Source organism: Saimiri boliviensis, chromosome 4 (assembly GCF_048565385.1).
Source record: "Saimiri boliviensis isolate mSaiBol1 chromosome 4, mSaiBol1.pri, whole genome shotgun sequence".
Lineage (NCBI taxonomy): Eukaryota > Metazoa > Chordata > Mammalia > Primates > Cebidae > Saimiri > Saimiri boliviensis.
The window spans coordinates 46,731,809-46,803,897 of NC_133452.1; the positions used below are offsets into that span (position 1 = coordinate 46,731,809).

General features: G+C 39.7%; 3 protein-coding genes and 1 pseudogene across 3 annotated transcripts; 1 reads left to right on the forward strand and 3 right to left on the reverse strand.

Moving 5' to 3' along the window:
* Positions 1-19,240: 19,240 nt before the first annotated feature.
* SMPDL3A (sphingomyelin phosphodiesterase acid like 3A) lies at positions 19,241-43,646 on the reverse strand. The gene is made up of 8 exons (XM_039467388.2): positions 43,535-43,646; positions 34,936-35,149; positions 33,372-33,516; positions 28,864-28,960; positions 24,603-24,772; positions 22,750-22,930; positions 21,753-21,877; positions 19,241-20,162 (listed from the first exon to the last, which is right to left on the reverse strand). Exons 1-8 carry the CDS (start codon positions 43,644-43,646, stop codon positions 19,845-19,847), a joined length of 1,362 nt encoding a protein of 453 aa, XP_039323322.2. The 3' UTR covers positions 19,241-19,844.
* LOC141584268 (small ribosomal subunit protein uS8 pseudogene) lies at positions 33,575-34,927 on the reverse strand (annotated as a pseudogene).
* Positions 43,647-43,877: 231 nt separating the features above from the next.
* LOC101045699 (eukaryotic translation initiation factor 2 subunit 3) lies at positions 43,878-47,604 on the forward strand. Its single transcript, XM_039467386.2, has one exon. The coding sequence runs from the start codon at positions 44,051-44,053 to the stop codon at positions 45,467-45,469; it is 1,419 nt and encodes a 472-aa protein (XP_039323320.1). The 5' UTR covers positions 43,878-44,050; the 3' UTR covers positions 45,470-47,604.
* A 5,297-nt stretch (positions 47,605-52,901) lies between these two features.
* Positions 52,902-57,823, reverse strand: FABP7 (fatty acid binding protein 7). The gene is made up of 4 exons (XM_039467391.2): positions 57,529-57,823; positions 56,930-57,102; positions 56,192-56,293; positions 52,902-53,190 (listed from the first exon to the last, which is right to left on the reverse strand). Exons 1-4 carry the CDS (start codon positions 57,599-57,601, stop codon positions 53,140-53,142), a joined length of 399 nt encoding a protein of 132 aa, XP_039323325.1. The 5' UTR covers positions 57,602-57,823; the 3' UTR covers positions 52,902-53,139.
* Positions 57,824-72,089: the final 14,266 nt, after the last annotated feature.

Sequence of the window (72,089 nt, forward strand, 5' to 3'; positions counted from 1 at the left end):
TACAAGCGATGCTAAATATGCAGAGTGTGAATGTAAGCACCCGGGATAGGGCTGTATAAAATCCAATGGTTCCTTGTTTTACAGCAACAAAAGTTTGCTTAAATGGGTGAGTATAGCAAGAGAGAGGAAAAAGCATCAAGAAAACATAATTAAGTTGCATTCTATATGAAATTCTATAAGCTACCTAAAGCAATTAAGAAATAGTTTATGACACTAAAGCAAAAAAAAAAAAAAAAAGGCATTTTAGAGATCTTGCCATAGCAAAGGATTGTAAATGAAACAAGAAAACAAGTCTCACATATCTTTATAACTTAGTTAAATGATTCCATTATTTTTAAGACACAGACAGGAGGAATAACAAGCATTGTAGTTTCAATAATTTTTGCTCCATTTTGCTTTGTTTTGTTTTGTTTTATTTTGTTTTTTAGGTACAATGTTTTTCCTGAATTAACTTTTTCATATTTTACATTTCAACTTTTTTTATTTTAATGCATGTATATTTCTATTTATATATATAAATGCCTGTGCAGACATGTATTTGTATATTTGTACACTAGTTTTATCAAATTCAGGAGACAACATTAATGTAATATTATACTACACAGTTTATTTTCAATTTTCACCAATTATCCCAATAACATCCTTTATGAAATTTTTTGTGTCAATCCAAGATCATGCTTTGCATTTACTTGTCAGGTCTCTTTAGTCTCCTTTGACCTGAAATGATTCCTCCATCTTTCTTTCTTTCTCTTTCATGACATTGACCCTTATGAAGATTCAGGCCAGTTGTTTTGTAGAATGTCCCTCACAGTGAATTTGTCTGATGTTTCCTTAACTGTATGTTCATTTTACGCATTTTGGGCAGGAGTGGTATATCATTCGTGCGTTGCAACAGGAGGATCAGCTGCTTGTCCCACCATTAGCGATGTTAACTATGAATACTTGGTTAAGGTGGAATCTGTCAGGTTTCTCTACGGGAAAGTTACTGTTTCAATTTTTGTAATTGGTTTGTGAGCTGTAGAAAGAGACTTTGAGATAATACAATATACTGTTTCTTTTTTTTTTTTTTTTTTTTTTTGAGACGGAGTTTCACTCTTGTTACCCAGGCTGGAGTGCAATGGCGCCATCTCGGCTCACCGCAACCTCCGCCTCCTGGGTTCAGGCAATTCTCCTGCCTCAGCCTCCTGAGTAGCTGGGATTACAGGCACACGCCACCATGCCCAGCTGATTTTTTGTATTTTTAGTAGAGACGGCGTTTCACCATGTCGACCAGGATGGTCTCGAACTCTCGACCTCGTGATCCACCCGCCTCGGCCTCCCAAAGTGCTGGGATTACAGGGTTGAGCCACCGCGCCCGGCTACAATATACTGTTTCTAATCAGACTTTCACTCTACAGTTTTAGCAAATATTGATGATACTTGCTTGAAATAATTATTACTGGGTTCATTGTAAAATCATTTTAATATCTTTTGAAAAAATTTATTAGTAGAAACTAAGAAAAGAGTTTTGAGTTGTGTCATCTGTCACTTTTATGCCTTTAGATGTATTGAGAGATACTTGTGTAATTTGATCAAATGTGAGATTTAATTAACTTTTTGAGAAATACAGAAATTTCCTTCCCACTCACATATCGTTGAGTGAAAAGCCTTTCTTCTTGTAAGAATACCTTAATGTGTGTGAGTGTGTGTGTGTGGGTGCATGTGTGTGTGTGTGTGTGAGGGTGTGTGTGTGTGCGTGTGCATGCGTGTGAGGGTGTGTGTGTGTGTGTGTAGCAGTTATTTGTTTCTTCTCTTCAGAGAAAGTTCTGGGGCATGATATAAACCATATATGAGTGTGTTTTTCCTAATATAATTATTGTTCTTGACTTGCAATTGTAGGCTTTTTTTTTTTCTTTCCTTTGGGGGATAGGTGTCCAAGGGATGAATCTTCTTTTAATATCATATGCTCTGGGGACCTTGATAATTCAGTACCCCTGCAGAAACTTGAAAACGATACCATAAACTGGAATGATCGAGCTTCTAGGAACTAACTGTGTGCCTCCCTTAAAATGGATGCTTACTAGACCATGTTAAATGTGTAACTGACTGAGCCTTATTAAATATGTAATGGGCTGTTAGAAGATAAAAGAAAGCTTTCTAGCAACATACTTGAGTGTCATTATGCATTTAATATATGAAAATCAGGACTGAAAAAAAAATCCAAAACTTGAAAAGATACATTTTACCGACTCTGAGATAGTGGGAAAAGGATGGGCTCTTTCTTATATGGTTCCTAAATTATATCTGTCAGAAGAAAAAGGAAACCAAAATATAAAATGGGAGTTTTAATGCAATAAAAGCTGATCAAGAAACACCATGTGGCGTTAGTGTTGGTTGTGTTTTCAACTCACTGATAACAATGAAATGAGAATGTCCTCATAAGGAGGACTGTAGCATCAAAAGAGTGTTTGATACTGAGTGCTCAGAACAAACAGACTCTTAACAAGTCAAGGAAGCAAGAGGCATACTGAATGCACACAGCATTTGGAACAACTGACAGGCAATCTTGGAAAAAATCCATGGTCTAATTCAATTGTGAAAAAAAAAACTGAAATTGTTTTAGTAGAAGAGTTTATTATGTATTACCCTGTGAATTTAATGAATTATTCATCAACGTGGAAAGTGTCAGAAACTGCATATTTGACTAGTATAATGGAATTATCACTGAACTTGCAGTCAGAAGGCTTGGGTTTGAGTTTCGGCTTCTTTACTTAATTGGGCATATCCCTTAAGCAGTTTACGTAATCTTTCTGAGCCAATGCTGCCCATAATGTGGTGGATGGACTTAAATGCTTCTGAAACCTTAAAATACTAAACAAATTATTTTAAAAGTCTGTATACAAGATATATAAAATGCTGTGTAGCTTTATTTAACAGTTTACATTTCCTTAATGAGTAATTTATGGATATGAGAAAAGATCAAACTGATGGTTGTAATATTTGAAATTCACTAGATATGCCAAAGTGTTTTAGGTCCGACTTTAGTGTCAAATAACATCTATCTAGCAGCTCTTCTTATTGATACTTCTTGAATTCACAGAATAAGATGAAAAGGCACAGCAAGAATTTAAGGTTTATAAAGGCAGGCATATTTTATCTGTGTTCCCACTGCCTAAAATAGCATCTAGTATGTGGGGAAATTTCCATAAACATTTGATGAAAGACTAAGTTAATTAACCAGGACTAAGAGTCATATTGTCGCCAGAATCTGAAAAGAATTACAACTGACAGTTGGGTGGGAAGACAATTACTGACCCCTGCACAATATACAATCAAGCAATGAAAATCTGCTGCCTTGAAAGGAAAAGAAAATGCTTAGTTTTTACCCCTCTGTCTGCCACCAGCACAGAAGTACCAGGCATTTATAATACCATCCAGAAATCAAGGAATATACCTCTCACCAGACAGAGTGCAGAAACCTGTGTGTTGGTCTCCCTGCATCCTCAATAAGTCAATCTCTTTCTTTGTAAAATTAGTGACTAAAATCCCTAGAAAAGTACTGGGCAAGAATTATGGAGGAGAAATGTTTGTAGAACTCTGGGAGATGTAGTCTTCTTAAATAAAATTTATGTACGGAGTCAAGATGAGCCCAAATACTACTACATGTGGGAAATTATGGATTTTCCCATAATTCTGATGTTTTAATATCTCAGGCAACCAAACAGAAGAGACAAAAGAAGATACCAACTCAAATCCAGGGACAGTTTCACTGTAATTCGAGTTTCACATTCAGGGGTGGTCACGTAATTTACCATCAAGAATGCAGGGCCCACGGGCAGTCAGTGGGAGCTCTGATGAGGAACTGTTACTCTTTGCTAATTAGCATATTGCATCTCATGAATGGGTTTTTATTGGTGAAATGATAGCCTGTGGATTAGCATGTAGCATGATGAGACTCTCAGTGATGAAATTAAAATGCCTGAAATATGTAGTTTTGGGTTTTTTTGTTTTGTTTTGTTTTTTACAGAGACACCGACTCCTCCTAATATGCATGATAACGTAGAAGAACCTTGAAAGGCCAAAAGTCTTGCCTTTAAGGATGTTGTCTTTGACTAAATCTCTACCTCCAGAGGTGAACTCTTGAGGGATCTGAGCAGTGCCCCATCAAGCTATACTGGAACCTGAGTTCAGCAAAGAAAAGAAGTGTGTCCCGTATACATTTACAAAAATATTTTCCTATATTTTGAACTAAGTGAAAAAAGTTAATAACATCTTTACAATAAAAGAACAAAGCCGCCGGGCGCGGTGGCTCAAGCCTGTAATCCCAGCACTTTGGGAGGCTGAGGCGGGTGGATCACGAGGTAAAGAGATAGAGACCATCCTGGTCAAAATGGTGAAACCCCGTCTCTACTAAAGATACAAAAAATTAGCTGGGCATGGTGGCACGTGCCTGTAATCCCAGCTACTCAGGAGGCTGAGGCAGGAGAATTGCCTGAACCCAGGAGGCGGAGGTTGCGGTGAGCCGAGATCGCGCCATTGCACTCCAGCCTGGGTAACAAGAGCGAAACTCCGTCTCAAAAAAAAAAAAAAAAAAAAAAAAAAAAAGAACAAAGCCATATATAAAGGTCCATGTTATCCGCTCTGTTGTCCACAGGGACTGCATGCCATTGTCAACCCCTATAAAGCCATCTGGTTACTTGAATATAACTTTTCTTGTTGCACAGCAACCCATAAAACAAATAACAGCCTGCCTTTACTTAACATTTTGATATTTTCTTCATGACTTATTATTTTTGTTCTTTTTTTGTTTTATTTTGTTTTTTGAGACGGAGTTTCGCTCTTGTTACCCAGGCTGGAGTGCAATGGCGCGATCTCTGCTCACCGCAACCTCCGCCTCCTGGGTTCAGGCAATTCTCCTGCCTCAGCCTCCTGAGTAGCTGGGATTACAGGCACGCGCCACCATGCCCAGCTAATTTTTTTGTATTTTTAGTAGAGACGGGGTTTCACCATGTTGACCAGGATGGTCTCGATCTCTTGACCTCATGATCCACTCGCCTTGGCCTCCCAAAGGGCTGGGATTACAGGCGTGAGCCACTGCGCCTGGCCAACTTATTATTATTATATTATTATTTAATTTTGCCTTAAAATACTACTCCTGGCAGGGCGCAGTGGCTCATACTTGCAATCCCAAAACTTTGGAAGGCTGAGGCAGGTTGATCATTTGAGACCAGGAGTTTGAGACCAGTCTGTGAAACCCTGTCTCTACACAAAAATTAACCAGTCTCATAACCCAGTCTCTAAATAAATAGATTAAATTCTTTTTTAAAAAGAATTTTTTAAAAAAATATTACTATTCCTAATTACTGACTTTTTGACACCTTCTTAAATTTTGCACCTGTGATAAGTGCCTCACTACCCTGATTCTGAGCACAGAGAGTCTACAAAGCTCAAATATCTTGTCTTTAGAATTTTGGCATTTAGTTCTGGTGAATCTTTTATTCAAAGCAGTACTCAAAGCACTTCATGAATGGAGAACGGGGGCTATCTAGAAACTATAAAATGAGTCGTAAAAATATTTATTTTAATTTTTTGTTGTTTTGTATGTTCTCTTACTAATCAATATTTAGTTAATAAATGTCTGTACGTGTGGTAATTTGCTGAAGCTTGCTTTCACTTTTACTTGAAACCGAAGAACTTCGGAATGGCTACCATTTTTCGCAAACAGAAAGAGTAAGTTGATTCAGGTCAACCACAATAACCAACTAGACAATGACTGGAATGGAGTCATGGAAATAATGTATATTTTATTTTATTTAACTACATTTTTGCAGTTAAATAAAAATGTACTTACTACGTGCCAGACATTGTTATTAATTTTGTACTTAAATAAAAATGTACTTACTACGTGCCAGACATCATTATGCTTTTAAATAATTAACTCTAATCTTCACAACACCACTTTATATGAAATATTATTACTATTTCTACTTTACAAATGAAAAACACTGTTTTCTTTCTCTTGGTAAAATACAGAAATAGACGTATGTCATTTGAAGCTGGCTGACAGAAAAGATCCATCATGAATATTATAGAAAACTTGGCCGGGCGCGGTGGCTCACGCCTGTAATCCCAGCACTTTGGGAGGCCGAGGCGGGTGGATCACGAGGCCAAGAGATCGAGACCACCCTGGTCAACATGGTGAAACCCCGTCTCTACTAAAAATACAAAAAAATTAGCTGGGCATGGTGGCGCGTGCCTGTAATCCCAGCTACTCAGGAGGCTGAGGCAGAATTGCCTGAACCCAGGAGGTGGAGGTTGCGGTGAGCCGAGATCGTGCCATTGCACTCCAGCCTGGGTAACAAGAGCGAAACTCCTTCTCAAAAAAAAAAACAAAAAACAAAAAAAAAACTAACATAACAAAAGGAAAGAAAACACTACCCTAAAGACTCACAGGGTAGTGTTTTTTTTTCCTTTTATGTTAGTTTTCTATAATGTTTATGATGAATATTATAGATGAATTTGGCTCTCATGATGAATTATTTTATAAATATTACAATGTTACTATATTTCTAAAATAATTCATCATGAGAGTCAAAAATAAATTAAGGGAACTTATTAAAATCCTCAATTGAATGCAGAAGACTACAAATCAAAACTACAAAGAACGGGACAAAATGTGCCAGCTCCATCAACAAAATTTCTCTACTGTGTATCTTTTTATCTGTATACATAAGTATTACTCTTCCCTTTTGTTTCATATTTCAATTATCTTTGTACTACATAACCTAGATCAGGCCCTGTACATAACAGGCTCCAAGAAAATGCTCGATGAATAAATGCATGAACCCACTCACTCCTCCCTTTTACGAAAATAGTTGTTGAACATAGGAATATCTTAAATAAACACTTTTGCAGCCTCTTTGAACTCCCAGTTTAATAATGTGTGGCTTACAGACTTCCACTGAAGAAGATAAATAGAATTTCAATGTGCAATTCTTGAAGAATCTTGCTTTCAAAGCATAAAAATTCAAATGAAAGATTTCGGTTCTTTCTGGTGGAACAACACATTGATTAAAACATAAATAATTAGTAAATAGTATTTTGAATTTTTAGAGTAATTTTTATATTCAAAAGATTTTAATATTTATACATTCTAAAATAACTACCAACCCCTCCCAAACAAAAAATTTTAAGAAACTACATAAATTTCAGCTAAAGATTCTAGCTAGATTTGAAGGGAAAGTGTGATTAATGAATTTTCAGGTGAACAGAAAGTCCCTCCTGTTGTTGCTATGGTGCTTTGACACTACTTGGCAGCGATTTAAGGGCTTAACGGGAAAGAAGACAAATGAACACTATAGCAAAATGCTCCACATAACACTAGTCATTGTTCCAAGTGCAATTCCATTTGCAATCTGAGTGATCTGAGAATAAATGCTTTGAAGGCACATCCATAAAAAAGGGATTTTGTAAGTATTAGGCAGGTACCTCAGTACTGATCAGCAAAATAATAAAATCTACCAGTGAAAGTAATCAGAAAACAGATTTTTCTTCTATATTATGATATTTATTTCTATGTTTATATAATTACATGGTTTTAGACAAAGTAGTCATTTTAGTAACTTTTCATTGTTCTTCCCAAATATTTAAAACTCAAGTGGACAACTTTGTAATATAATTGTCAGGATTTCTAGCATTTTTGCTTTGTGCCTTGACAATCACAGCCCCCATTAATTAGTGCTCTGGGAATGAAGTCCATTACACTGAAGGTAACCTTGTAAAAAGACATTAATTATTAAATCAATTTTATTATGTGTGGTGTGGTTCAAAGACAATCAGTGTTACCTTGCAGCTGTACACACGCAGACACACAGACACACACACACGCACAGATGTTGCACTAGAGCAAGCTCTACCTGAGCAGGAATCTTTGTCTGCTATGCTCAGTGCTGTATCACTAACACCTCCTTTAAGCATCTAATAATATTAAAATTTATAACTTCTCCTAATGCTAACTATGTCAGGAAACTGGGATGTGCACTATACATTTTTATTTAAACACCAAGCAAAGTTGTAAATTAGGTGATATTATAACCCTCCCTTATTTGAGAGACAGGTGGGATTACAGATAGATAGCATGACTACAATTGAAAAAAAATTGGAGGAGCTGGAATCAGTCTTATATGCCTCTAACTGGAAGTCCTGACCATCATTGCCTTATTATATCACCTCCAAATGGCCTCCTAGTCACTAAGTCTTCATCACTACCAGAACATGACAGAATATTCTGTCTTTTCTTTTCTTATAACTCAATATCTCCAGCTTTCTCTGTACCAGTTCACTTTCCCCAACCCTCCAACGCCAGAATCCATCCTCTCTTTCTGAACTGAAACGAGGTGCACTCCCTCATGTAGGATGGTGACTAATCAACTCATTACTTTAGAGTAAATGATTTTCAATAACTTGCCTCACCCAAACATTTCTATCTTAAACCTTTCATCTCTGCTGCTCAAAGTTTCATCTATTTCTTTTTTTTGAGACGGAGTTTAGCTCTTGTTACCCATGCTGGTTACCCATGCTGGAGTGCAATGGCGCCATCTCGGCTCACCGCAACCTCTGCCTCCTGGGTTCAGGCAATTCTCCTGCCTCAGTCTCCTGAGTAGCTGGGATTACAGGCACACGCCACCACGCCCAGCTAATTTTTTGTATTTTTAGTAGAGACGGGGTTTCACCATGTTGACCAGGATGGTCTCGATCTCTTGACCTTGTGATCCGCCTGTCTCGGCCTCCCAAAGTGCTGGGATTACAGGCTTGAGCCACCGCGCCCAGCAGTTTCATCTATTTCTAAAGGAATTCAGACATCAGCAAGTAGTTGAGAAAAACATTTCTGAAAATAAGAATAATGTCATTCATTCAACACTTTTTATTATAAAGTTTACTGTTATGGAATAAATTTTGCCCCCTTGAAATTTCATATGCTGAGGCCCTAACCCACGATGTGACTCCTTTTACAGATAGGGTCTTTAAGGAGGTAATTAAGGGTTAATGAGGCTATAAGGGTGGAGCCCTACTTTGATAGGATTAATATCCTTATAAGAAGAGAAAAAGGGCTGGGCGTGGTGGTTCACGCCCGTAATCCAAGCACTTTGGAGGCCAAGGTGGTGGTATCAACTGAGATCGGGAGTTCAAGAGCAGCCTGACCAACATGGTGAAACCCCGTCTTTATTTAAAAAAAAAAGAGAGAGAAAAAGACCAGAGCTTACTCACTCCTGGGCTTACACTCTCTCTCTCTCTCTCTCTCTCTCTCTCTCTCTTTCTCTCTCTCTGAAAGCACACAAAGGAAAGGCTATGTGGGGACACCAAGAGAAGGCAGCTGCCTGTAAGCCAAGAGGAGAGGTCCCACCAGAAACTGACCCTACTGGCGCCTTGATCTTGGCATTTCCAGAACTGTGAGTAATTTGTCTTGTTTATTGTGGTGCCGGGCAGAGTAATACACTTCCTTACCTATTTGTCAAGCACTGTGTTAGGCAGTAGGGATACAAAGTTGAGTAAAACAGAGCTCTTGTTTGCTCAGAATTAATGGAGGCGAGGAAAATAGAGAAAAGGAGGTGTGATCAATGGCACTGCTGATTGTAAGTAAAGTGCTCTGATGGCCTCAAGAAGAAAAGATCAGTTTTATCTAAAAAGGTTAGATAAGTCTTAACAACAGAAGTAAATTTTATGTTGCATCTTTTAGCAAAAATAATAGCTTGGGAGAGGAAGAAATGAGGTAGTTTAAACTGGGGAAAGGAATAATATGAGAAAAGATAAAAATATGGGTATTGCATTTGTGTTTAGAAACTGACAATCTGTTTTAATTAATTAGAATATGGGTGGTGATGGGAGATGAAGGAGGCTGTATTGAGAAAGAAAATAGAGCTACAGAAACCAATAGAGTCATATCAGTCCCTGGTCTTCTATGAAAAGAAGTCCTCCAGGTCTGCAAGGCAATGGTCAGGGAATATTCACAGCCATCTTACTAAATCATTAGTTCTTAAAAGTTTGACGACACCAAACTTTCTTTTATTTATTTATTTTTTTTTTTTTGAGACGGAGTTTCGCTCTTATTACCCAGGCTGGAGTGCAATGGCACGATCTCGGCTCACCGCAACCTCCGCCTCCTGGGCTCAGGCAATTCTCCTGCCTCAGCCTCCTAAGTAGCTGGGATTACAGGCACGCACCACCATGCCCAGCTAACTTTTTGTATTTTTAGTAGAGACGGGGTTTCACCTTGTTGACCAGGATGGTCTCGATCTCTCGACCTCGTGATCCACCCGCCTCGGCCTCCCAAAGTGCTGGGATTACAGGCTTGAGCCACCGCGCCCGGCCATGACGACACCAAACTTTCAAAAGGAAATGTCATTGGCTGGGCATGGTGGCTCACGCTTGTAATCCCAGCACTTTGGGAGGCCAAGGAAGGCTTTTTTTTTTTTTTTTTTTTTTGAGACAGAGTCTCCCTCTGTTGCAGGGTGCCAGGCTGGAGTGCAGTGGCGCGATCTCAGCTTACTGCAACCTCCGCCTCCTGGGTTCAAGCAATTCTCTGCCTTCAGCCTCCCAAGTAGCTGGGACTACAGGCATGTGCCACCACGCCCAGTTAATTTTTGTATTTTTTAGTAGAGACGGGGTTTTACCATGTTGGCCAGGATGGTCTCCATCTCCTGATCTCGTGATCCCCCCACCTCGGCCTCCCAAAGTGCTGGGATTACAGGCGTGAGCCACCACGACCGGTCAGGACCTGAAGTTTTACAACAAAAGATAAAAAGCTGGGGCTGGGCGCGGTGGCTCAAGCCTGTAATCCCAGCACTTTGGGAGGCCGAGGCGGGTGGATCACGAGGTCAAGAGATCATCCCGGTCAACATGGTGAAACCCCGTCTCTACTAAAAATACAAAAAATGAGCTGGGCATGGTGGCACGTGCCTGTAACCCCAGCTACTCAGGAGGCGGAGGCAGGAGAATTGCCTGAACCCGGGAGGCAGAGGTTACCGTGAGCCAAGATCGCGCCATTGCACTCCAGCCTGGGTAACAAGAGCGGAAAAACTCCATCTCAAAAAAAAAAAAAAAAAAAAAAGATAAAAAGTTTATACTGATTAAAATTTTTTAAATTAAAGAACAAATACATATTATAGAAAGAAAGTCATTCTGAATCATGCTGACATTTAATAAGGATAATTTTGTATAACAGGAACTTCAGGTATATCTTAGAAAACTGAAGTCATAAAATAGCTATGATCCTTATCTTTTCATTATTTTGTCCAGTGTTCCATGGAGTGATTACCTATATTATGCTAATGCATATAATTGTTCCAAGGAGAACTAATCCAAGCAGGGGATTCTAAATGAGAAGGGAATCCATTCTCCACCAAAAGAATAGATAGCTCACCAGTAATTTAATTCAAACTATTTCTAGCCAGGTTGGGTGGTACACACCTCTAGTCCAAGCTACGCAGCAAGCTGAGGTAGGAGGATTACTTGAGTCCAGGAGTTCAAGAGAACCCCATCTCTCTCTCTTTCTCTCTCTCTCTCTATAATTTAATAACATATATAATTACATATTGTTAATATATTAAAATATATATAACTCCCTATCTATATATATTTTATATCTGTAAGAATCCTCCATATGTAAATATATTTTATATATAGAAAGATACATATATCTTTGTATATAGAGGGATATATAAATATATATTATAGAGAGAGATAGAGAGAGAGGTTCCATATATATATACTTAGAGAGAGAGAGGTTATATACATATATGGGGGGAGTTATAGTATAAAATACATGTTTATATATATAAAACCTCTCATTATACATATTTTTTATATATATAAACTTCTCTATATATGCACATAGAGAGAGAACGTCTATATAAAATATAAATATAGATAAATATTTATATATAACTATAATATATAAATATCTATAGAGAGGCTCTCCCTATATACATAGATAATAAATATATAATATATAATAAAATCTACAATAGATGAAATATATAATATGCATATTCTATATAACTATATAATATATAACATATAATATGTCTATTCCATATAAATATATAGTATATATTTTATGTATAACTTCAGGTCCTTTGCAAATATATGTATATATATAGAGAGAGAGAGGTTTTTATGAACATATATAAAACCCTTGTACACTGTTGATAGGAATGTGAATCGGTACAGTCACTATGGAGAACAGCATGGAGGTTTCCAAAAAAAAAAAAACTACAAATAGAACTACCATATGATCCAGCAATCCCACTGGGAACTTACTGTATATTTCAGAATACCTTAAAAAGTAGAATTTGGGCTGGGCTTGGTGGCTCACGCCTGTAATCCAAGCACTTTGGAGGCCAAGGTGGGTGAATCACCTGAGGCTGGGAGTCCAAGACCAGCCTCACCAACATGGTGAAACTCCATCTTTAAAAAAATAAAGAAAAAATTAAAAAAAAAAAAAAAAGAATTGGAATGGTTCTAACACATATATTATATATGAGGGAGTTTTATATATATATAATATAATATATAGTGAGAGGGGGGTTTATATGTATAAACTGCTAGGTATATATCGAAAAGAAAGGAAATTGATATATCAAAGAGATATCTGTACTCCCATGTTTATTATAGCACTATTCATGATAGCCAAGATATGAAATCAAATTAAATGTTTCTCAATAGATAAATGGATAAAGAAAACATGATACATATAAACAATGGAATATTATTTAACCATAAAAATATGAAAGCTTGTCATTTGCCACAACATAGATGGAAGCGGAGGACATTAAGTGAAAAAAGTCAGGCAGAGAAAGACAAATACAGCATGTTCCCACTCATATGTGGGAGCTAAAAAAATTTGAATTGATGGAGATGGACTGTAGAATGATAGTTACCAGAGGCTGGGAAGTGTAGCCCGTGGGATGGGACAGAATGAAGAGGGGATTGTTAATGGGTGCAAAAATACAGTTGGATAGAAGAAATTAGATCTAGTGTTAGGAAGAAAAATAGAGCAACTATAGTTGATAATAATTTATTGTATATTTCAGAATAACTAAAAGAGTAGAATTGGAATGTTCCTAACACAAAGAAATAATACTTGCTTAAGGATATCCCAATTACCCTGATTCGATCATTACACATTGTATGCTTGTATTACAATATCACATGTACTCTATAAATATGTTTAACTATTATGTATCCATAATAATTAAAACAAAAAATTTAAAAAACACAAAGCAAGCCGGGCGCGGTGGCTCAAGCCTGTAATCCCAGCACTTTGGGAGGCCGAGGCGGGTGGATCACGAGGTCAAGAGATCGAGACCATCCTGGTCAACAAGGTGAAATCCCATCTCTACTAAAAATACAAAAAATTAGCTGGGCATGGTGGCGCGTGCCTGTAATCCCAGCTACTCAGGAGGCTGAGGCAGGAGAATTACCTGAACCCAGGAGGCGGAGGTTGCAGTGAGCCGAGATGGCGCCATTGCACTCCAGCCTGGGTAACAAGATCGAAACTCCGTCTCAAAAAAAAAAAACAAAAACAAAGCATCTTATTTGTCTTTTCCTTATTCTCCTCAACATTTATCTAGCATGGTTTAGGCAGTACAAGCAGGGAGGGGGCAGATAATACCCTTCCTTTTTTTTTTTTTTTTTTTTTTTTTTTTTTTTTTTGATACAGAGTCTCTCTTGTCGCCCAGGCTAGAGTGCAGTGCAGGATCTCAGCTCACTACAACCTCCGCCTCCTGAATTTAAGCGACTCTCCTGCCTCAATCTCCTGAATAGCTAGAATTACAGGCGCCCACCACCACATCTGGCTAATTTTTGTATTTTTAGTAAAGACGGGATTTCACCATGTAGGCCAGGCTGGTCTCAAACTCCTGACTTCAGGTGATCCACCTGCCTTTGAATCCCAAAGCGCTAGGATTACAGGCATGAGCCACCGTGCTTGATACAAATTTTAAAGATTGTAGAAACAATTATAGTAGACTGAGGCTGGCTTGGTTAGGCTTCTTTTACAAGATATTTATTTGTTAAAAGAAACTTTTAAAAGAAAGCCTCCCACTTAGAGATAAGTAGAGTAGAAAAGCATTTAACGAACCGCAGAGATTCCTGGGTAGTCTGGATTAGCTGTAACACACAAGACCCTCAGTCTTTCACTCCACCTTTCACACTCTCCACAGGAGTCCTTTCAGTAATCTTAACTATCTTATGATACCACTATCTACCAGTTGCTCCAGCCAAAAATCCAAGAGTCAAACTTCATTTCTCTCAGTATTTCATTTTGTACATCTATGTCATCAACAAATCCCACTGCTTCTGCTTCCAAAATATATCATAAACCGAACTATCTCTCTACACTGCCACCTGCTCAGCCCAACCACAATCTGCTCTCAGTTAGATTTCGTTAAACTCTCCAATGTCTCGAAGCTTCCCCAACAAATCATTCTCCCTAGAAGAGCCAAAGCAATCGTTTTTAAAGGCTGGACCTCTGTCTCCCCTTAAAACAAGTGATTATATAATATTTAAGAAATATATTTAAGAAAAATAGGCCAGGCGAAGTGGCTCAAGCCTGTAATCCCAGCACTTTGGGAGGCCGAGGTGGGTAGATCACGAGGTCAAGAGATCAACACCATTCTGGTCAAAAAAAAGAAAAGAAAAGAAAAGAAAAATAGAGCAGACATCTATATAGCCACAACACATTAAAATCTCCTTACGTATCTCTTCCCAACTAACTATGCTATTCACCATCCCCCAACTATCCAAAATAAAATGATGATTATTTTACTAAGATATTTATTTTGGTGGTGTAAATATATCTCTATGCAATATGTATTGTTTTTGCACTTTTAAAGTTTGGTATAGGCTGGGTGCGCTGGCTCACGCCTGTAATCCTAGCACTTTGAGAGGCTGAGGGAGATGGATCACTTGAGGCCAGGAGTTCGAGACCAGCCTGACCAACATGGTGAACCCCTATCTTTTTAAAAAAAAATAATAATAATAATAATAATAATAAAAAGTTTGGGGCCGGGCGCGGTGGCTCAAGCCTGTAATCCCAGCACTTTGGGAGGCCGAGGCGGGTGGATCACAAGGTCAAGAGATCGAGACCATCTTGGTCAACATGGTGAAACCCCGTCTCTACTAAAAATACAAAAAAAAATAGCTGGGCATGGTGGTGCGTGCCTGTAATCCCAGCTACTCAGGAGGCTGAGGCAGGAGAATTGCCTGAACCCAGGAGGCGGAGGTTGCGGTGAGCCGAGATCGCGCCATTGCACTCCAGCCTGGGTAACAAGAGCGAAACTCCGTCTCAAAAAAAAAAAAATAAATAAATAAATAAAATAAAATAAAATAAAAAATAAAAAGTTTGGTATAAATGGTATTTTATTGTATTCATCCTTTGGCAGTTTGTTTTTATCTCATTATTATGCTTGTGACATTCTTGTTCATTTCTACTTCTCTATAATATTCCACGTTCTAAATAAACAATACTTCATTGATCCATTTTCCTGTTGATGTATATTTAAGTGGTTTGTGTTTTTTTGTTGTTGTTGTTATTGTTATTACAAACAATGCTAACCCGGATATTTTATACAGGATTATTACCACATATTTTTGGGAGTTTGCTTTTAAGTATATCCCTAGCATGAAACTGCTAAGCAACAGCAAATTTAATCTTCAATTTGACATTGTAGAACTGACCCAATGTAGTTATTTGCACTTACTTGGTTATGGGTAACTCCAATAGTAAGAGGAAGGTGAAGCCCATTTGCCTTCTTCCCTCATGATTTTGTTATGAGATTATCAGTGAAAGCAAGCGTCATAGACTTTATTCAGCAAGCAAGTCCAGAAATAATCATATTACCTATACTATTAGCCTAATGAAATTCCACCTTTCTCTTTTTGGAGTAAAACTCATTGCCTAAAAGTCATTCAAGGCAGATATGACAAGAATTCAGCTCATCTTCCAAGAATCTAGAGAAACAGAATCGTCTGTTAGGAGTCTGTACACAAGCTCAAGTGGTGTCCTAGGCTAGGGACCACCAGAAGAGCAGCTGAGTTTATTAAGTATCAGGCCTCCATGTGCAAGCCCGGACCCAGAAAGTCTAAAGTCCTGCCTGCCTCAGCTGATTACCCCCGACTCCCCTGTCTTCGCCGTTAACCTTGATCACCCAGTGGAGCATCCCCCGGATATTAAGTTTCTAAACCCACCCTGCCATCTTAACTCGTATTATGATAATGTGAATTCTCCTCACCCTACCCTGCCACCTTAACTACTCTTATTACCTGCCATTGTAACTGAACTTATGGTAATACATACTCCTTGCCCCTACCCCTACCACTGTAAGTGATCTTACTCCATAACTCTGCCCCCTCCCCAAAAGATTTGCCCCAACCTATAAAACCAACTCCTATCCCACTGCGCTTCACTAACGCCCTTTTCAGGCTTAGCCCACCTGCACCCAGGTGAATAAACAGCTATGTTGCTCACACAAAGCCTGTGAGTGGGTGGGTAGTTTTTTTTTTGGGGGGGAGGTCACTTCATTTAAAGCGTGTGTTTTAACGTTAAGCAGATTCTTCCACTGCATTAATGCAAGAAGGAGGGCGCCTGTTCAGTTTAGCCAATCCATTTATAATATGGGAGAGTATTGCCATCACGAATGGAAAAAATTTATTCAAAGATATTTCTCTCTCTCTCTCTGTGTGTGTGTGTGTGTGTGTGTGTGTGTGGTGTGTATACATAAGGTATAGTTTGCCCTTAAATCTTTCTACCCACCTAAATCAGTGGCTCTCATTTAAGGACTGTTTCCCATTCTCTTCACTTTTACTCCCCTTTTTTTCTACCAATATGTGGTTAACATTCATTCAAAACTGTTTTCAAAGTAGCAGTGTCAATATGTAAACAGGATATAGTTTATGAATTTGCCAAAGCACCAATAAACCGAGGCAAATTAAGATGAGTTTTACTGTGGACATAATAAAATTCATCATTTATTTGAACACAATCTAAAACCACAATAAATAATTGTAACATGCTCTGATTTTACAAAAATCAGTTTAACTGTTAATAATGTTCCTAAATGTCACTCAGATTTTAAGATCATTTATTTCTATTTCAAGAGTAAAGTAAACTGAATATAAATATTCACTGCCCTAAAGATGCAGGAATTTTCTCCACAATAATCCTACAAGTATTTCTAGTGCTGGGACTCATTTTCCAAGTCACCTAAAACCATATTTGCTTTTCACTGTTTTTAAATTTTCCTACATGGTACAAACTTGTTTTTTTAGAACCTCTGTCCATCAAGAATATATGAATATTGAATATTTCTAAAAACTAAAATAGTATAATTGGATTGTTTGGAATACAAAGGATAAATGCTTGAGGGGATGGATACCTCATTTTCCGTAATGGGATCATCACAGACCTGTATCAAAATATCTCACGTACCCCATAAATGTATACACTTACTATGTATTCATGAAAATTAAAAATTAAAAAAAATGAATATACAAATTAGTCATTTGAAAATATCACTTCAAATGTAATTGCAGGCATGATGATTTCTAAATGATATGACTATTTCATAACAAATTTTTGCTTTGTTCCAGCATTCTCACTTTTAAAACATAATAATTTATTTATTGAAACCTAAAAAGTAAAAATTTTAAAAGAAAGTTTACCTAATGAATCATGATTGTGCCTTAGATACCATAACTTTATTTTGTAATGTGTATTTTATTAGCTCTCTGGAAATCAGTATAATTTGGTTTCATTATGATGCAATGTTACATCTAAAAGTCATTTTAATACATGAAGTCAAGCCAGTCACAAGAGTGATGAGTTCCATTCTCCTCAATCTAAGGTTGCTCATTTTATGTCTTGACAAAGATTCTCTCCTTTGACCAAAACTTTAGTAAGGCTCCTCTGATTCCTCTGCTGGACTAGGCCAACACTGAGCTGACTTCTTTGCTCTTGCAGGATCCAGTTTGAGCAAGAATCCTGCTAAGTCGCCTAAGGGAGAATGCTCCACCTTTGCTGTCTTACTACCCTTGATATCCTATCACACTAGTCTGCCTTCAGCAATAATCCTATCAAGTTGTTATAGCCAGAAACCTCTTACCTTTGATGTTCTTCCTAGTAATTTTCCATGCACTGATCCCCACCCTGTTCCTTAGTTATAAATCTGCACTCAGCCTTGTCGAAGTTAGGACTGAATCCACTCTCTCTCCCTCACTGCGGGATTCCATTGTAGTGGTCCCTATACCTATCACGAGGTCCTACCTTGGATAACGTCTGCCTTAACATCTTTAACAAGTGTCATGATGAGTTTTTTTTTTTTTTTTCTTTAACAATCTTCTCTAGTATACCAAAGTATTGGGATATACAATCTTCTCTTCCCTTAAACCCCGCAGAACCTCCCACCCTCCCCTCCCATTTCTACTTTAATTCTCTTTCTTAGCCTGAAAGCAGAAAACAGCTTGAGCCGTTACAAAGTCCTAAAAACAATCCCATTAAATAAAAGGCTCATTTTTATCCTCTTGGAATTTCATGACAAAGAAAATGCCACCACTGTAATCTAGGATACTTCTTTGAAAAAATATTCATAGCTTTTAGTTCATTTCAACAATTATTTACTAGGTGCCAGGCACTGGACTAGGACCCAGGCCTTGTGCTAGTACAGCAGTTGCAGTAAGTATAACGTGTGAAATTCTCATCCTTCAAAGTTAGCACTGCCAAAGACTTACAGAATTAAGAAAGTGAGGCAATACAAGCCCTGTGATGTTTCAGCATGGTCCTAATGAGACCTTGGTATTTTCTGAAGAGTAGGCAGTGCATGTAAACAGTGGTAACCTCTCTTTACATGTGAGATGTAAATAACTGGACCTCAGTTAACACATAAGCTTTTAACTAAAAGTTATCATGTTAAGTTCTCACTCATAAGTGGGTATTGAACAATGAGAACACATGGACACAGGGAGGGGAACATCACACACTGGGGTGTGTTGGGGGTGGGGAGCTAGGGGAAGGATAGCAGGGGGTGGGGAGATTGGGGAGGGATAGAATTAGGAGAAATATCTAATGTAAGTGACAGGGAGATGGAGGGAGCAAACCACATGGCATGTGTATATCTATGTAACAATCCTGCAAGATCTGCACATCTACCCCAGAACTTGAAGTATTAGAAAAAAAATTTTATCATGTTAAGAAAATGTCATCATATTTAAAGATAAATCATTTGCTTTATTGTATAAATGACAATTTTAACAAGGGTACAAATTAGATATAATTATACAAATGGAATATTTATATCCCATTTACGTCCTTCATTCTATTAATGAGCAGTTTAAATATACAATAAAATTTAGAATGATAAAGATATCTATATTTGGGCATAAAAAAAAAGAGGGCTGGGCGCGGTGGCTCACGCCTGTAATACCAGCACTTTGGGAGGCCGAGGTGGGTGGATCACGAGGTCAAGAGATCCAGACCATCCTGGTCAACATGGTGAAACCCTGTCTCTCCTAAAAATACAAGAAATTAGCTGGGCATGGTGGCGCGTGCCTGTAATCCCCGCTACTCAGGAGGCTGAGGCAGGAGAATTGCCTGAACCCAGGACGCAGAGGCTGCGGTAAGCCGAGATCGCACCATTGCACTCCAGCCTGGGTAACAAGAGTGAAACTCCATCTTAAAAAAAAAAAACAAAGCAAAGAGAGGAAGTCTACTTATCCACTCAGTAATTAACAAAGATTTATGTAAAAGTTCCACAAATTGATCTCAGAATCAGAGCAGTGTTACATTTTCTATTAACAAAAACTATAAAATACTAGTAATTGTGCTTTATGAACAATTGTTTGAGGCAATCTACATAGGAAATATTATCAAGATTCATGATTGCACAAATCTGAAAGGCCTTACACATCTTATCACATATTACACTGCTGTTATAACTCACAAAGAAGTAATTGTAGTATTTTATAAACTGCTTACTGTCTAGGATTGCAAATTGTTTAGCTAATCCGTATAAACTTTCCGGCTGCAAATCTTCAATGTCATAGGTCTGGGTTAGCATATACTCCAGCTTCCAGATGGACTCTCCCTTTAGATTCGCCTCTGTCAGGTTCAAGTAATACTGCAACATATCCTACAGTTAAGAACGGTAACAAAGCCTGGTTCATTTTTTGGTACATAAGGCACTGTACAACAGGAAGTGTTCATGTTACAATTTATGTGGCATTTTAGACTAGGCTGTAATCCCAGCACTTTGGGAGGCTGAGACAAGTAGATTACCTGAGGTAATTACTGAGGAGTTCAAGACCAGCCTGAACAACATGGTGAATTCCCGTTTCTACTAAAAATACAAAAAAAAAAAAAAAAAAAAAATTAGCCAAGTATGGTGGCAGCTGCCTATAATCCCAGCTACTTGGGAGGCTGGGGTAGGAGAATCACTGGAACCCAGAAGGCAGAGGTTGCAGTGAGCCAAGATTGAGCCACTGCACCCCAGCCTGGACAACAGAGCAAGACTTTCTCTCAAAAAAAAAAAAAAGAAGAAGAAAAAAAGAAAGAAAGAAAAAGAGACTCAATACAAAATTTTTATCACTTTTTCAGTTTTAAAAAGAATGAAAGAACACAATAGCACATAATCCAAACTATACATACAGAGAGGTACAAAATAAAAAACCTTCAGTTCACACACCTCAGAGGTAGCCATCACTAATAGTTGTATGTATCAGTGGTGTGCTAGAGGTAGCTTGTACCAGCTCACAAAAGCCTATTGTCAAATTTTTAGCAATGTTGCTAGTCAATCTGTGGCACTTTGGTAGCCTGAAATTGTTCATGATGTGAGTATTTCTGTCAGGGACGCTGGAAAACACTACAAATTAAGGCACTTTTCTCCTCAGTAAACCAGTTGTTAAACATTTGGTGTTCTAGGCTCTACATCAAAACAAAGATAAATATTTGGAATATGCATACTTATTTACATTTTCGGCTTTTTCAAAATATGGAGTCTTACTATACACATTGTTACGTTTCAAGAAATTATTTAGATATTATGTCAGATATTTACGTTTTTTAGAAATTATTTGGTGCTGCCGGGTGCAGTGGCTCATGCCTGTAATCCTAGCACTTTGGGAGGCTGAGGTGGGTGGATCACCTGAGGTCAGGAGTTCAAGATCAGCCCCATCAATATGGTGAAACCCCGTCTTTAAAAAAAAATTAAGGGTCGGGCGCGGTGGCTCAAGCCTGTAATCCCAGCACTTTGGGAGGCCAAGGCGGGTGATTCACGAGGTCAAGAGATCGAGACCATCCTGGTCAATGTGGTGAAACCCCGTCTCTACTAAAAATACAAAAAAATTAGCTGGGCATGGTGGCACGTGCCTGTAGTCTCAGCTACTCGGGAGGCTGAGGCAGGAGAATTGCCTGAACCCAGGAGGCAGAGGTTGTGGTGAGCTGAGATCGCGCCATTGCACTCCAGCCTGGGTAACAAGAGTGAAACTCTGTCTCAAAAAAAAAAAAAAAAAAAGAAGAAGAACAGAAACAGCTTTCCAAAGACTAACTTCATCAGCTCACACTTAGTAAGTCTTGATAACATTGCAAGTATAAAACAGAAGGAGGCCAGGAGATTTTGACAAAATACATCTCACATAGCTGTCTGAGAAAAATTCAACTAAACTGATGAAAACTCCAAAAATATGCATAAATATGGGGTCAGCTCTGAAATCTGCCAACTTACCAATAATTTATAGTCACCAGGATCATACTGAAATAGTCTGATACCAGGATTGTTGGTCTGTTTTTCTAAAACACTCTTCACTGGTGTAACAGCAGGAGCCACAAACAAAGAATTTACTGGACTTCCTGAACAAAACATACATAAACATACGTTCTTAAATAATAGAGTTTAACCATATTAAAAATATAAATAGGTCCTATAGCCAAGTGATACATGATCATTGATGGATACTGACTTGAAACAACTATAAAAAGACAATTTTGAGAAAATAGGGATATTTTTGTTATTGATACAGGTTAATATTGACGATTTTGTTAAGTAAGTTAATGTTATTGTGGTAATGTAAATTATCCACATACTTTAGCAATGAATACAGAAAGTACTGAAATAGATCCAGTGTTTGAGATTCACTTTCAAATACTTCAGCAAAAAAATTAAAAGAATATAAAAGGAATAGGCAAAGCAAATGTGGACAAATTTTAATAGCTGTTGAATATGAGTGATGAGTTCACGGGCTTGTTCGTATCATCTCTCTGCTTATATATGTATCAATAAGAACTTACAAGAGCTTAACATATTTTATTTTAAGCTGTTGTGTAAACTTTGCTTTGCTTTCTAAATTCTGAGAAATAAAACAAGTAACATCAAAAGAAACTTGAGTGTAGCAGTTAAAAGAAGAATGATGTTTCTTTAAACACGAAGATTTAAAAGAAAATTTGAGTGAGCTGAGGGTTTCTGAGGCTTTTGTACCGATGGCAAATAAATAACACTGGCCCTGTGGAGCGAATAGGAGCTCATGTTGAAGAAATCCAGCTACAGGCCTAATATTATGATTTGGACACTCATCATACAACCATTGAGGATAATTCAGAAAAGGCTAGTGCTGGCAGATTTTTGAATAAAATATTTAATTTACTAAATCAGCAGATTTACTGAATATTCACTGCTTTGCTCTAGACTCTTGGACTGGGGAGATGCAAACACAGCATTACATTACCTTTTTTATCTGAAAGAACCATAATGCTGTCTCTGTGAGTGTGTCCATAAAATTGCCCTGCAATGACATCACTGTATTTTCGAAAAATATCTATCAATTTCTCATTATAGTATTCTCTCATTGCTGTGATGCTCTTTGAATACGGCAGATACCCCACGGGAACATGCGCTATGATGTACACCTGGAAAAAGAAGCACAAGGAGGACTCATGAGAATCTTTCTGCACATTTATCATAACTAAATGACATTTAGATACCCAAGATTGAAAGTATATTAATTATAATTTAGGAAACAAATCTACCATCTCGTCTACTTACAACAAAAAGAGATGAAATTATAAAACTATTAAGGTTACTATATTTGCACAGTGTTGATGATATAACAATCTGTGACTTCAGTCACAATTTTTTGATTTGGCCTCTTTTTATACCAATAAATGTCCACTAATCTTAAAAGTAGTAAAAGCAAAACAAAATAAAACTGGCCACGCAACGTGGCTCAGGCCTGTAAGTACAGCACTTTGGGAGGCCAAAGCAGGTGGGTTGCTTGAGCCCCCCGAGAGTTTGAGACCAGCCTGGGCAACATGGTGAAATCTTGTCTCTACAAAAAATAATAGACGAGGTCGAGAGATAGAGACCATCCTGGTCAACATGGTGAAAACCCGTCTCTACTAAAAATACAAAAAACTAGCTGGGCGTGGTGGCACGTGCCTGTAATCCCAGCTACTCGGGAGGCTGAGGCAGGAGAATTGCCTGAACCCAGGAGGCGGAGGTTGCGGTGAGCCGAGATCACGCCATTGCACTCCAGCCTGGGTAACAAGAGCGAAACTCTGTCTCAAAAAATAAAAATAAAAAATAAAATAAAAACAATAGAAAAAAAATTAGCCAGGTGTGGTGGTGCATGCCTGTCCATAGTCCCATCTACTCAGGAGGCTGAGGTGGGAGAATCACTTGAGCCCAGGAGGTTGAAGCTTCAGTGAGCCATGATCGTGCCACTGCACTCTAGCCTAGGCAACAGAGTGAGACACCTGTGTCTGAAAACAAAAAACAAAAACAAAAAAACAAACTAAAATGACTTGGCCGGCCTTGGTGGCTCACACCTTTAATCCTAGCACTTTGGGAGGGTGAGGCTGGTGGATCACCTGAGGTCAGGAGTTCAAGACTAGCCTAGCCAACATGATGAAATCCCATCTCTACTAAAACTATAAAAATCAGCCGGGCGCGGTGGCTCAAGCCTGTAATCCCAGCACTTTGGGAGGCCAAGGCGGGTGGATCACAAGGTCAAGAGATCGAGACCATCTTGGTCAACATGGTGAAACCCCGTCTCTACCAAAAATACAAAAAAAATAGCTGGGCATGGTGGTGTGTGCCTGTAATCCCAGCTACTCAGGAGGCTGAGGCAGGAGAATTGCCTGAACCCAGGAGGCGGAGGTTGCGGTGAGCCGAGATCGTGCCATTGCACTCCAGCCTGGGTAACAAGAGCGAAAACTCCGTCTCAAAAAAAAAAAAAAAAAAAAAAAAAAACTATAAAAATCAGACAGACATGGTGGCAGATGCCTGTAATCCCAGCTATTCAGGAGGCTGAGGCAGGAGAATCGCTTGACCCTGGGAGGTAGAGGATGCAATGAGCCAAGACGGTTGCCATTGCACTCCAGCCTAAGCAACAGAGCAAGGCTCTGTCTCAAAAAATAACCACACACATACAAGAAAACAACCATGAGTTGTAAGGTGTTTATGGAAAAAAAAAAAAAACCACTTCAAATTTTATTGATACCCGACTCTACCCCAAGTTTAACAAACGTACAAATTTAGCCTTCTGCTTATTCCCAGATGGTTTTGGTCTATAGGATCTACCTTCTCCTTATTCTGCTGAGAGCTGTTCAGTGTACTTTCTAGCCATTCAAATTGGTTGGCTGGGTCAGTCTTGTTCAAGGTCTTGATATTGGGGCCGTAGTACAAGTTTGTGTTTAGACTGATGATCCTAAGGTTTGGATTAGTTGTAACTTTCTGTGAATAAAAACCACCTATAAAAACAATTTTAAAACACATTTAGGAAAACACACACATATACAAAGGCATGGTAAAAGCAAATTCCTGGGGTTTACAATCCAGTCAGGAGGCTGGTACGTATTTCTCATTGTTTAGTTGGCACATAGATAGGCTGTTGTTAGATAAGAAGCAGGTATAACAAGCATTTACTGAAAATCTGCTATGGTTGTAGGTCCCATTCTGGCACTTCCAACATACTGAAATAATGGTTGTATCCAATATTCAGATGAAAAGATAAATAACTGTTTGGGCAGTAAGCAACAAGATTGAATCTTTTTTTTTTTTTTTTTTTTTTTTTTTAAGATGGAGTTTGGCTCTTGTTACCCAGGCTGGAGTGCAATGGCGCCATCTCGGCTCACCGCAACCTCCGCCTCCTGGGTTCAGGCAATTCTCCTGCCTCAGCCTCCTGAGTAGCTGGGATTACAGGCACGCGCCACCATGCCCAGCTAATTTTTTTGTATTTTTAGTAGAGACGGGGTTTCACCATGTTGACCAGGATGGTCTCGATTTCTTGACCTTGTGATCCACCCGCCTCGGCCTCCCAAAGTGCTGGGATTACAGGCTTGAGCCACTGCGCCCGGCCAACAAGATTGAATCTTATGAAAGAAAGATTCACACATCAACTTCTATTTTTATGATTAGGGGCTTAAGCTGAGAGACATTGTGAAATATAAAATCCAAAGAATAGTAACACACATGGATCTTGCTAGAGATTACTAAGAATAAAAAAGGGTCAGACAAATCACAGCTACTACAATCTCAGAAGAAAAGAGGTTTAAAGGCATCATTCTACCCACGCCTCTGAACCAGTGGTGACGGGACACCCAAGGGTCTGCTGCAATGGTACCTGCAGAGCTGGGCACTCAGATCTGGCCCAGCTTTCTTTGCCCTGAGCCCACTCACTATTCATAACTTTCTCTAGCTTTCAATCATGATGGATCACTGCCTCTTTAATTTTGTTTTTTCTTGTAGTCATAACACATTATTTTTACTATGGTAGTAGCAGGGCAGTTAGGCTTGAATTTGTCGGAAGTTATTTTTGAGACACTTCCCTTCCTGTCCTAGTAGTAGAAAATGACAAAAGGTTTCACTAGGGGCCCTGGGATTTCAGGCCCTTCATGCAGAGCATCTCTGCTCCAAATCACTTTTGCCTCTAAAACTTTCTCAGGATTCCTTTTATGACTTTTAACTTAGTATTATACTCCAGTGTTTAACTGGAGCTTTGAGGGCTATCATGGGAATGGGTATCATTATAAACTCATATAGCGTTTTCTCAGGGCCTGGATTCTACTTCTCAGCTGTTTTCTGCCTCCCCTGCTTTATGCTGAGCCTCCTTAGAACGCAGAGAATTTCTTTAGGAATCTTGATCATTCTTTGTGGCTATCCCTTCACTTCAACCTACACAAGCTCTCCATGTGTCTTGTTGTCGTGGACCGTCCGGGACAGGTAGGCACGTCTGCCCGGGGGTCTCTCGACCTGCAAGAGGGTCCCAATACCCGGAAGAGGGAGTGCGCCTGGGAAATTAATAAAGACAGAGAGAGAGAAAGCGAGGCGTCTGGAGTGCTGATAGGCTGTGCCTAAACAGCAAATTTTATTTTTCTTTTATTTATTTTTTTTTTTTGAGACGGAGTTTCGCTCTTGTTACCCAGGCTGGAGTGCAATGGCGCCATCTCGGCTCACCGCAACCTCCGCCTCCTGGGTTCAGGCAATTCTCCTGCCTCAGCCTCCTGAGTAGCTGGGATTACAGGCATGAGCCACCATGCCCAGCTAATTTTTTGTATTTTTAGTAGAGACAGGGTTTCACCATGTTGACCAGGATGGTCTGGATCTCTCAACCTCGTGATCCACCCGCCTCGGCCTCCCAAAGTGCTGGGATTACAGGCTTGAGCCACCGCACCCGGCCCGCAAATTTTATTTTTCAAAGGCCAGGAATAAATACACTTTCTTGGCTCTGGTTTACGTAAGAGGAATGCAAATGTATGCCTCACATGGCCTATACAATAGAGAAGTCAGATATGCGATCAATGGTTGTAAAAAGTAACAAAATTTTCTACAATCCAAACATTATTCACAAAGCTTGTTTATATCCAAACATTATTCACAAGGCTTGTTTATATCCAAACATCATTCACAAAGCTTGTTTCATATCCAAACATTATTCCTCCTGGCTGCAGGTATCTCTGGTTTGACCTTGTTTTAGAACTGAAATGTGAAAAGGTTTTTTGGTTTTGCTCATCAGAATATCTTTTAATCAGATTCTCCTTTGTCTACTCCTGACTCAACTTAACTTCCCCATTCAGGAATCTCTGAGTCAGGAATCAAAGCCATCCCTTATGGTGGCATTTTGCTTTGCAAATATCAATAGTTAAACCATTATCTAGGGTACAAGGCAGTTAGGTAAGTAAAGGTTAAAACTTATTCTTAAAGTCATAAAAGGGTTAAAAGCAGGAACTGGTTGCCCGCAGGGGGTCACTCGGTCTAGCAGCAACGCATAGTTTTAGGCCCAAAACGATATTGTGGTTGATATTAGAAACTGATCATTCATCTTTCAGTTCCTATATTTCCGGATAGCTCGACTGCCTCCAGTAGGAAACTGTGTTTGAGATCAAACTCACCGTATAGTGAGACTCACGCCTTTTAGGGGTCTCACACGGGAGTGTTCCCCACATCTTGTAGGATGTGAAGCCTAAGACTAGACATAGGCTGGGCATGGTGACTCATGCCTGTAATTCCAGCATGTTGGGAGGTCAAGCGGGGACAGGTCTCTTGAGATCAGGAGTTCGAGACCAGCCTGACCAACATGGTGAAACCCTGTCTCTACTAAAAATATAAAATTAGCTGGGTGTGGTGGCAGATGCCTATAATCCCAGCTACTCAGGAGTCTGAGCCAGGAGAATTACTTGAACCTAGGAGGCGGAGGTTGTGGTGAGCTGAGACCGTACCATTTGCACTCTAGCCTGGGCAACAAGAGTGAAACTCTGTCTCACAAAAAAAAAAAAAAAAGACTATAGTTCCCTAGATTAATCAGAACCATAGTCTAATTCTAAGATATCATGTCTTGAATTCTTATATATTGTGATTTGCTGCATGCTAGCCAAAACGGTAACAAAACAGTGGCAAAAGCCAAAGAATAAAAATACTGAAAGAAAGCCTTTTAACTGACAGAAATCTAGCCATTAACTTAATACTCGTCTCAACATTCTAAAAACACCAAAGTCTTAGTTTAACAGCTGGGCACCTCAGCTAAACTCACAAAATGTCAGGGATTTACATAATGTGTCAAAAGCCACAGGAGCAGAGGGCCTTTAGACATTACCCAGGGAAGCCTTACTACGCACTAATTATGCATTACTTTCCCAAGCACCTCAAAGTCCATGTTAAAAGCTTAGTTATCCTCACTTTACCAGCTGTTTGTTTCATAAAATTGTGCTGCTTGGTTAGAAGTTAGTGTCCATTCTCTCTTCTCAATCAATTTTCCTTTATTTACATCTTTATTTACATTCAAATCCAAAGTTCAGCTTTTGCTCCATGGGGAACATACCTACCTAATTAAGAGTAGAAGAACAAAAGAGTGGAAGAACAGGAAGAGTGCCCGGCAAAATAAACAGGTTCGTGACGCGTGTCACAGGCAGCATTGCTACTCACTGTAGTAATAGAGCAGAGGCGCTCCAGAATTGGCACACTCAAGCAAACATTAAAAATTTAAGTCTAGCTGGGAGCAGTGGCTCACACTTATAATCCCAGCACTTTGGGAGGCTGAGGTGGGTGGATCACGAGGTCGAGACCATCCTGGCCAACGGGGTTTTAGTAGAAACCCCGTCTCTACTAAAAAATACAAAAATTAGCTGTGCGTGGTAGCGCACACCTGTAGTCCCAGCTACTTGGGAGGCTGAGGCAGAATTGCTTAAACCCAGGAGGCAGAGATTGCAGTGAGCCAAGATCACACCACTGTGCTCCAGCCGGGCTCCTGATGACAGAGCAAGACTCTGTCAATAACAACAAAAAAAATCTAAACAACATGAATAAAAATTGAGGCAAAATAGGAATAAGTAAGTCTTTCACTTACCTCTCCTTAAAGTACTAATAGCTTCTTCATCTAGCCACGGTTTCCAGAGGTTTGCCACTGCATTGTACACTTTACTGGTGACTACAGGCAGTTGATCCTGGCCACAAACAATATAATCCACCATTGAAACTTTAAAGATATATGGCTGAATTAATGTAAACATTACTTGAGCACTGACAACTATGTTAGGCATCTAGAGGTGCAAGGACGAATATTAGATAGACTTCATCTTCAAGGAATATAACTTAGTTGGAGACTGGGGAACAAAATGTAGCCAGTTAACTATAAGACAATGTGCTGGGCACTACCGCAGAGGTCCTGGGAGCCTGGAAGCAAGAACAATCAAGTGTAGCCCAGGCCCAGGCGCGGTGGCGCACGCCTATGATCCCAGCACTTTGGGAGGCCAAGACGGGTGGACCATTTGAGGTCAGAAGTTCAAGAAGAGCCTGGTCAACATGGTGAAACCCTGTTTCTACTACAAATACAAAAATTAGCTGAGGTGGCGAGCACCTATAATCACAGCTACTTAGGAGGCTGAGGCAGGAGAATCACTGGAACCCAGGAGGTGAAGGTTGCAGTGAGCCAAGATCGCGCCCCTGCACTTTAGCTTGGGTGACTGAGTGAGGCTTTGTCTCTAAAAAAGAAAAAAAGAAAAAAAGGCCAGGCATGGTGGCTCACGCCTGTAATCCCAGCACTTTGGGAGGCCGAGGCGTGTGGATCACGAGGTCAAGAGATCGAGACCATCCTGGTCAACATGGTGAAACCCCGTCTCTACTAAAAATACAAAAAATTAGCTGGGCATGGTGGTGCGTGCCTGTAATCCCAGCTACTCAGGAGGATGAGGCAGGAGAATTGCTTGAACCCAGGAGGTGGAGGTTGCGGTGAGCTGAGATCGTGCCATTGCACTCCAGCCTGGGTAACATGAGCAAAACTCCGTCTCAAAAAAAAAAAAAGAAAAAGTGTAGCCCAGGGAATTAGGGTAGAGAGTGAAGACAGCAGTTGAGCCAGGACTTTAACAAAAGGGCATCAAAGCAAATGCAATGGTCCAGATACAAACACAGGCACAGGTACAGCCATAGGCACAGGCACAGGTACAGCCATAGGCACAGTCACGTAGGTATGTGCCACACACAGAGAAAAGCTCATGTTTTAGCATGGCTAGGAAGTAGGGTGGATATGGGAGTGTGCTCATTAAAGAGATACCAAAGGCAGGTAAGAGCTTGAATGTGCACTGCCTGATGCAGCATGCCAAGAGAACAGGAAAACATCATGTTTTAGAATTTAATAAAGCCTTCTGAACTATTATAAGCTTCTTAACTCTTTGAATAAAGGTTTACAATCACACACTTTTGATTTAGAGAATTCTTTTTATGGCAGCATAAATTATATCAAAATATTTTTATTTTTAAAATAATATAAGTACAAAACATTTTTATTATCATAAAGTGTCTTCAGGGGGTCATAAGTTCTAGTGTAGAAGTAAATGGGGACCCTCATTCAGGGGGAAAACAAATAAAAAAAAATTTAAGAAAGTAAATACTGAAGCAGGGCATGGTGACTCATGCCTATAATCCCAACACTTTGAGAGGCTGAGGCAGGAGGATAGCTTCAGCCCGATGTTAAGGCTGCATTTATCTATGATTGTACCACTGCATTGCACTCCAGCCTGGGTAACAGATAAAGGCCCAGTCTGAAAGAAAGGGAGAAATAGGAAAGAAGGAAGGAAGGAAGGATGGAAGGAAGGAAAGAAAGAAGGAAGGGAGGCAAAGGAAGGAAGGAAGTTAGAGAAAGAAAGAACCAGAAATCATTAATCATTTGTGAATTGGATACCTTTTTTTTTTTTTTTTTTTTTTTTTTTTTGAGACAGTGTCTCAGTCTCACCCAGGCTGGAATGAAGTGGCGTGATCTTGGCTGACTGCAGCCTCTGCCTCCTGGGTTCAGGTGATTCTCTTGCCTCAGCCTCTCGAATAGCTAGGACTACCGGCGTGTGCCACCACACCCAGCTAACTTTCTATATTTTAGTAGAGACAGGGTTTCACCATATTAGCCAGGATGGTCTCGATCTCCTGACCAGTGATCTGCCTGCCTTGGCCCCCACAAAATGCTGGGATTACAGGTGTGAGTCACCGCACCTGGCATAAATTGGATAACTTTTTAATTTTGTTATAAAAAATTAGGTTTAATGACTGATGCCCCTGTTTCACTCTGTTTATTTTCTTCTTCATACTAGTAAAACAGATCTATTTCTGAGAGGAGTTTATCATAAGTTAGATGCCCAGGTCATAGTAGTTCTTGATACATGCGCCTAATACATGATGGAAATAGAGATATATCCAGGGCAAGTAATAACCAAATGACTTGTTTTAATTGGACTAAACATGTATTTTCAGTTTGTGTCAGAGATCAGGGTCACCTATATGACTGTATATTTCTATAGCTATGTATATTTTTGTAGAATGTATATTTATGTAGCTATGCTGCATGAATATGGGATTTCAGTGGAGAAATAGCACTTAGGAAATTTGTTTCTAACATTTTCAGAGTTAGAAATCAGCCTCTAGGAAAATTTGTTGTGGAACTTTCCTGCTACATTTGAGATTTCCAAAACTGTGAGTTGGAAAGATGGTAGTGGAATAACAGAACATTTTTTGATATAAGATCATAAACTAGAAAGAGAAAAAAAAAATTAACTGTTAAAGGTATGCAGGCTGCCCAATTTACCCTAGCTGTATACATTAATACAATAGGATACGTTATAGAACTTAGCATTTCTTTGAACTGTAAGATTTGACTTGACAAAAAGGGGACAGAGATAAAAATAAAATGAAACAAATCCTCAAAGGAGTTACAAACATGCATCCTGTGTCACCACTTAATGCGACAATCACTACCACCCCACTTACTGAGGGTTTATAGTGTGCCAGGTAGTAAGCCATGCCCTTTTCATATCACCAATGCTCACAAAAGCTTTGCAAGGTAGGTATTATGCCTTCTATTTACAAATGAGTGATCTCTGTATTAGGGATAGTAAATGAATCACACAAGTTGGCCCAAGCTATTAAAAGCAGGGCTGGGAGGGAAGTGGGGGGGAGGGGGATGGGAGAGCAGAGATGGTTAAATATTTACATTCTAGTGACTGTGACTCTAACCCCTGTGTTTTCCAATATTCCAGTCTTCCTGCCACCTAAGGCATATAAAGACAATGTGTGTGACCTTGGGCTGCTGGAGTTCATTTATCCCCAAGCCTCTTCACGGTGTAGTCTAACATCTCAATGGGAACAAAAGCTGACCACTGGTTCACAGGCTGACTCATAAAGACTCATATATTTTACTCATCTCAAGATAGCAGGCCAGGGCCAAGAAGTCACTTGAAACTGAAGCTTGTTCTAGAACACAATTTTTCAAAATTATTCTATTGAGGTTAGATTAAAAAAATAATCAAGCCCCTCACTCAGCAGTCATTTGACATGAGAGGGAAGATACTCTAAGCAAAGAGAAAAATGTGGACACAGAGAGGCATGAAAATAGATATGTTTGGGAAACACTGAGTATGTCAGTCAGGCAAGAAAAAGGATGTGCAAAACGATGCTGGTTTAAGTGAACACAGATCTGAGGTGAAAAGATCTGGAGTAGGGGCTCTGCTCCCAAGGGATTTTGAGCACTTGGACAAGCACTTCGAATTATCGAGCCTTTGTTTTCTCATCTATAGCATAAAGGGTTGGTCTACACCAGGGGTCAGCAAACTTTTTTTTTTTTGAGACGGAGTTTCGCTCTTGTTACCCACGTTGGAGTGCAATGGCGCGATCTCGGCTCACCGCAACCTCCACCTCCTGGGTTCAGGCAATTCTCCTGCCTCAGCCTCCTGAGTAGCTGGGATTACAGGCACACGCCACCTTGCCCAGCTAATTTTTTGTATTTTTAGTAGAGACGGGGTTTCACCATGTTGACCAGGACGGTCTCGATCTCTTGACCTCGTGATCCACCCGCCTCGGCCTCCCAAAGTGCTGGGATTACAGGCTTGAGCCACCGCGCCCGGCCATTCACTTCTTATCGTAATTTGTAATGTTTTTGTTTTTATTTACAATCTAGCTTAGATCAGGGTATGCACATCTTTGTAGGTCTAGTAAGAATTCTGGAAAAAGTAAGTATTTACCAATATTAACCTTACTTGCTAACCTTGTCATGGACATGCAAATGAACAAGAATGTTATTCAAAAGAAAAGAGAAATTGAAGATTATGAAGGAAAATAGAAATTAATAATGTGCAAACTGGATAATTTGCTTCTGAAAACTCACTATTGATGTAACTTCTTATGAATTATTAAAAGAATCCTTTTATAGTCACCAAAGCACTTGTCTTTGCCTTTCTGGATGGTTAGGATTAAGACCACATTCTCCCTCTATGAGACCCATCCCCATGCCTATCACTGGCCAGTGATTGTAACAATTTTGACACTACTAATAGGAAAAACTATTTAAGCACTTCTGAAAGTTGACATCAAATTTACCTGTGGCCAATAGTCATGATTACCCAATGCAGGGAAAACCTGGAGATCTGGAAAGAGACTCTGGATGGTGGTTGTCATATTAGTGATCACATTTATAACAGTGTCTGTTGAGAGTTCAGGTACAGGCACATGAGGTGGGCTATCCCTGAAAAAGAGACAGAACTGTAAAGAACAAAATCAGTTTCATAGTTACTAGACTCATGTATGATGCCTCGCTATACCTATCATTGCAGACTTCCATTTTAAAACAGCAAATTACAGCCAACTACTCTTCACCCTACTTCTACCCTACAGAGAATCCTGTAAAATAAAAATGTGTATTAACAAAAACATAATACAAAAGATAAGCTGGAAATCCCAGTCTAATTCACTGCCTAACTGAAGATTTATAAGAGGCTAAAAACTGCAATAATTAAAAGCAGATTCCAACTGAACCACAGCCAAAATGCCTGTTTGAAATCTGGTTTTGCCAATTACTAGCTGTGTATACTCGGATAAGTTACTTAGATGTTCAGTGCCTTCATTTCCTCATCTGTAACATGGGTATAATAATAATACCCATTGTAAAAATTAAATATTACAATGTATAAATTAATTAAAACAGTGCCAAGCCCTAAGTAAATACTCTATAAGTATTAGACATGGTCATTATTCCAGGTAAAGGAATACAGGCCTCTCCACTCTACTATGATGAAGCGAACTAGTTAGTTATACTGCCAGAAGATGTGCTTTACAAAATTGTCATGGCAGGTAAACTTCCATTATTGCCTTTCTTCTTTGATAATTTAATGAAGACCTAGTATCACATTAATCAACACCTCAAGACATTGATGCAAGTGTGCTGTTTATGGATTCATCTCTTAGTTAACACTGACATATTTCTAAAGTCTGTATTAAAAACAAAACAAAACACTTCTAGAATTGTTCTTACCTCTAATAATGTTGATTAGTTTGACCCAGTGTTTTTTAACTCAAATAACTTTTTTTTTTTCCATGAGGCATTTTATTTGTAAATATATGTATTACACCCCTAGAAAAAGGATCCCAGGATTTTCCCTCCTGTGTGTTTTCGTCTTGCTTATTCATGGTCCATGATGCCAGCTGAGGTTATCAATACAATGAAACCAAACTGGCAGGACGGAAGCAGATTATTCTGCCATTTTTCTAGATCTTTGAGCTGCACATCACATCTGGGGCTGATCGCACCACACTTGTTTAGCCTGCCTGTGAGGTTAACAACAATTTTCCCAGCTCTGTGACTGTCAATGATTTCAAATTCGCCAATGTAACCATGCTTCATCATCACAGTAAGAAACCGGACGATGACTTTGGAGCACGGCCTAAGAAACATCTGGCATTTGCCTCTCTTTTCAGCATTGTTGATGCTCTTGAGAGCATCAGCCAGGACATTCATGCGCACCATTGTGGTGGCACAGAAAGATGGCGGAAAATCAAATAACTCTTAAAACACAATTAATCTTCTTACGGAATTCAGTACTCTTAGGAAGCTTAGGACATTGTAAATAAATATTGAGTAATTAATGATACTTATATAATCACTTACCCTGTCCATATCATGAAAGATGCTTCTTGTCCAGAAGTTTTAATAAAATCAAATGCTGACAAAATAAGTTGATATGGAGAATCACACAGAACATCTCCAAAAGGGCCAGGGTTGGAGGCATTTGCACCTTTAGATGAAGCACACACTTTTGTGTGGTCATCTGTGATGTGGTAAGTAGGGTCTAAGTGTAAGTCAGTCACATGCCAAAACTGTCCTGTTGATTATAAAAAAAAAAAAAATGCAGATAAATCTACTTTTTCTCTTTTGGAATTCTCATACAAATATTTATAGTAAGAATAGAAATGGTTGTTCCTCCCTGTGATAAAGGAAAGCCTTGGTAATTTAAATGTTCATATGCCTTGAAGTTAAATACAATCCTTCTCTGTGAGAAGATAAGCTTCAAAGAACTGTAGGAACAATTTACTACTTAAGTGTGTCAGAACTGATGAGCTTAGGCTGCGCCCAGTGGCTCATGCCTGTAATCCCAGCACTTTAGAAGGCTGAGGCAGGTGGATCATTTGAGGTCAGGAGTTTGAGACCAGCCTGGCCAACATGGTGAAACCCCACCTCTACCAAAAATACAAAAAATTAGCCGAGTGTGGTGGCGCATGCCTGTAATCCAGCTACTCAGGAGGCTGAGGCAGGAGAATTGCTTGAACCCGGGAGGCAGAGGTTGAGGTGAGCTGAGATCATGCCACTGCACTCCAGCCTGGGCGACAGAGCAAGACTTCATCTCAAAAAAAAAAAAAAAACAACTGATGAGCTCGGTATTCATATTAGCATGATAACCTAACAAAGACTATTTAGCAAAGATAAGTTTCCACAATAAATGAAAATATCCTTTAGGGAGATCAATGATGATATCATCTTGGGTCTTAATAGCATGTCTCCTATAAGAATTTAAGATTTTAGAAATTATATACATTCTTCTTGGTGAAAAACTGACATAGAAATATGATGTCATTTGTTAGGATTACACAGTGAGTAAGCAGACTGCAGAACCAGGAACTATATATCACTCTTCCTTTCTTAAAAACCTTTTCTCTCAACATTAAAGAACATAAATCTTTAATACAAGCTTTAAGCCAAAAATGGGAATTCTCAAAGGTTCTTAAAAGTTATTTAATAGAGGTACATCTTCTATCACATATTCGTATAAAATGTTAATAATATTAAGGGAAACAATTGTTAAAGAAGATGCTTCCATTGGGTTTTTAGGAAGCAGCCAAACTCATTTGATAGCATCCTTACTTGGAAATCATCTTAAGAAAGTTTCAGTGTGGTGGCTCACGCCTGTAATCCCAGCATTTTGGGAGGCTGAGGTGGGCATATCACCTGAGGTTGGGAGTTCGAGACCAGCCTGACCAACATGGAGAAACCCCATATCTACTAAAAATACAAAAAATTAGCTGGGCATGATGGTGACTGCCTATAATCCCAGCTACTTGGGAGGCTGAAGCAGAATTGCTTGAACCTGAAAGGCAGAAGTTGTGGTGAGCCTAGATCGTGCCACTGTGCTCCAGCCTGGGCAACAAGAGCAAAACTCTGTCTCAAGAAAAAAAAAAGGAAATTTCTGTTTCTTTTATTGAAGGTAATACTAGAACAAATAATCAGAGTGGTATCTGTCTTTATTAAGTATTTGCTATGTGCCAGGCACGGTGATAAACAATTTTATTTTTATTTATTTATTATTTATTTTAAAGATGGGGTTTCACCACAATGGCCAAGCTGGTCTTGAACTCCTGACTTCAGGTGATCCACCCAACTTGGCCTCCCAAAGTGCTAGGATTACAGGCCTGAGCCACCACGCCCGGCCAAGCAATTTTAAGATACTATCTCATTTGATTCTCAGAACTACTCTCTGAACTGGGAATTATGGTTCTCATTTTAGAATTGAAAAATTAATGCTGGGTCCAACAGAAAACGTGTTCAAGTACACACCGCTAATAAATCTGAACTCCCAAACTGAAGGGTCTCCAAGTTTGTTTATACATCATTTTACATATATATTCAATGATCTTTATAGTCCATGTTTAAATTGCTTTAATAGGTATTTTTCCATACTTTGGAGTTTTCAAGTTTACTCTGATTATGACTAATTTATATCAGAAACACATCAGAAGTGACAAAGTAGCATGTACTACACCACAAACAGAGCAAACAGGTAGGATGCAAAGTTTAAAGTATATCAATATGATACAACTGAATACAACCCAAAGCTGGGATAATAAGGTGAAAACAGTTGCTATGTTAAGGTGAAAAGGGTGGGATATCCTTTGGTTGTTATTTCTTCCCAACATAGTTGTCATTATAATTTTATAACACATTTATATTCACAAATGGTAATGGTAAGGAATGGTAAACAAGAGATCCAGAAGAAAGTAGACATAAAACCACCTTTATGATCAATTACTTGGTACTTAGTCACTATTTGAAAACATCTGCCAAAAGTAATTTTATTTTATTCCATAATGCAGAAAATATTCCAATCTTTATTTCCATCTTAGATATACTTTATCCAGCACAAAAAGTAAAAATGGCGAATAGCTCAGTCACCCTAGAAGATCCTTTTAATGTGAACATGTATTTGTATTATTTAGAGAATGTAATGGTGTAGTAAATGAACATGAAACAATACAGTGTTGTGGTTAAGAGTAGAGACCAGTCAGACTGTTTGACTTCCAACACAAGCTCTGCCACCTACTAATCTAGCTGTGTGATCTTGGCCTATTTCATTGGTAAAATGGGAATAATAATAGTGCCTACAGTAAGGGTTAAGTGACTTATTAGAAGTAAAGCGGCCGGGCGCGGTGGCTCAAACCTGTAATCCCAGCACTTTGGGAGGCTGAGGCAGGTGGATCACGAGGTCAAGAGATCGAGACCATCCTGGTCAACATGGTGAAATCCCGTCTCTACTAAAAATACAAAAAACTAGCTGGGCGCGGTGGCACGTGCCTGTAATCCCAGCTACTCAGGAGGCTGAGGCAGGAGGATTGCCTGAGCCCAGGAGGCGGAGGTTGCGGTGAGCCGAGATCGCGCCATTTGCACTCCAGCCTGGGTAACAAGAGCGAAACTCCGTCTCAAAAAAAAGAAGTAAAGCACTTAGAAGGTGTATGGTACCAAGTAAGTTCAATGGTAGCTTCACTGTCGTTATTTTTTTAACTTCAAACCCCACTTCCAAGTAATACTTAAAATTCAAGTACTTATTACATGTGCAGTACAATTTTTTATGCTTCACATGTATGAGATCATCATTATGCATACTCCATTTTACAGATAAGAAACTGAAGCACCCAGAGATTAAATCCAAGTTGCATGTATCATCTGCAACAGAGCTAAACTATAAATTCAGGAAATCTGACTCCAGAGTCCACAGTATCCTTATCCACATACAATTCCTCTGTGTTTTCACATTCAGATATCTCCAGTCTCACTTGCCTCACATGAAAACATAGTGATGCCTGGCATTCATGCCTGCAATCTCAGCACTTTGTGAGGCTGAAGCAGGAGGACTGCTTGAGCTCAGGATTTTAGGAACAGCCTGGACAACATGGTGAAACCCCATCTCTACAAAAAATACAAAAATTGGCCGTGAGTGGTGGCTCATGCCTGCAATCCCAGCACTTTGGCAGGCTGAGGCAGGCGGATCACGTAAGATCAGAAGTTCAAGACCAAGACCAACCTGCTTAACAAATCCCAACTCTACTAAAAATACAAAATTAGTGCTGGGCGTGGTGGCTCACGCCTGTAATCCCAGCACTTTGGGAGGCCGAGGCGGGTGGATCACAAGGTCAAGAGATCGAGACCATCCTAGTCAAATTGGTGAAACCTCGTCTCTACTAAAAATACAAAAAATTAGCTGGGCGTGGTGGCGCGTGCCTGTAATCCCAGCTACTCAAGAGGCTGAGGCAGGAGAATTGCCTGAACCCAGGAGGCGGAGGTTGTGGTGAGCCAAGATCGCGCCATTGCACTCCAGCCTGGGTAACAAGAGCAAAACTCTGTCTCAAAAACAGAAAAACAAAAAAACAAAAACAAAACAAAACAAAACAAATTAGCTGGGCGTGGTGGCACATACCTGTAGTCCCAACTACTAGGGAAGCAGAAGCAGGAGAATCGCTTGAACCCAGGAGGAGGAAGTTGCAGTGAGCCAAGATTGCTCCATTGCACTCCAGCGTGGGTAACAAGAGCGAAACTCCGTCTCAAAAAAAAAAAAAAAATTACAAAAATTAGCCAAAAGTGGTGGTAGGCACCTGTAGTCCCAGCTACTCTGGAGGCTGAGGTGAAAGGTTTGTTTGAGCCAGGGAGATTGCGTCTGCAGTGAGCCAAGTTGGGCCACTGCACTCCAGCCTGGGTGACAGAGACCCTGCCTCTGGGGGAAAAAAAAAAAAGGCCAGCGCAGTGGCTCACACCTGTCATCCCAGAACTTTGAGAGGCTGAGGTGGGCAGATCACCTAAGGTTGGGAGTTTGAGATCAGCCTGACCAACATGGAGAAACCCCATCTCTACTAAAAATACATGCCTGTAATCCCACTTACTTGGGAGGCTGAGGCAAGAGAATCACTTGAACCTGGGAGGCGGAGTTTGCACCACTGCACTCCAGCCTGGACAACAAGAACAAAACTCTGTCTCAGAAACAGATGATGACATCTGTGATTCTGAGAAGATGGGAGGAAAATAAACTATAAACATATTCAGTACTTGTTTCAGTAAACCCAAACCTGAAATGCATTAAGAGTACACCCCTCTGATGTAATTCAGTACTTAGATTTATATCTCCAGCATCTAGAATATGCATGACCTATAGTAGCCCTGTTCTGGAAAATCTTACCTGACAAGAAACCCAAGCAGCACTCGGGAGATCGGAGGAACACACTTTATTATGCCGGTGGGCCCAGAAGGGTTCACACCCAAAAGTCTGGACCCCCGCTAAGAAAAGTACACAGTTTTTAGAGGTAAAGGGGCAGGGGAAGTTAATTCAGGACTTTAGACAACGCAGCAGGTTTTAGACAATGCGGCAGTCTTCTTACGGCTTTTCAGTTAGTAAGCAATAAATTGAGGCACAGAAACAGAAAGAGGCAGTTACGAACAAAAATAGGGTCAGTTTTAAAAATAGGGACCGTTGCTGACAATGTGCTGACAAAATCCTGGGCAAAATTTCCACTTCAACAAACATTCTTTAATTTTTATATGATGACATTCAGGCAAAGGCAAATTTCAGGGTATTCTCAAGATCACATGATGACTCAGTAATGAAAGCTTAACTGGAACCAGCCTCTCCAGACTTCCAGTCTAGTGATCTTTCTACTGCAGAGCATTGCCAGATAAATTAGGGAATAATAATTTAAATTCATCGAAAGATGTCTTTAAATAGAAGCCAAGAACAGAGCTCTGACAGGTTCTTAACCTGCAACTTATGAATAATGAACATCTGGAAGCCTCATCTCCCTCCCCTAATAAAATTGTGTAAAAAATGTGCACATATGTGTTTCTACGGCCTGGCCTGTGGCACAGCCCACATCCAATCCATGTTCCCTAGTTCAAAGTCCAAAGTTCTTTTTACTACACCACGTTTTCTTGTTTTGCAGACCATCTTTCAAAAGATTTCCAAAAATATGTGTGTGTTCCACATATCCAAGCAAACTCTCAAAATTACACCAGAAAAATTTTTAACACAAAGAAAATGTTATAACTTCTCTTAAAGAACCCAATGAACCACAGTCAGACACAGTTCAGCTCAGAGTGTGCCTTAATTTGAACACAGTTTGAACACTCAGCAGTATGAATGGTTGAAGTACGGCTGCTGTGAGTGGCCAAGACTTAGCTATTGTTACAGGCCCATACTCTTATTTAGCTCTTATCTTAGTTTAAAGAGCATACTCTTTATTTAACTCTTAGTTTTCAGTTTCATCTGACTATTAAGCTAGATTACAGTTCATCCACAAGGATTCAAATACAGAAATAAGGAGTCCTTCTTAGGTCGTATTTAGTTTGTTTTAACAGTACCAATACACAAGCAGGTTCCAGCCTACTAAATCTAAAGAACTGTAGTCAAAAGCACACATGTGAAGCTTCCTAGGATTTTTGTCCTCTGACCACCAAAACCTGACAAAGCAGAAAGCAAAGACTGGGAATTTAAATGCAAAAACACAAGACAAGCAGGCAGTAGCCAGGCATGGTGGATGTTGGCCGGGCACGGTGGCTCAAGCCTGTAATCCCAGCACTTTGGGAGGCCGAGGCGGGTGGATCACGAGGTCGAGAGATCGAGACCATCCTCCTCAACATGGTGAAACCCCGTCTCTACTAAAAATACAAAAAACTAGCTGGGCGTGGTGGCGCGTGCCTGTAATCCCAGCTACTTAGGAGGCTGAGGCAGGAGAATTGCCTGAACCCGGGAGGTGGAGGTTGCGGTGAGCCGAGATCGCGCCATTGCACTCCAGCCTGGGTAACAAGAGCGAAACTCCATCTCAAAAAAAAAAAAAGAAAAGAAAAGAAAGAAGTCCAAGCATTTGGAGCTGAGAAGAGGGGGCATGGGAGTGGTCACATCATGTGGAAAATATGCAAAATACTATGTCAGGTCTCCATCTGCAGGCCTGGACCCAGAAAGTCTGAAGTTCTCCGTGCCTCGGCTGATCCTCCCCCACCCCGCAACCTGCTTTTGCCATTATCCCTAAACATCCAGCAGAGCTTCCCTTGTACAAGCCTCTCACCCCACCCTGCCATCTTAACTGTTCTTATGATAACGTGAATACTCCTTACTCCATCATGCCATCTTAACTGTTCTTATGATAATGTGAATACACATTGCCCCACCCCACCAGCTTAACTACGCTTCCGCCTTACCCCACCCACCGTTGTAACTGAACTTAAGGTATGGTATACTCCTAGCCCCTATCCCTCACTACTGTTAACTGATCTTACTCTGCAACACCTCGCCTCCCCAAAAATTGCCCTAACCTATAAAGCCAATTCCCACTGTTCCCCGCTTCTCCTGTCCTTTCGGATTCAGTCCACTTGGACCCAAGAGAGAAATAAAACAGCCTTGTCACCCACACAAAGCCTGTTTGGAAGATCCCTTTATCAAATGCGTTTTGGTACTATTGGACTGTAATAACAGTATAGACGAGGAGAATTGTGAAACTGCCGAGTGAACACTTCAGACTTTTGAACCCCCGTAACTCCAGTAACGCGTCAGCCCTTTGACCTCCAGTAACCCGTCTTCCTTCCCTTCAGTAGGAGAGGATTCAACCTTGCAGCTTCTCAAAACAAAACAAAACAAAAAAACAGGTGTGAAGACTCACATAGTACCCAGAAAGTGCCCATTGAGGTGAATTTGCCATTGTGTGGCCTCAGGCAACCTGAGACATTTTATTTCAATACCCTAACCGGTCACATAATTAAAGTAACACAAGCTAAGCTGTAATAAAAGCAGAAACCAGTATACATAAATATTTTGGGGCAATTTCTTGTAATGACTGACATTTGACACAGTTGGGAAGCCAGATTTACAGTTTTTACAGTTTTTGCTTCAGAACTCAAGAAAGCTGAGTCGAGAGGAACTGGCCTTCAAAGAGAAGATATTTACCCTAAGAGCGTTCCCGTCCGGAGGAAGCGCAGAGGCAGGGAAGGGAGAGGTTTCAGCGGCTACGGAGTCTCAGGGACAACTCTCCCCCAAAAGAAAACAGAGCTTCCCCTGCTCTAATTTTGTTTTTCCTCTAACAGTGCAATTATCTTTAAAGGGAGTCGAGGAGGTGGGGCACCTTGATTTTTGAAACTGGAGGCTCAGATGGCATTCTCACCAAAATATATCTACTCTGGACCAGGAGTCTCAAACTTAGCGGAGCGGAATCACGCAGAGGGTTGGTTAAACAACATTTTTTGGAACCCCAATGTCGGCGTTTCAGATTCAGTAGGTCTGGGAAGGGCTGCAAATCTGCAATGCTAAAAAGTTGGGTTGCCGTTGCTGCCGCCGCCGGCCCAGGGCCACACTTAGAGATCACCACTGCGACCGGCACCGGTTGGCGTTGGGCGTGAAATGGGTCCCCCGCGCAGGGAGCCTAGTGAGCATCCGGGTGAAAGGAAGTCCCCCGGTAGTCTAAGGGGCGAGTCTACACCGAGGGTGCTTTCACTATCTGGCTGGCAGAGCGGCAGAAAACGCCACCGATCGGTCGAGCAGGACAGAAGAGACTGTGAGTCCCGCGGAAACGTCCATCCCCGAGCTGAGGGGGAAACTGCAGTCCCTTTCCATTCAGGACCGACCGGGGTCTCCCGAAGTGCTGGACACCCCTCTCCCCGCTTCCCTTTTCCTTGGCCTGCCCCGAGGAGCCAATCAACTGAGATGCCGGAAGTAAACAGCCAGGCGGGCGGAATCCGACCGACCCGCCCTTGGAGCGCCCCTCCCGGCGCACGCATTACCCGCCGCCCAGCCCCTCAGGCTCTCGTCCCTGGGTCGCCTTCCCGGGCGCCGTAGTCGACGCCGGCCACGTCAGGACCCGGGCTCGCCGGAACCTCTGCTCCCCACGCTCTTTCTCCGGCTGTGCGCAGGCGCCGCCGCTCGGCGTTCTCCTTCCTGCCGGGAAGAGAAGGGTAGCGGACCACTCACCCACCGCCGGAGGAGGATTCTTGCGGCCTGCCGGCGCCACTGGCAGCCCGAGGCCGGAGCTGTAGAGCCAAGCAGTCAGCAAGCCGCAGACCAGCGCGCGGAGCAGCGCCATAGAGGGCCGCGGGGCCCACCCGGAGGCTCGGGCTGTCCTGCAGCTGCACTCGGACCTTCAGGCCTGACGGTGAGGAGGAGGCAAAGACGGCCGCGGGTGTAGACGCCCAGCTGATCACGTGCAAAGGCAGATTCTGCCGCGCGTCAGTTCGCATGACCTTCAGCTGCTGTATAGCGATGATCTGTTCTCCTGTTTCTTAGCGTCAGTGTCTGGCCTAGGAAGGAGTGTTCTTGCAGAAGCTCAAATTCAGGCTGGTGTGTCAGTGGTGCAGTTGATGCCAAACACTGACACACAAGTGCTTGGGGATACAGACAGACTTATTTAATTTGGTCAAAGCCAGAAGGAGGGAGAGCAGCATTTCTCAAATCTGTCTATAAAAAGGAAAAAGCAGCTCTTCTGGCAAAATGGCGGGAGGAGAAGCTGGAGTGACTCTGGGGCAGCCGCATCTTTCGCGCCAGGATCTCACCACCTTGGATGTTACGAAGTTGACGCCACTTTCACACGAAGTTATCAGCAGACAAGCCACAATTAATATAGGTACGATTGGACATGTAGCTCACGGGAAATCCACAGTTGTCAAAGCTATTTCTGGAGTTCACACAGTTAGGTTCAAAAATGAACTAGAAAGAAATATTACAATCAAGCTTGGATATGCTAATGCTAAGATTTATAAACTTGATGACCCAAGTTGCCCTCGGCCAGAATGTTATAGATCTTGTGGGAGCAGTACACCTGATGAGTTTCCTACAGACATTCCGGGGACCAAAGGGAACTTCAAATTAGTCAGACATGTTTCCTTTGTTGACTGTCCTGGCCACGATATTTTGATGGCTACTATGCTGAACGGTGCAGCAGTGATGGATGCAGCTCTTCTGCTGATAGCTGGTAATGAATCTTGCCCTCAGCCTCAGACATCTGAACACCTCGCTGCTATAGAGATCATGAAACTGAAGCATATTTTGATTCTACAAAATAAAATTGATTTGGTAAAAGAAAGTCAGGCTAAAGAACAATACGAGCAGATCCTTGCTTTTGTCCAAGGTACAGTAGCAGAGGGAGCTCCCATTATTCCAATTTCAGCTCAGCTAAAATACAATATTGAAGTTGTTTGTGAGTACATAGTAAAGAAAATTCCAGTACCCCCAAGAGACTTTACTTCAGAGCCCCGCCTTATTGTTATTAGATCTTTTGATGTCAACAAACCTGGCTGTGAAGTCGATGACCTTAAGGGGGGTGTAGCTGGTGGTAGTATCTTAAAAGGAGTATTAAAGGTGGGCCAGGAGATAGAAGTAAGACCTGGTATTGTTTCCAAGGATAGTGAAGGAAAACTCATGTGTAAACCAATCTTTTCCAAAATTGTATCGCTTTTTGCGGAGCATAATGATCTGCAGTATGCTGCTCCGGGTGGTCTTATTGGAGTTGGAACAAAAATTGACCCCACTTTGTGCCGGGCTGACAGAATGGTGGGGCAAGTACTTGGTGCAGTCGGAGCCTTACCTGAGATATTCACAGAATTGGAAATTTCCTATTTCCTGCTTAGACGGCTTCTAGGTGTACGCACTGAAGGAGACAAGAAGGCAGCAAAGGTGCAAAAGCTGTCTAAGAATGAAGTGCTTATGGTGAACATAGGGTCCCTGTCGACAGGAGGGAGAGTTAGTGCTGTCAAGGCCGATTTGGGTAAAATTGTTTTGACCAATCCAGTGTGCACAGAGGTAGGAGAAAAAATTGCCCTTAGCCGAAGAGTTGAAAAACACTGGCGTTTAATTGGTTGGGGTCAGATAAGAAGAGGAGTGACAATCAAGCCAACAGTAGATGATGACTGACAATACCAGTTAAATAATAAATTTGGATGGAGTTGGAAGTTGAAATTTCTCTTAACAACCAAGGAATTTATTTTCAAAGCAATATTGGGGAATTTATTTACAATTTGTTACTTTAGTAGATAGCTATAAGGTTATTTTCATTTTTTTGGTTATGAAAACTTAGAGACTACAATTAATGTAAAAATTGGCATGATGTTGGACTGAATCTGTATTTTGACAGACTTGAAGACCTTTTTGCTTTTCTTTGGCCTCATATTTTATGTTGCTTTATCTTTGAAATTTTGCATGTAAAGGAAATTAATGGGTTGAAATAAAATTTTTCTTTAGAGCATGAGTACTTGTTCCTATGGAGAAATCTTTTTCTTCCTTTCTCTTCTGGCCTGAAACATGGGAAACCAGAGTCAGAAGTTATCTTCCTTTCCCTGTGATGTCTTGAGATTTTTTTCTACATTGTTTTATGCCTGAAATCAAATACTCTTCCTCCACTGGAAAATATTGTTATACCAAATAATTCTAAATGAGTAACAAATACCTTTCTAAGTCTTCATTTTATGTTTTTTCTTAGCTGTTATATTATGATCATAACAGATTGTAATATTACTAATTTTTGGACATTTGAAAAGGCACAGAAGTAAAAGATGTTAGAAAGCAGTAAGTGAGTCAAGATGCCCCACAGAGATTCTGATTTAATTGTTCCGATTTAATTGGCTTGGAGTAGAATTCAGACATTGATATCTTTAAAAACTCTCCCCAGTGTTGAGAAATTTAGAGAGTTAAGAAGTAGGTATATTAAATTACAGAATCTTACTGAGTTTTGGTAGTCTGATAATACAGTTTGCTTTGCTTTTCTTAAATTTGCATTGAGATGGGATTTGAAGCATGTTATTGTACTCTTTTTGAATGTCGAAGTTGCATTGTAGCAGTGTGTAACCTCTGGCTATGGGTTATCTAAGTTGATGTTTTGAGGATGTATATTAATGTTATATATGTGGCTGACTTTGAAGGTTGTGTTGTAGCATGAGGAACAAACATTTATACATCCAAAAAAAGGGGGGAGGGGGGAAGGGAGTTTTTATACTGCTAGAGAATGAGAGATGGGGAGTTTCAAAGAATATAGGGGAAAAGGCTGTTTCTTCAGTCTCAGATAACAACTTGAGCAATCTTCAGTCTCAGATAACAACTAGGCATCAGCAGCTGGTCACAAAGCCCTTCGAGGTATTCATCCCTTCCGCACACATTTTTGTGACCCTGAAGTTACCTCTTTGTGCTTGAGAAGGAAGCAGTACATCTGCAGTTTATAATTATATTGTGGAAACAAGGAGAACTGGGCAAAAAGCGAGTTGTTAAATGTACCAGCAAGCAGGGGTCCGATCAGAATTTTCATGATTTCAGTCACTAAAAAAGGCTGGGGTGCTGAAATCTCAACAGTCCCATTTACATTCTTGGACCAACCTTCACTAAGCATGGCCCAGCTTTAATGGGTAGAGCTCCTCAGTAGAGGTGATGCAGAGAGAGCCCTGAAGTATCATGACTTGAAGGAAACCAGCAAAAGTTCTGGATAGCATAGCGGGTCTCAGTGGATCTCGAATTGGGGTCTCTGGACTGGCAACATCAGCACGACCTGGGAACTTTAGTTAGAAATGCAGATTGCCAGGCACCAACCCAGACCTGTTGAGTCAGAAATCTGCTGGAGCCCAGCAGTTTCTGTTTTCACAAGGCTTTCAGGTCATTTTAAAGTGATCTTGATGTTTGAGACCCACTGCTCAAAGATAACCAGGTTTTTTTGTTTTTTGTTTTTTGTTTTTTTTTTGAACTGAATTAGAACATGTCTTAGAATTGTGTATTGTGCATTCCAGAGATGCATGGAAATCATAAGTAGAGGTGGTTGATTTTACCCTTCCAAGGAATTTTTGGAAGATACTTTCGGCATAGAACTAAGTCTGTACAAAGAAGTAAGCAAAGATAAGTCTGGCAAAGAAGCCAGAATCCCGAAACTGCTGGATCCTGTATTCTGTATTTCTTCTCACACTTTTTATGAGAATGCTGATTGCCTGGAGATGACAAACTAATACTTTATAGGGCGTGGAATTCCTTTGCAGAATAAAATGCTTCCCATAATTACTAATCGCATAAAAGATGTTGTAGCGTGTATTTCTTTCCCATCATAGCTTTGTTATGTATCCCATGCAATTTAATGGTAGTGTGTCTCATGAAAAAGGCTTTGAAGTGGGAAACAAGGTGCTTCCATTTTCTGTTTTGTAAACCAAAAATAAAATTTGAAGGCCTCCATAACCATCTGAATGGGCGACCATCTGAATGGATTCCCTCCTCAGCCAGGGCACCTTAAAATTTAACCTGAAAGACTGGCTCAGGCTGTGAAAAGGGGGATTGGGAGAGGGGCTGGACATGCCTAATTAACATCAACACAGACCTTAAATCTGATAAGAAACATTTGAGGGCCGGGCGCGGTGGCTCAAGCCTGTAATCCCAGCACTTTGGGAGGCCGAGGCGGGTGGATCACGAGGTCGAGAGATCGAGACCATCCCGGTCAACATGGTGAAACCCCGTCTCTACTAAAAACACAAAAAACTAGCCGGGCTTGGTGCCCTGTGCCTGTAATCCCAGCTACTTAGGAGGCCGAGGCAGGAGAATTGGCTGAACCCAGGAGGCGGAGGTTGCGGTGAGCCGAGATCGCGCCATTGCACTCCAGCCTGGGTAACGAGCGAAACTCCGTCTCAAAAAAAAAAAAAAACAAAAAACAAAAAAGAAACATTTGAGATCTATTCTCTCCAAAGCCTGCTGCCTGGAGGTTTCATCTGCATGATAAGACCTAGGTCTTGCCGGGCGCGGTGGCTCAAGCCTGTAATCCCAGCACTTTGGGAGGCCGAGGCGGGTGGATCACGAGGTTAAGAGATCCAGACCATCCTGGTCAACATGGTGAAACCCCGTCTCTACTAAAAACACAAAAAACTAGCCGGGCTTGGTGGCCTGTGCCTGTAATCCCAGCTACTCAGGAGGCTGAGGCAGGAGAATTGCCTGAACCCAGGAGGCGGAGGTTGCGGTGAGCCGAGATCGCGCCATTGCACTCCAGCCTGGGTAACAAGAGAGAAACTCCGTATCAAAAAAAAAAAAAGAAACATTTGAGAAAAAAAAAAAAAGAAACATTTGAGATCTATTCTCTCCAAAGCCTGCTGCCTGGAGGTTTCATCTGCATGATAAAACCTAGGTCTTGCCGGGCGCAGTGGCTCAAGCCTGTAATCCCAGCACTTTGGGAGGCCGAGGCGGGTGGATCACGAGGTCAAGAGATCGAGACCGTCCTGGTCAACATGGTGAAACCCCGTCTCTACTAAAGATACAAAAAATCAGGCCGGGCACGGTGGCTCAAGCCTGTAATCCCAGCACTTTGGGAGGCCGAGGTGGGTGGATCACGAGGTCAAGAGATCGAGACCATCCTGGTCAACACGGTGAAACCCCGTCTCTACTAAAAATACAAAAATTAGCTGGGCATGGTGGCGCACGCCTGTAGTCCCAGCTACTAGGGAGGCTGAGGCAGGAGAATTGCTTGAATCCAGGAGGCAGAGGTTGCGGTGAGCCGAGATCGCGCCATTGCACTCCAGCCTGGGTAACAAGAGCGAAACTCCGTCTCAAAAAAAAAAAAAAAAAAAAAAAAAAAATTAGCTGGGCACGGTGGCACGTGCCTGTAATCCCAGCTACTCAGGAGGCTGAGGCAGGAGAATTGCCTGAACCCAGGAGGCGGAGGTTGCGGTGAGCCGAGATCGCGCCATTGCACTCCAGCCTGGATAACAAGAGCGAAACTCCGTCTCCAAAAAAAAAAAAAAAATAGAAAGGATGTCTAGGTTATAATAAGGTGTTTGTAAGACCTAGTTTTTTTTTTTTTTGTTTTTTTTTTGGAGACGGAATTTCGCTCTTGTTATCCAGGCTGGAGTGCAATGGTGCGATCTCGGCTCACCGCAACCTCCGCCTCCTGGGTTCAGGCAATTCTCCTGCCTCAGCCTCCTGAGTAGCTGGGATTACAGGCACGTGCCACCGTGCCCAGCTAATTTTTTGTATCTTTAGTAGAGACGGGGTTTCACCATGTTGACCAGGATGGTCTCGATCTCTTGACCTCGTGATCCACCCGCCTCGGCCTCCCAAAGTGCTGGATTACAGGCTTGAGCCACCGCGCCCGGCCATCCTTTCTATTAATAATAAGTTTTTCAATCAATCAGTTGCCAATCAGGACATGTTTATATCTACCAATGATCTGGAAACACCCACCCCCTGCCAAGCTTCAAGTTGTCTTGCCCTTCCAGATCGAACCAATGTAAAATCTTACATGTACTGATAGCTGCATTATGTCTCCCTAAAATGTTTAAAAGCAAGCTGTACCCTCACCACCTTGGGCACATGTCAGGACATCCTAAGGCTGTGTCACTGGCCCATCCTTAACCTTGGCAAAATAAACTTTCTAAATGGATTGAGACCTGTCTCAGGTACTTTTGGTTTACAGTTTCAAGCCCTGCCAGGGCAGCCCAAGTCCTGCTTCAGCTTTTGGATGATTCAAAAGCTTGCAAGAACAAAGTGCATTCCAGTGTTGGACAAAAAGGTCCTTGGAGTTTCTCAGTTCACAACCTCTAGAGTATGGGAGAAAACGGAGCTGGAAGAAGTGGTGAGCTGGTGAGAGAAAACAACTGTAAGGATAACAAAACAACTTAGGAGTTTTAGTCCAAACATTTGAAAGCTAGGAAAAGGATAAATTGAAAAAATAGCTATTTTCACTCCCCCCCCCCCCCCCCCCAATTTCAGTATACTTTACTGGAAGTAACTGGCTGAGAAATAGTTTTTCAGTAAGCATAAAATAAGGCAAACACATTTTGACACTTAAGAAGTGTTGCAATCCTAAAAAGATAATACAGTATATTAAACTTAGTGGGTAGAAATACCATCCTCCTTTCTACTCCACTTTCTTTTTTTGTTTTTTGTTTTTTAATTTATTTTTTAAAGACGGGGTTTCACCATGTTGGTCAGGCTGGTCTTGAACTCCCGACCTCAGGTGATCTGCCTGCCTTGGCCTCCAAAGTGCTTGGATTACAGGTGTGAGCCACCACCCCTGGCTCTTTTGCTTTTCTTAATTCTCACTCTCTAAGATGCAAAAAACTACAGTGCCACAACATCACAGGTATACCTCAACCATGGGTATATATTTGTAGGTTTCCATGTTCCAGGTGTACATGTATGTCACTGTGAATGTATTTATCTAGGTGAGGGAAATCACATGTAAGATAATGGCAGAAGCTTCACAAAACAGTCTTAGTTTAGTTTGTATCATTGAGACCTTTGTATCATTTCAGAAATGTTCTTCCAGGGCCTGTTGGTCAAATTGCATTTGGTCTTGGTGATTTTTCCTTTTCTTTAATAATGTTTAACTATGTTAAGAAACCAAACAAAGATGGCAAACCAGAAAAGTTTCACACAGATTACCATATGAAATAGAATTTGGTTTGAAGAAAAATGATTGCAATTACACACAAAACTTTAGGAAACAAACGTAATTATCTTCTCATAAAATGCCTTTCTTCTACCACTGCAACCCTTGATCTTTCAGACCATTGCATCTTTGTTTCCATTTAGGCTGCCCCAAAACCTTTTCATTCTTCACTCTGTGAGACAGTTGTTATGGAAACTGATGCCAACAGGATGTTATTGGAGTTCATTATAATGAGCTAAAGATAAATCCCCATCTTTGGCTTTGTATCTTCAATGACAGAAGCCAGAATCTGGGCTTCTGGTAGAGCATAAGCTGAAATCTCGAGTTAAGCAGCCCTCCACCAGAAGCAGAGATGGTGGCTGTCAGGACAGTTGGAGCCAACACACTGTTTATGTTCGGCTTCATGCTTTTAAAGACAGGTAAACTGAGTGCAGTGGTGTATGCCAGTAGTCCCAGCTATTAAGGAGGCTGAAGTAGGAGGATTGCTTGAGCTCAGGAGTTTGCGACTAGGTTGGGCAAAACAAGACCCCATTGCTTAGGGGAAAAAAGGAAGTTTTCTTGTACTTGAAACTGTAAGTTAATTGAACTTTTTTTTTTCTTTTCAGAGTCTCTGTCACCCATGCTGTAGTGCAATGACACAACACGATCTGGGCTCACTGCAACCTCCACCTCCCGGGCTCAAGTGAGTCTCATAGCTTAGCCTCCCTAGTAATTGGGATTTCAGACATGCACCACTACGCCTGGCTAATTTTTGTATTTTTAGTAGAGAGTTTTCACAATCTTGGCCAGGCTGGTCTCTAATTCTTGACCTCTTGTGATTCACTCACCTTGGCATCCCAGAAGGCTGGTGCTGGGATTACAGGCATGAGCCACTGTGCCCGGTCAGTTAATGGAACTTTGAATTAATTTATAGACACTTACTGAAAACACTGGTTTGATTAAAAATGAATACAGTATTACATATATATGCTGATATATATTTACCTCCCCAGCCTCCCAAGAGGCTAACAAAGAAAAGGAATGATCAGGGAGAATAAAATACTGTGTTTTTGTTTCAGAAGAAAAGTTAGCTTAAATATTAATTTTGGAGAGGAAATAAAGAGAAAGATTGCAAGATTTGCAGCTCCCAATATTATTTACTAGTCATGAGAACTTGGACAGGCAAATCTAACCTTCAATTTCCTTACTGGTAAAGTAAAAATAAATAATACCTGCCTTTTTGCTTCACATTGTACAGTTGAGAAAATGAATAAAAAGTATTTTGTAAATGATAAAAATGTAGTAATATTTGTTTGTTTGTACTTCACAAATTCAGACCCTAGCCAGATACAAACATATTTAATTTGGTTTGATCAACTCAATCACATTCCCTTTCTTCTCCCCCCAGAACTTTTGAGTGTCTTTATGCACAGCACTCCATTTGCATTCTCATTGACTTTATCCAACTCAGTTTAGTTGTCTGGAGAAACGTCTTTATAATACAGGATAAAATTCACTCCCTTTCTCTATTTGCCTTTCAATAAGAAATGTTGATTATATGATATTTTGATTATATTTCCCTTTTAACAAGACATTTTGTTTCTTCAAGTATCTGTTTCTTCTAAAGACACCACTTCCATAGCCCAACCCACTATACAAGGCTTCTCTGGATCCTGGCCAAATGAATTTAATCATCACAGATACTTCATCAAAGACTCAACCAAAACTGTGGCATTTCCATATTTTCTAAGACTATTGCTTATTTTTAAAATTGGTATTTTAAACAAAGTGCTAACTTTTCCAGCCTTACTTTATGCTGTAAGAGTGACTATTTTATTTAAAATTGTTTAATACAGAATTCTTAGATTAATGATTATTAGAAACAACAAAATTTCACGTTTAAGATTTTATTCAGATTTGATTTGCATTCCAAAAGAAATTATAAAATGTATTCACTTGTTTATAAAAAAAAAAAAAGAGGGGCCACAACATTTTAATTCAAATTATAAAACATAATTAATTAATTTTCAGATTAAAAGTGGGCTAGTTGCTTGGAGTAACAAACTTTTAAATCAGCATTTTCCACCTCCACACCAAGGATAACCATCTAATTAATGATCAGCTGTGCTGTAATAGGATAGCACTGAGACTTGAGTAAACATCAAAACTGAAGCACTCTTCTAAGCCCAGACCAGGAGCTTTTTTATGCCTTCTCATAGTGGCGAACAGCAACCACATCACCAAAAGTAAGGGTCTGCAAGGTTCAAAAGATAAATTTTTTACACAGGAACATCAGTCATCAAATTTTAAAGACTGTCATATATATGATCTAAGTATTATGCAAAAGAAGGACATTTACAAACATTAAACGCTGCATATTCATTTCGTATCTTGAAAAGAGCCCCTATATTATGTATAGTTTATGTCTCTGAAATGAGAATGAAGCAAAAACTGAAATTAGCAATTGAGATTCAGGTCAAAAGAATTTCTGCAGCCTTAAATTATCAAGGTAATTGAGATTAGGTGTGAGAAATGGCGTTTCTACTTTGTTTTCTTAGCTATCTGCTTTAAAAGTGAATGAGTCTTGTATAATAGGTTTACCTAACAGTTTTCTATTCATAACCTAGATAAATTTTGAACAGTCGTTAGAGAATCCAATCGTTTGAGCTGATGGTATTTGGAATGACTTGCTCCAAAATCAAGAGGAAAATGTAAAGGTACAAATGCTCTCCTTGCTTTGGTTGTCATGGTTTAGTCTTTGTGAACCCAGATAGGTAGGTGGATAGGACGTGGAGCATCAGCTCTATTAATTACTCTAATGTCAAATCTAACTTCAAGAGTTGCTATAAAACCACGTTACAGAACTTAGGGAATTTCAATGCTCATCGTTTTCATGTGTTGATGCTATGTTCAGGAGTATAGTATAACCTCGTAGTCTATTGCTCTTCAGTTTTGAACTCAGTCTTGCCTGATCATAGTCATACATGCCATGGTGGCACTATCTACTTTTCTGTGTTCAGAAAAAAAAAAAAAAAAAAAAAAAAAAAAAAAAAAAATGGAGTAAAAGCATAAAGGAGAACTTAAAAGTGAATCTTTCAGAAATGAGTCCTTTCTTTTGTCAATTGTTGCAGAAAAATGTGAGCAAATATCCTTTAACATAAAGGGAAACTGTCCATCCGCTCCCTACCTCCACCTCCACAGAAACATGAATATCTCGATCTAGAACAGCGCTGATTGCAGCAGTCAAGGGGAGAAGGAAAACAGACAGGAGTCCCTATTCTTAAACAACAAAATTTTCTCCGCTGTCGTTTTAGAAGGAATATGTAAATTCTCATACCCCGCTCCAAAACTGAATGAGCCTACCTACCTACGTCAGTATCATCAACAAGCCATCACAGATCACGCAGAATGTGTCTGAGGAAGGCATGGTCAAGGCATAATATATTTCTTCTAGTTTATGATACTACTCCATCATTAGAGAAATTATTTGTTAATTATTTTATATGTTATTAATTTAGGACAAAAGCAAGGAAAAAGTTTTGTAAAGATGGAGTCAGAAATGGATCAGAGTGATACAACTGTAAGCCCAAGAACCTCAAGGATTGCCAGGAGCCACCAGGGAACTAGGAAGAAGTAAGGGAGGGAGCCCGCAGCAGGAAGGCCACACTAAGGTTACCCTGACTTCCGGTGTCTAGCCTTCAGAACTGAGAAAATACATTTCTGTTGTTTTAAGCCGCCAAGTTTGTGGTACTTTGTTGTGGCAGCCTTAGGACACTACTATATCGTCTTTTACAGGTACTGCCTAGTAAGTAAGAAGAGGGTGATTGAAAAAACATTTTTTTCATGGCTACCTAGCATTGAATATACATGTTTAAAAGGCATATTGAGCATCTAAGAAAATAAACTGGAAAAAAGTAACATCAAAATGGTTCTCTTTGGGGGCTGGGAGCTGTGGCTCACGCCTGTAATCCCAGCACTTTGGGAGGCTGAGGCAGGAAGCAGGAGCATCACTTTGAGCTCAAGAGTTGGGGACCAGCCTGGGCGACATGATGAAACCTCATCTCTACAAAAATATTAAAAAATTAGGCTGGTATTGGTGGCTGGCACCTGTAGTCCCAGCTACGCAGGAGGCTGAGGTTGCAGAATCGCTTGAGCCCAGGAAGCAGAGGTTGCAGTGAGCTGAGATTTCTCCCCTGCACTCCAGTCTGGGTGACAGAGAAAGATTTCATCTCAAAGAAAAAAAAAAATCTCTGATGATAAATTAGAGGGGATTTTAATTTTTTGTTATACTTTTCTGTTATATTCTAAATTATCTGCACTGAACTTGTGTAACTTTATAAACTGAACTATAAACTATTTAAACATCTCTTACTACAGAGCTATAAAGTCATCTGTGTGAGATTCTCATAATAGCAATTATCTTTATATATTTCAGTGATTATGGGCTTTATATTTAAATTTTATTTGATAAACATTCATAGTTATCCTACAAAAAATCTTTTGACGGCTGAGCGCAGTGGCTCACGCCTGTAATCCCAGCACTTTGGGAGGTCAAGATGGGCAGATCACCTGAGGTCAGGAGTTCAAGACCAGAATGGCCAACACGGTGAAACCCTATCTCTATTTAAAAAAAAAAAAAAAAAAAAAAAAAAAAAAAAAAAAAGCTTTTTAGGCGAATCAATGTCAACTTTTATTTTTTTTTTAACTACACAAGAATTTTTCTCTTTTCCTGCAATCAAAGAACTTGAGCTGAAGAAAACAACTAGGATCTTTTGTTTCTCCTGTTTTACATATAGTTAAAGAACCTTGCGCCGGGCGCGGTGGCTCAAGCCTGTAATCCCAGCACTTTGGGAGGCTGAGGCGGGTGGATCACGAGGTCGAGAGATCGAGACCATCCTGGTCAACATGGTGAAACCCCGTCTCTACTAAAGATACAAAAAATTAGCTGGGCATGGTGGCACGTGCCTGTAATCCCAGCTACTCAGGAGGCTGAGGCAGGAGAATTGCCTGAGCCCAGGAGGCGGAGGTTGCGGTGAGCCGAGATCACGCCATTGCACTCCAGCCTGGGTAACAAGAGCGAAACTCCGTCTCAAAAAAAAAAAAAAAAAAAAAAAAGAACCTTGCTAGTGATGTATTATTTAAAGGAAAGAAGGAGGAAGAATGGAAGGGAAGGGGGAGGAAGGAAGAGGGAAGGAAGTGAGAGGGGCATAGAGAGGAGTAAAAACAAGGAAGAATGGAGAATTGTCATTACGTACCATAACCATTTTGCCATCCTTAATTTCTCTTACAAAATTTGTTTCTTTGCCATCCCATTTCTGTACGTGAACAAGTTTGTCTCCATCCAGGCTAACAACAGACTGAGATCAACAACAAAATGCAGAACATAGCAATAAGTACAATTCACATTTCTGACAAGGACGACAAATGATGTGATTTTTGTATAATTGAATAAATCATGATCAATTAATTATCCTATTGTTAGCTCTACGCCTAGATTTTCTATTATGTAAATTTGAATAATTAATAATTTAATTAAAATGTATACCTCCAAATACGAAAATTTAATTAATTTAAAAACAAAAATCCTAAACTAGTGTTTTGCAACTAGTTGTCCTTCTAAAGAAAGCCTTAGAATGAGGCAGACTGTCCATTTAGTCAATCTGAGGCAACCTGAGCAATGAAACAAAATGCGATCTCTCTTTCAAACGAACATGATTCAATACTTTCTGAAAGACAAGTCTGATATAAAATGTGAGCAGTATATAGTAAGAGACAAATACAATTGAGATTTATGCTATATTATATAGCAAGTACCCACTGTTCAAAACATAACATATGCACACTAAATTAACTTTCGTGTATTTCTCCTTGAAATACTGAAAATATTCTATGCTTTCCAACATCTTAAAAAAAAAAACAAAAACATACATTGGAAATCTTTATCTTTATTCCCCACTCCCCATCCCCGCTCTGGGGAAGAAGCAGTTTCTCACCTTACAGTTTCTATCATCCGCAGTGGTTTCATCAAACTCTTCTCCCAGGTGGAAACTAATCTCCGTGTTCTTGAATGTGCTGAGAGTCCTGATGACCACTTTGTCTCCTTCCTGACTGATAATTACCGTTGGTTTGGTCACATTTCCCACCTGCCTAGTGGCAAAGCCCACACCTAAAATAGCAAAGGGAACAGTACGGTCTGTAGCAACTTCCAAAATAACTCTCAAAGCAAGACTCTGCTTTCTGATTTTGGAATCCTGGTTGTAAAGTGTAAGTTTCATTAGAGCACAATTAACCCATTAATCGTGTAAAACACTACTGCGATAATAAGGGGGTGCAGAAGAAAAACCAAAACAGAGAAGCTTCACATACTCCGTGGAATAGCAAATGTTCTGTTTCTGAGGGTGGTGGGGCTGGGTAAGAAGGCAAGCAAGAGCTGCATTAAAAATTCATTCAGTGGAAAATGCATGGCCTAGCATCTGATCAGGGCAGTGCGATCTGTCTTTGTCTCTTGCTGACTTGATCAGTGAAAAATGGAATCTGCAAGTATCTGAAGCAGCACCTTAAGAAGAAAACAGCTGGTCTCATTGTTACCTACCTAGAGCCTTCATGTACTCATCAAAGTTCTGACTGTCGGTCAGTTTCCAGGTAGCACAGAAAGCCTCCACCATCCTTGCCCTTTCCCGTCTTTAGAGACAAGAGCGAGGATCTTCTCGTCTAATTGCCACTGCAGTTCAGAAGACCCTTTACACATCGGCGAGCAGCTCCTGCCTTCTTATTTGTAAAGAGGGTGGGCAAAAATCCAATGATTTGAATTGCAAACACGCCCCTCCAGTGTCCCTCTTTCCAAGAGGCTGCCACAGAGGGAGGAGAAGGGAAGGAGCGCTCGAGTGAGGCTCCAATCCTCTTTGTGATTGGCTCAGGCCACTGGGTTAGCGGAGTAGGTCGAGTTCCTCCCAGTCCTTACACGACAGCCCTTCTGCCTGAGAAAGCTCTGCGGGGATTCAGTGGGGCTGGAGGCAGGGAACGGGAAAATGAGAGGAGGTCTTTCAGGTTCAGTGAGGAAAAAACTTGGCAAAGGCAGTCTCAGACTGCCAGGAAAGAAAAAAGATGCACAATGGGGCATTCAGATTGATTTCCGTTAATGGCAAAGCTGGTTACAAATGAGGACCCCCTTAAAGAAAACCACTGAAACGCCAGACTTTGCAGACAAAGGAGGCTGAATAGTGTGTGTTATTTTCTCTCATAGTTACAGGGAGAGCAAAATGCAGGCTAGAGTAAGCCAAACTGAAAAACAGGAGGGGGAGGAGGTGTAAATGCCTTCCCGAGATACACTGCTTGAAGGCTACTCTGATTGTCAATGAGGAAGCAAACTAATTTGCGTCCCTTCCCAACGCACACGGAGAGAATGTAAAGATCCCATTGTCCTTTCTAAAAATGTGAGAACAAGACTGAGTTGGAAAAGGGACCTAAGAAGAGTATGGTTGGGATTTACTAATGAGGTACAAAAAAAAAAAAAAAAAAAAAGATAAGAAAAAGAAAAGAAAAAAAGGAATACTCTTTTTTTCCCCCTCCTTGAATAGATTACAGAGTCCATGTGGAAAAACTGGACAGAAGATTATTTAGTAAGATTTTCAATTACCTGCACTCTAGGACCCTTTTGATTTTCTGAGGCCACATCTACCTAAAAACAATCTGTGTATATTGTTCATTTGTTGGGAGTTAGTGATGGGGAAGGGCAGGAGCTGGAGGAGCAGTGGGAATCAGAAGAGTTTTGGCTTCTGTTTTTTCTAGCTCAGGGTACCCCAAGAATAGCAAATACATTGAGGATTCTAATACCTTGAGAGTATTTAAAGGAAATCTCAGAAATTCCCCTTCACCCAAAGAGATTCTTCCTGCCTTACCAGTGCAGACCAGCAATGAAAGCAGCTTACCTGCCTCTCCTGAGGACAGAGCAGGAGAATCCTGTCGTGGACCGTCCGGACGGGTAGGCACGTCTGCCCGGGGGTCTCTTGACCTGCAAGAGGGTCCCAATACCTGGAAGAGGGAGTGCGCCTGAGAAAATAATAAAGACAGAGAGAGAGAAAGCGAGGCGTCTGGAGGGCTGATAGGCTGTGCCTAAACAGCAAATTTTATTTTTCAAAGGCCAGGAATAAATACACTTTCTTGGCTCTGGTTTACGTCATAGTAAGAGGAATGTAAATGTATGCCTCACATGGCCTATACAATAGAGAAATCAGATACACAATGGTTGCAAGACGAAATGTAAATGTATACCTTACATGGCCTATACAATTGAAAAGTCAAATACACAATCAGTGGTTGTAAAAAGTAACAGAATTTCCTGTGATCACAAAGCTTGTTTACATCCAGACATTATTCCTCCTGGCTGCAGGTATCTCTGGTTTGATCTTGTTTTAGAACTGAGATGTGAAAAGGTTTTCTGGTTTTGCTCATCAGAATATCTCTTAACCGGATTCTCCTTTGTCTACTCCTAACTCAACTTAACTCAATTTCCCCATTCAGGAATCTCTGAGTCAGGAATCAAAGCCATCCCTTATGGTGGTATTTGCTTTGCAAATATCGACAGTCAAACCATTATCTAGGGTACAAGGCAGTCTGGTAAGTAAGGTTTAAGGATTATTCTTAAAGTCATAAAAAGGTTAAAAGCAGGAACTGGTTGCCAGTAGGGGGTCACTCAGTCTAGCAGCAACGCATAGTTTTAGGCCCAAACAATATTGTGGTTGATATTAGAAACTGATCATTCATCTTTCTTCCTATATTTCCGATAGCTCGACTGCCTCCAGTAGGAAACTGTATTTGGGATCAAACTCACCGTATAGTGAGACTCACGCCTTTTAGGGGTCTCACACGGGAGTGTTCCCCACAGAATCCGGCTTGGAATTCCCTGCTCTTCTCTCTTCTCTCAGTTAAACTGCAGCCCAGCACATTTCTACCCAGTCCACACCAAATCCAACAGAGAAGGCTCTGAAGGCCTCTTACCCTAACTGTGAGGCTACATGATTGATTCTTCTTTGGTATCTCAAAGGTGCTTATTTAACATAAACTGTAGTCTTTCTTCACACCTGCTTTTTTTTTTTTTTTTTTTCTAATTTTTACTTTATTTGTGAATGACACCACCACGCACCCAACTGTACAAGCCAGAGACCTCTGAATCATTTCTAATATTTTACCTCTAAAATCAAATTTGATGTCAAGGCCTATCTCTTTTGTTTTGTTAACAGAACTCTGTAAAATATTTTACAGAGGTTGACTCTGAATCAATATGAGTAACTGAGGCCCAGGAAAAACACAGACCCAAGAAGCCTTAAGAAAGTGGTCCCAAGGCGGTCAGATTACAGTTTGGTTTTATACATTTTAGGCAAGCGGGATGTGCAGTCAAAAGCATAAATCAATACATGGAAGGCATACACTGGTTCAGCTCAAAAAGCCAGGATATCTTGAAAATGAGGCTTACCGGTTAGCGATGGACTCAGAGATTGTTTAATTTGCAGTTGGTTAAAAGAGTAAGGTTCTGTCTAAAACTTGGAGTCCACACAAATAATTTTTTTTTTCTTTTTTTTTTTTTGAGACAGGGTCTTGCTCTGTCACCCAGGCTCGAGTGCAGTGGCACAATCTCAGCTCACTGCAACCTCCATACTTCAAGTGATCCTCCCATCTCAGCCATCTGTGTAGTTGGGACCACAAGCATGTACCAACATGCCTGGCTAATTTTTTTTTTTTATTTTTAGTAGAGTTAAGGTCTTGCCATGTTGCCCAGGCTGGACATAAAGAAATGTTTTAAATTAACATAAGGATGCTATGTAGCAAGATGAATGGCCTAACTCTTGCCTTCCATTGCCTTAGTTCTTGTTGATAGTTTGGTATATTATTGCCTGAATCTGTTTTGTCAGTTTTATAATCTCTATTTTAACGTGAATGCCTGTCAGTTGTGTCTAAACTCCAAAAGTTCAGAAGCATGTCTGAATTCCCTTCCTTTTATGGCCAGGAATTCACTTTTTAAGGTATTTTTGTGGGGAATTCCTTGGCCAAGAGGGGGTCTGCTCAGCATATGGGAGTGCTTAGGATTTTATTTTCAGTTTACAGCTAAAATTCAGATGACTGTTTCATCTATACAAACTATTTCTGTAGTAAAGATTCTCAAACTGAGTTGTTTTGTTACAAATTATTGCTATATGTTTCATCTAATAAAGCACATTTAAAGGGGTAGAATGTTTAATTATTATTCTAAAATATAATAAATCATTTCCTTTTTGTATTCTAAGAACATAAAACTGTTGAAAGAAGGAATCATGTATTAGACATCTTCATCTTAGCCCCTTATACATCACAAGTGCTGAAATATTTGTCCATATTCATTTATTTCTTCTATTCTCTAAACAATATGAGATTATGCCACATTTATTCGTAGAACATTTATTCCTGTAATTCTGATTTTTTTCCCATTTATTTGTTCCACTATCTAAAGAGTATGAGATGATGACATATTTATTTGTAGAGCATATATTCCTGTAATTCTGATTCCTTTAAACCTTATCAAAAACATGAAAGTCCCACAATTTAGAGGCAGGGTTTTTTTTGGTTGCATATTAATCTTGTAATAGGCAGAAAAGTATACATGTTGCCATAGAGATATCTGTAATAGAAATTTTAGAAAAAGCCAGTTGACTATTTTTTAATCAATCATTTATGGATACATAATAGTTGTGCATATTTATTGGATACATATGATGTTTGGATACAAGCTTACATGAGTAATGATTTAATCTGGATAATGATGATATTTATCACCTTATTCACCATTTCTTTTTGTTGCGAACATTCCAAGTCTTCTTTTCTAGCTATTTCGAGAAACCCTATAAATTATTGTTAACTATAGTAAACCTGTTGCAGTATCAAAGGCTAGAGCTTACTCATTCCACCTGTGTTTTTGTACCCATTAACCATTCTTTCTTCATCCCACATTTCTGACTACATTTCCCAGCCTCTTGTAACCACCCTTCTATTTACTACCTTCATGAAATTAACTTTTTTAGCTCCCGTGTATGAGTTAAAATATGCAATAGTTTTCTTTCTCTCCCTGGCTTATTTCTAAAAATATCCTCCAGCTCCATCCATGTTGTGGCAAATGACAACATTTCATTTGCTTTTTTGTGGGTGCATAATATTTCATTGTGTATATATACACCACATTTCCTTTATCCATTGATGAACACAGGTTGATTCTAAATCTTGGCCATTGGAACTAGTGCTGCAATAAACATGGAAGCATAGATACCTCTTTGAGATGCTGATTTTCTTTCTTTTGGATATATACACGACAGTGGGATTATTGGATCATATGATAATTCTGTTTTAAGTTTTTGGAAGAAACTCCATACTGTTTTCTATAATGACTGCACTGGTCTACATTCCCAACAACAGTGTATAAGCACTGCCCCTTTATCAGCATTCTTACTGCCTTTTTGGTAATAGCCATTTTAACTGGGATAAGGTGATAATCTCATTGTGGTGTTCATTTGTATTTCCCTAATAGTTAGTGATGTTGAGTATTTTTCATATGCCTGCTGTTCATTTTTATATCTTCTTTGAGAAATGTCTATTCAGAACTTTTGCCAAATTTTAATCTGGTTGTTTGATTGTTATAATTTTTTTTTGCTATTGAGTCATTTGAATCCCTTACTTCTTCCCTTGTTGGATGGATAGCTTTCAAGTATTTTCTTCCATTCCGAAAGTTTTCTTTTCACTTTGTTTATTGTTTGCATATTTATTTGTTGCTGTGCAGAGCTTTTTTTTTTTTTTTTCTTTTTGAGACAGAGTTTTGCTCTTGTTACCCAGGCTGGAGTGCAATGGCATGATCTCAGCTCACCACAACCTCCGCCTCCTGGTTTCAAGCAATTCTCCCACCTCAGCCTCCTGAGTAGCTGGGACTACAGATGTGCACCACTATGCCCAGCTAATTTTTGTATTTTTAGTAGAGACGGGGTTTCACCATGTTGACCAGGATGGTTTTCATCTCTTGACTTCATGATCCACCTGCCTCGGTCTCCCAAAGTGCTGGGATTATAGACGTGAACCACCATGCCCAGCCTGTGCAGAGCCTTTTAACTTGATATAATCCTATTTGTCAATTTTTGCTTTGGTTGCCTGTGCTTTTGAGGTCTTACTAAAAAATCTGTATCAAACCAACATCCTGAAGTGTTTTATCAATGTTTTCTGGTAATAGTTTCATAGTTTCAGGACTTACACATAAGGCTATCATACATTTTAATTTGATTTTCATATACTGTGACAGATAAGGGTTAGTTTTATAATTCAGCATATGGTTATCCAGTTTTTCCAACACCATTTATTGAAGCAACCATCCTTTCCACAGTGCATGTTGTTGACATCTTTGTTGAAAATAAGTTAGGCTGTTAATACAGAAACTTATTTCTGTTTCTCTATTAAGTTCCATTGGTCTATGTGTCTGTTTTTATGCCAGTACCATGCACTTTTTGTTACTATAGCTTTGTAGTATATTTTGAAGTCAGGTAGCGTGATGCTTCCATGTGTTCTTTTTGCTTTATTCTTTTTACTTAGGATAGCTTTGGCTATTTGGAGTCTTTTGTAATTCCATGTGAATTTTAGGAATTTTTTCTGTGAAGAATGCCATTGGTCTGAATGAAACACTAAACAATGAAAGGAACAACCAGTACCAGAAAAAAAAAAAAAAAAAAAAAAGAGAAAAGAAATGAATGCTGTTGGCATTTCAACAGAGAGTGCATTAAATCTGTAGATCATTTTGGATAATATGAACAATTTAATAATATTATTTTTCCAGTTCATTAACATGCAATGTCTTTCCATTTTGTGTGTGTTCTTTTTACATTTTCTTTCATTAGTATTTTATGGTTTTCATTGTAGATATCCTTCACTTTTTTGATTAAGTGTATTCTTAGGTATTTGTTTATTGTAGCTATTATAGATGGGATTGCCATCTTGGTATCTTTTTTAGATTGTTCATTGCTGGCATATAGAAATGCTACTAATTTTGTATGTTGATTTTGTATTCTGCAACTTTACTGAATTTATCAATTCTAATCTTATTTTATTTATTAATTTTTTTTAGCAGAATCTTTAGATTTTTCTAAACGTTAAGATCATGTCATCAGCAAACAAGAACAACTTGGCCTCTTCCTTTGCAGTTTGGATGCCCTTTATTTCTTTCTCTTGTCTAATCGCCCTGGTTAGGACTTCCAATTCTATGTTGAATAAAAGCCACTTGACTGTTTTGTAACTGAAGCATTTGACTTAGTTTACATTTTTCAGAATATAATGGCTATATACCTAAGAAGGGTTGCTTTCAAATAGTAGCTTATTTGCTCTAATTATTGAGGAGTTTAGTAGAAGATAAAGTGAAAGAATAAAGACTGTGTTGTGCCAAAAATTTAACATTTATCAAACAAAACTTTTTCCAAGATTTCTTTTTTTCTTTTTTTTTTTTGGTCAGGCAGAGTCTATCTCTGTTGCCCAGGCTGGAGTGCAGTGGTGTGATCTGGGCTCACTGCAACCTCCACATTCAGGTTCTAGCAATTTTCCTGCCTCAGACTCTGGAGTAGTTGGGATTACAGGCATGCACCGCCACGCCCAGCTAATTTTTGTATTTTCTTTTTTCAAGACTGAGTCTTGCTCTTTTGCCCAGGCTGGAGTGCTGTGGCATCATCTCAGCTCACTGAAACCTCCGCCTCCCAGGTTCAAGCGATTCTCATGCCTCCGACTCCTGAGTAGCTGGGATTACAGGTCCGCACCACCATGCCTGGCTAATTTTTGTATTTTTAGTACGACGGGGTTTCACCATATTGGTCAGGCTGGTCTTGAACTCCTGACCTCATGATCCACTTGCCTCAGCCTCCCAAAGTGCTTGGATTACAGGCGTAAGCCACCTCGCCCAGCCTAATTTTTGTATTTTCAGTAGAGATGGGGTTTTACCATATCGGCTAGGCTGGTCTCAAATCCCAACCTCAAGTGATCCACCCACTTGGGCCTCCCAAAGTGTTGGGATTACAGGTGTGAGCCACCGCACTCGACCTTTTCCAGGCTTTCTAAAGCTGGGAGCAATTTATGATTTTGCTCCGGCCTTTATCATACAAATGCATCTACCGTCTTGGAAAGATACGACAGATTGACTCCTCACTCAGAGTTGTTACCTTTATTTATTAACTAATGGCCCTAATGGTAAAGAATTCATTTTAAAGACTTAAAAAAAAAACAACAGTGAAATAAAAGAAACAGTAGTTGCTTTAGGAGATCCTGGCAGAATCTCCACATGAGGCTAAATCTCCTGGCCTTGCTTTACAACAATTTTTCCTTTTTAAGAAAATAGAAGGTGTTAATAAAGTTTTAACATTGTTTTGAGCAAAGCAAGCTAACCGAGGTTATGACATTATTTCTTGTAAGATCTCCAAGGTTATGCAGCAGCAAAAATTAGACAGCATTCAAAGTACCTGCTGCTCGAGGTTCTTTTTGTTACCAAATTACACAGAATAAAATAGTAATTGAATATCTCTGCAGCTAGAAATGAAACGTAATTACACAATGAAGGCACCATTGGCTCACAGTCTCTCCCATAACAGGTAATGCTAGGCAAGGTGTCAGAGCCCTGGCCTTGGAAAGTGGTCAACTGAAGGGTTGGCAAGGAGACAGTCTAGATTTAAAAAGGAAAGTTGTATTCGCTAGGAAGAATGCCGCAGAGGAGTGCAGTGGGGCACCTCACTAAAAGAGGGCTGGGTGCTCAGCAATGGATGTTTCCTTAGGAGTATTTATGGTCCTTAAAGCAGGAACTTAAGGGTGATTTAGATCATGTCAGCCTCTTAGGTCATGATAAATGATTACGTTTGTAGACATTTGGGTGCTTTAATGTCAGCAAGGATTGTGCTATGAGTTTTGATTTGCAGGTATTCCGACAATGTATAGAAATTCTAGATACTTACAAGTTTTTGGGAAAGAAACTTGGAACCAGATGCCTGGTTTAGATAGTAGGGAAGTTAATTACTTCTGAATTCCTCTGATAAAGAGTTTTGCCTCTGGATGATCTGCTTGATGGCCACCATGTGATCATCTTTGCTCTCCTCAGGAAGATCAGACAAACTGTTTTTTCTGAAGCAATCATATAGACATTCCCTAAGGCCTTACCTGTCTGTTCATGTATACACATTTTATCATGCCTGCCCTCACCAGGCAACCAGCTAAGCCAGCTTCTGCCCAGGAAGATGTGGATTCCAATCTTCAAGCAAGGGCTATATGTAATATCAGTAATGAAATTTGATGGTGTGAAGAGGTGTGGGGAGAGGAAAAAATGAGTGAATTATCTGTCTCTTGGTGATATGAAATTTTTATCTTATTGCATTTTAGAAAGTATAGACTTGGCTGGGCATGGTGGCTCATGCCCCTAATCCCAGCACTTTGGGAGGCAGCAGTGGGCAGATCAGTTGAGCTCAGGAGTTCGAGACGAACCTGGGCAACATGGTGAAATCCCTTCTCTACTAAAAGTACAAAAATTAACGGGACATGGTGGCACATGCCTGTAGTTCTAATTACTGAGGTGGCTGAGGCATGAGAATTGCCAGGATGCAACTGTAGGTATAGGAAGTTGCAGTGAGCTGATTGTGCCACTGCAGTCCAGCCTGAGCAATCTAGACTAGGTCAGAGGGAGATACACCTCCAGGTATGACATGCCCTTGAAAAGAAGCATTTTTGGAGAAATTGCCTTCTCATTTCTCTACTATTTTCTGCAGTTTTTTCTCCTCTTACCTCTCATTATTTAAATATTCCATTCTTAGCCTGCTTCTACATCTGACAAAGTGACTGAGGAGAGAACTTTTTGCATTTCCGGGTTTATTATTAAAAAGTCCCAGGAACTTCCTTCTGCTCAGGTCACTCATATGCCACAACTCTACCCAGAAAACTCTTCTCTCCAGCCTCCTAGTTAATTTCACTTTTAGGGTTTAGTTCAATTAGTATTTCCTCAAGGATGACTGGGTCAAAACCCCACGGTTATGTCATCCTATGGTTTCATTTATGTATTTTACATATATCATAACTTCAATTACTCTTGTAATCAGTCTTTTAGTATCTTTCTCCCACCATAAGAACACAGGTACCTTGAAACATCTATTTTATTTGCATTGTGCCCTACGACAATTATCTAGCATAGTATCAAGCCCACTTAAAATGTGCTCCACAAATGTCAAACATAGGAACAAATATAGAAATATACAGAAAACCAGCCGGGCGCGGTGGCTCAAGCCTGTAATCCCAGCACTTTGGGAGGCCGAGGCGGGTGGGTCACGAGGTCGAGAGATCAAGACCATCCTGGTGAACATGGTGAAACCCCGTCTCTACTAAAAACACAAAAAAGTAGCTGGGCATGGTGGCGCTTGCCTGTAATCCCAGCTACTCAGGAGGCTGAGGCAGGAGAATTATTGCTTGAACCCAGGAGGCGGAGGTTGCGGTGAGCCGAGATCGCGCCATTGCACTCCAGCCTGGGTAACAAGAGCGAAACTCCATCTCAAAAAAAGAAAGAAAGAAAGAAAGAAATATACAGAAAACCAGAAAGGGTCAAAAAATAAGAATTTGAACTAGAATTCATATGATTTTTTCTGTTTTCAGCCAAACCTTTCTTCTCTTTGCAGTATATACAATCCCCAAAGAAAGATATCTAAGCCTCTTCTTTAATCAATCATGTAAATGTGTAAGAGGAAATTAAGGCTCACTGTTTTTAATTTTTTTCTTTGAAATAAAAGCACACAGAATAGTCTTAGCGAGTGTTCAAATGCATGATGGATTTAATCATGCAAGAGTAAGAGAGTTTTATGCCATGCCATATGTGGAAGCCTGATGACAGTGAGTATGCATGGTAATTGTCCCTTCCATAGATCCTCTACTCTGTTAACTATGGGTTATTATCACCTGTAAATCAATCAAGAATTTTTTTGTTCTTATATTCCTTGAAGACATCTTGTTTACTGTTGATTGCTCTACATTGAGTAATGATTACCAAGTAGGTAGCTATAAAAGGAAGTTACTAATCTGGGATCAGTTGAAGATTACAGAAACCACTCTAGCTATTTTTAACAGAAACAGGACAGCATACAGGAAATTAGATGCTTGCAAAATACTTGGAAGAGTTAAAATAGCAGGTTTTAGACTGAGCCAAGCTTTCAGGAATACTCCCGGAACCCACTGAATAAACCGACCTGCTAAGGCTACAGTTATCTCTACATAATTGGGAAGCTGGAAATCAGGAACCTGCTTTGCCACCTGCTGGCTACAGAATATCCTGCTAGTTTTTGCTTAGAAATAAGAGCTTTGCTCAGAAATACTGATTTCAAAGCCACACCATATGGACTGAATCTCAACAGCAAATGGATATCTTGTGTGCATTCTGTTTCACCACTTACATTTTGAAATCTACTATTACACAAGTATATGCAATAGGAAAAACCTAAATCACTTGTAGGTATAGGGAAGTTTGGAAATACTGTTTTACCCCCTGCTGCTTCTACAGAGCATACATCAGCTAAGTCAATCTACCACACCCCATTTATCACACAGAGATAAATGAACGTTTTAAATGTGTTCGTCAGAAGGGGAGAATAAAGTAACGATAGAGATTGTATAAGTCTGGAAATATTCTATAGTAGTACCTGAAACTGGACAATCAATAGAATCATCTGGGAAGATTTATATTTATGCAGATTTCAAATTTATCAAGATTTTGACACAGGTGGTCTGGGGATAAGCCTGAACTTTGTATTGTAAAACAAAATCTTACGTTGAAATTCCATATATGTAATGCATTTAATGGCTTATAACTTATAAACTAGTACATTCCAATATTTCACAATCATATTAGTAAATTTAGATTCTAAGAGTTCTTCAGTGCTAAGTACAAGTAGGACTACAAGATCATTGATGCTACTACTAATTTCTTAACTCTACTGATGATCATAGAAACGGTGTGTGACTTGGGCCAAAACGACTCCATTATCAGATTAAAGTGTCTTGTGATACATAGTAAGGAAGAAATATGATCTATAACTACCCTAAAGATAAAATATGTTTAGCCAATGTTAACACGAAAAGGTCTGTGTTACAATTAAGACTATCCCCAATCATAATATAAATTTCCAAGATCCACAAGGATTAATCAACTCTCTATTAACTCTTATGGGAACATGCTTGAGGACATTAAAAATTCTTCTTCCAAGAGAGCCTCTGGTTCATTTGGGCCTCCAGATTAATGAAATATATTTATTCTCATTTAAAAAAAAGAGAATCCTCATGTAAATATTTTTCAACTGAAATTTAAGTCTTTGCAATACATTATTTGCAAGCGAATTTGTTGAAAAATCTGTTGATATGGTTTGATCAATAACATCATTGTAAAATACAAGCAGGCCATTGAAATCTGTGATATTTCTCATTCAATAGCTGATTGAAAACATAGTATTATCAGCCTTTGTTTGAACGTTATTGACATACAATTAAAATAAAATAAAACTGGGGCATTATTTTACTTTTTCTTTCACCATAAAGCAACTTTTTAAACTGAACAGATCAGTTGAAACTATTAGGATTACATTACTTTTGCTGCTGTTTTTAAGAATATGAGAATGACTTTACAAATGTTCGTGCTCCTCAATTTGTTGACAGATAAGTCTCCATTTGGGACTCAAGAAATTGCCAGCATTTCATGTTTTCTGCTCAGCCTATTAATTTTCTATCCTTTTGGAAATATTTAATATCTTAAAAATAATATTTGTAGACATAAGTAAATATGAGAGATTCTGTGTAAGTTAAGGTGTTTCTGAAACTAAATACATTTTCTGAATGCATTTATTTTTGCTTCTCTGGTACTTACAAGAAAGTGCTAATCATTGAAGAAAAGTAAAATGATGCTACATAAACATACATAATAATGTACTTTGTATATTTATGGGTTTTTAGAAATAGAGCTTACAATAGAACATAATTTTATAAATTATGTTATGAATTACGTTACAAATATATCATTTATAAATCATAGTAAGCAGTTATTTTTAAGGACTATTGAGTCTTGATAAGTCGCTTTTATACATAGTATAATCTGTAATATTTAAAAGGAAATTAAAAGTTGATGGAAAACATTATTTAGGAAACCTTGAATTTCCCTTGAAAGTCCATGTCACCATCATGGTATCTTTAAAACCCTGAGGTGAGTTTTCATGGGTCACTTCCAGGATTCCTGCGGCTGCTACCAATGGAGAATGTCAGGGTATGGTTTACTTTTCTATCCTCATGCTCTCAAGCTGCTTCATACTATGATAGGCAGATGTGGGACACTGTGTCATTCCTTTGTTTCCACAGAGAAACCACCTGACAGGAGGCATTTTTGAGTCTGGCACATTTTCCTGAAGTTTTAGGAAGGCACACTTAATACTGCAAAAACACAAAACCTGTTCAAATGGTGATATCCTCATTCCTTCCTCCATTGTTTCCAACAATGAAATCTCAGTTCATTTCAAATCCAGACTGATTTAGCCATGTCTTTTATGTCCTTGACACCTGTTAATCCATGACCCAGCAGTAATTGCTTATTAAAGTATTTTCTAATATAATATAGCTCCTTCTCTAAGAGAAAATGCTGATTCTCTGGGGCACAAAGTTATATTAATCATACTCCCTGGTTAGTGTCATAATTTTATCATTTGTCCACACAGGTCCAATTTTCATTTACTTGGTTAATTATATAAGTATTTTCATTAATGTAATAAACACACACATGTGAATTCTCCTTTCAAAACAAAGTCTAGGACTTTGAAAACATTTCTGCATTCATTTCCTTACTTTCTCCCACTCGAGGTAAGCCTCTTCCTGAATCTTATGTTTGTCATTTGTTTTTCTGCTTGTATTTAGTTCAGTGCATCTTCATATTTTCTTAAAACATATATGCTAATATACATTTTTAATCATCATAAAATGTTTTAAATTGTTATATAATATGGTAGAAAGTAACTTTTACATGTGCAATAGTTTATTTTGGGTACAAAGTTTGAATTGAAATTGATGAGTCATTGATGGGTCATAGTGTAATCTTCAGTTTCAGAAGCTTATGCCAAATTGTTTTCTAAAGTGGACTCATCGATTTATACTCTCACCAGTGGATCAATATATTCCCCCAACACTTAATATTGGCAGATTTTCAGTGACGGTCAATCAGATGCATATACAATGACATCCAAGTCTTTCTTGACTTGTATTTTCCTAATCATGAATGAAGTGAACAAATTTTCACGTGTTTATTGGCCTATGATTTCTTCCTCTGTGAAATGTGTGTTCTACTGTCCATTTTCCCATAGGTTGGTTGTATTTTTCTTATTTTGTATTATTGATCCTAATTTTTGAGGTGTGGGAGTCATAAATATATTCTTCCAATTTGTAACTTACTTTCACTTTCTTTAATGTAGCTTCGTATGTCCAAAAGTTCTTACATTTAATATTGCTAAATTTATTACTATTTTATGTTATGGCCAATATGTTTTGTGTCTTATTTAAGGAAACCACTTACCCAAGTCCAAACGATATTCACTTATATTTTCTACCAAGCACTTTTTCTCTCTCTCTCTTCTTTTTGTTTCCTTTTTGTGGAGAAAAGAGTCTTGCTGTGTTGTCCAGGGAGGTCCCAAACTCCTGGGCTCAAGCTATCCTCACACCTCTGCTTCCCTAAGTGGGGGAATTACAGGCATGAGCCACCGTGCCTGGCTACCAAGTGATTTAAAGTTTTAACATTTGAACCCTTAACTTACTGGAGTAGATTTCTGTATATCATAAGCAGTAGGGTTTCAATTCACTAAAATATGTAGCTAATAATATTTTATACTCCACTTAATGAATATTTCACCACCTAAATGGAATACCATCTCTGTGCTTCTAATGTTCACCTATTTATGTCATCTCTAGATGTTAATTTTCTATAGAAAATCATTTTTTTAAATAGTAAAACCTTTTCCTGAAATTCCTACTTCCCTACTTATTTTTACTATGAATGGGTATGTTGATGGGTTATATACTCTTTACCATCTAAAATTGTATGGACTTTAAGACCTAAAATAAAAC

Bases quoted from the DNA above. Each gene is read 5' to 3' on its own strand.
- FABP7 (XM_039467391.2), bottom strand. From the start codon at position 57,601: ATGGTGGAGGCTTTCTGTGCTACCTGGAAACTGACCGACAGTCAGAAC. The intron at 57,103-57,528 runs GTAGGTAACAAT...TTGCTATTTTAG, and splicing joins TGAGTACATGAAGGCTCTAG to GTGTGGGCTTTGCCACTAGG. The intron at 53,191-56,191 runs GTACGTAATGAC...TGAACCTTGCAG, and splicing joins AGGATGGCAAAATGGTTATG to ACCCTTACTTTTGGTGATGT.
- SMPDL3A (XM_039467388.2), bottom strand. From the start codon at position 43,646: ATGGCGCTGCTCCGCGCGCTGGTCTGCGGCTTGCTGACTGCTTGGCTC. The intron at 35,150-43,534 runs GTGAGTGGTCCG...TATAATCAACAG, and splicing joins GAATCCTCCTCCGGCGGTGG to GACAGTTTTGGCATGTGACT. The intron at 28,961-33,371 runs GTAAATTTGATG...GTTTGTGGCCAG, and splicing joins ATCATGACTATTGGCCACAG to GATCAACTGCCTGTAGTCAC.
- LOC101045699 (XM_039467386.2), top strand. From the start codon at position 44,051: ATGGCGGGAGGAGAAGCTGGAGTGACTCTGGGGCAGCCGCATCTTTCG.